The following is a 72,089-nucleotide window of genomic DNA, read 5'->3' as shown; positions in this document are numbered from 1 at the left end:
AACTTATTCTACTGGACAACAACCCCAAACATACAGCCAATGCAATTATCAACTAACTTCCACTAGTGGTTCAGTCTCTCAGCCCTAGTCCACATGTACAGTACAGACCAAAAGTTTGGACACACCTTCTCATTTAAAGATTTTTCTTTAGTTTCATGACTATGAAAATTGTACATTCACACTGAAGGCATCAAAACTATGAAATAACACATGTAGAATTAAATACTTAACAAAAAATTGTGAAACAACTGAAAATATGTCTTATATTCTAGGTTCTTCAAAGTAGCCACCTTTTGCTTTGATGACTGCTTTGCACACTCTTGGCATTCTCTTGATGAGCTTCAAGAGGTAGTCACCGGAAATGGTCTTCCAACAATCTTGAAGGAGTTCCCAGAGATGCTTAGCACTTGTTGGCCCTTTTGCCTTCACTCTGCGGTCCAGCTCACCCCAAACCATCTCGATTGGGTTCAGGTCTGGTGACTGTGGAGGCCAGGTCATCTGGCATAGCACCCCATCACTCTCTTTCTAGGTCAAATAGCCTTACGCTGTGTAAGGCTATTTGACCTAGAAAGAGATGATGGTCCAACTAAACGCAAACCGGATGGAATAGCATGTCGCTGCAAGATGCTGTGGTAGCCATGCTGGTTCAGTATGCCTTCAATTTTGAATAAATCACCAACAGTGTCACCAGCAAAGCACCCCAACACCATCACACCTCCTCCTCCATGCTTCACGGTGGGAACCAGACATGTAGAGTCCATCCATTCACCTTTTCTGCGTCGCACAAATACACGGTCATTGGAACCAAAGACCTCAAATTTGAACTCATTAGACCAAAGCACAGATTTCCACTGGTCTAATGTCCATTCCTTGTGTTCGTTAGCCCAAACAAGTCTCTTCTGCTTGTTGCCTGTTCTTAGCAGTGGTTTCCTAGCAGCTATTTTACCATGAAGGCCTGCTGCACAAAGTCTCCTCTTAATAGTTGTTGTAGAGATGTGTCTGCTGCTAGAACTCTGTGCGGCATTGACCTGGTCTCTAATCTGAGTTGATGTTAACCTGCTATTTCTGAGGCTGGTGACTCGGATAAACTTATTCTCAGAAGAAGAGGAGACTCTTGGTCTTCCTTTCCTGGGCTCATGTGAGCCAGTTTCTTTGTAGTGCTTAATGGTTTTTGCAACTGCACTTGGGGACACTTTCAAAGTTTGCCCAATTTTTCGGACTGACTGATTTTCATTTCTTAAAGTAATGATGGCCACTCGTTTTTCTTTACTTAGCTGCTTTTTTCTTGCCATAATACAAATTCTAACAGTCTATTCAGTAGGACTATCAGCTGTGTATCCACCTGACTTCTGCACAACACAACTGATGGTCCCAACCCCATTTATAAGGCAAGAAATCTGACTTATTGAACCTGACAGGGCACACATGTGAAGTGAAAACCATTTCCGGTGACTACCTCTTGAAGCTCATCAAGAGAATTCCAAGAGTGTGCAAAGCAGTCATCAAAGCAAAAGGTGGCTACTTTGAAGAATCTAGAATATAAGACATATTTTCAGTTGTTTCACACTTTTTTTATTAAGTATATAATTACACATGTGTTAATTCATAGTTTTGATGCCTTCAGTGTGAATGTACAATTTTCAAAGTCATGAAAATACAGAAAAATCTTTAAATGAGAAGGTGTGTCCAAACTTTTGGTCTGTACTGTATGTCACTTGATAAACGGTAAGGTTTTAAATATTAGAGTTAGGACTGTCCCATAAGGGTCGCTGTGACGAGATGGGATGGCTTTCGCATTATTTTGATCAAAATTATGTTAGCTAAGTACCCTTTATTATTTTCATGCACTATTGCGGTTTATTTATTTATTGCAGGGTATTTATGTATTGAGTCTCTGTCTTTGTTTTTTTCTGTTTAATGGCCATGTGTGAACATGCTCTTACATGCTGCATGCACACCGATTCCAGTTCAGTTCTTCAGGTTTTATCAATTAACTTCAGTTGAAAAGAGTGCAAGGAGTCCTGTAGGTGATTAAATGGCCAACTTCCTTGAGTCTGTTTGGAATTACACGAAGAGGCCAATGGATTTGAGCAAGCCTACATCCACAGAAGATCTGTGCTTAGTTTTCCAAGATGTTTGGAACAACCTATCTGCCGAATTCCTTCAAAAACTATGTGCAAAGGTATCTAGATAAATTGATACTTTGATGTTGTTTTGAAGGAAAAAAGTGGTCACACCAAAAATGGATCTGATTTATTTTTCCCTTTTGTTCATTCATTTTTCATTTTGTTAATTGATCAAAATAAACTATTAAAACCTTTATTTCTGCAACCATTCTTAGCAGAATTTTTTCCACAGCTGCCGTAAACATTTGCACAGTGCTGTATGTTAAACGAGGTCTGTGTAAAGTTGTTGCTCAATTTTTATAAATCATAATAGAGACATACCAGGATACTTACTAGAATCTGATCATACAATGTCCAACATCCATGTTCAATCTCCCTTATGGACACCTAAATAAAAGCCTCCAAAACAATGGTCCAAAATGTAAAATATAATTTCAAAGAGACTAGAAGTTCTTAAAGGAACTATTTAAACAGCTGGCAATGTTATAAAATACAAAATATGCAAATTGCCTCTTCATAGAGGAAGAGGACTAGAACTCTAGTGACACCTATTGGAGGTAGCAATCCTAAAAGTCAATATTGACCCTTTAAGGAGTCTTGCCATATGACATAGGATAAAAACCAAACCAGAATCTCAATTTGTAGACATGGTGTTTCAGGGCAAGGCCCCTCCTCAGTGCAAAGTATGAGATCTGATTTGGCTAAGTGAGAGACTTAAGACTAAGATCTAAGGGGTAACATTTCTCCTTGTTTCTCCTGGCTTGACACTCTCCACAAGGAGAAACGTTACCACTTAGATCCCAAAATAACAAAAGAAACACTTTTCACCCTGATGATCCAACTGTGCCCCTAAAATGTTGTTCCCATTCTTTATTCACATGCACATCGCACATGATGGGTCAGAATCATTGGCCACAGCACTCAAGTGATATATTACTGGCATGGGAGCCATATTGTCAGCAATCCAGTACATGACTGGCTGCAGTGGTCACATGCCTCTGGCATATGAACAAATATTAGGAACACCTCTCACGAGTCAACGCTGGACGAACTGGTAGAAAGAACAGCTGAAAAATGTTTCATTTGTGAACTTATAACACAGGCAGAAGCTGTAAAAAAATGTACAAGCAAAAAAACAGCAAAATAAAACAGCAAAATAAATAAATCCGTAGTATAAGCGGTAACAACAATTATTTAATATACTGTAATTATTTAAATAATAATAATAATAATAATAATAATAATAATAAAAAAGACAAAATATAATATTATAATATAATACAATAATTTATAGAGCCTGCCTGTCCATCCTGTTCTGTAGCATGCTCACATAGGTGCCATGGGGAGGACACTGAAGGTGAGTATTTATTTTTCAACACCACAGGTTGTAAAGACAAATTATGGGGGGGTACACACTTGATGTCCAGGCATGGGGCTGTACAATGGTATTAAATAACGATATCCTAATGTTTAAAACTGTGTCCAATTTGAATGGAAGTTTTCACATTTTTATGAGCATGCATTTTTAATTCTAACCGGAAAAAAAAGAAAATTATGAAAAAAAACACTTTAAAAAATTAGAACTACAATCCTTACAGTTCTTAAAATGCATAGAGTAACATGATTTCACATGCTCATGTAAGAATGTGTCCACATCATGCAGAATGCAATTTATTTAACATCCTTATCCTACTTTCACTTCACTGCCCAGCCGCCTTTGTCCATTTATTGTCCCATTTTTCTTTGCTTTTATGTGAGAGTCTTATTTAAATACGAGTCAGTCTCCTGCATGTCTACTACTTTCACTACCCAGTTAATAAACAATTAGAAAAAATGTCATATTCATTAAAGGAATGAAAATTCAGGGAAGCATCAGGTCTTGCACAATTAGAGCTTGGTTGGTTTGGATGGCACCAGCCAGATGGCAGAGGCACAACGCCTCAGGGTAGTAGATGCATCAAAACACTGGTGTGCAGAACAATAGTCATCTCTAAATTCATATCTGAATGACTGTTTGCGGAATTAACTGTGTAGTGTCTCTGTGCATTGTCAGAAAACATCTTCTCCGCAGTTCTGTGATACATTAATGTCACAAGGATGTATACAAAACATCTCAACACTTTGAAGGTTAGTTTTGTAAATATTTGTGCTAATTTCAGGATACCAATTACAGGATACTTTAAACCATATTTTTATTAAATCAATATGTATGCTGAAGAGATGATTGTGTTGTGGCTTAACTGGAGTTTGAACACACATGTTGAAAGTAGAAAAGACATCAGAAATGGAAATTGTTATGGGAGTTGGAAAGATACTGGTAAAATTAGGGCATAGCAGCATAGCAAGGAGATAGAGTGAGTGATATTAAGAGAAAGTACAATTTTGCCAACTGGACAAAATGTATTATAGAAAAATGTGAAAGTTTGAATGATAAAAATTATATTTATTTTTATAAATATTTAGGAGCATAATAATTTTACAGTATAAAATACTTGCTCAATTCATTTCAGCTTCAAAACAAATCTCAGACTTATCTATTTTTTTTATGTGCAACAATCTGTTGCAAAAGTAACTGAGGTGTCCCTTGAAGCTTCTGGGCCCCATTGTAGGGTAACAAGGCTCCCCACTTATTAACTCACCTTTAATTTTTTAAGGACTTTCTCATTAAAAGTCAAAACAATATCAAAAAATAATAGCAATTGAAATCATTACCACTGGGAAGCCGCACAGAAGCTTATAGAATAAACGGGGTGTGGGGTGCAAAAGTAGGTATACAGTTGAAATAATAGTTGAGTTATAATCATATTATCAATTGTGCATGGTTTTCTTCAATATACCTTATCTTTGATAACTAACTTCCCAAAAATAAAAGTTTATCTGGGTAAGGTCTTGTGACCATTGTGGCCATTCGACCAGGCCTTGTCTACCTATCCAATTATAATAATGAAAAAAATGATATAAATAGACGCTGTATGCCTACACATGCAACCCCCTGTATATCTTGAGATAAACTAAAACAAAATCCGTCACTGACTCAATCTCAAAGCACTGAAGATGCGAGTATCAGTAATGCTTCCATACTACTCGATATCTATTTATTATAATGATGGCTGGACCATGCAGGACAAGCACATTTTACCTATTGGTTGCACCCTAATTCCTTATTGACTGTAAGCTTGCAAGCAGGGTCCTCACTCCTCCTGTAACTGTCCCCCCTTAATTGTAAAGTGATGTGGAAAATGTTGGCACTATATAAATATAATTATTGTTATTATTACATTCACAAAGCGGAATTGCCTGTCATGCCATGCCTACAGCATGTAGTTATAGAATCAGAACCTAGTAAAGAAATTGAGCACTTTCCAAAAAAAAAAATGTAGCCACTAGACCAGGGTCTTTCGAATATTTTGGCTCAACTCTAGTTATGATACTATAACAGGGAACTGATACTTCTCACTTTTGTATTCCTGTGTCTGTTTTTTTAAAAAATGCATCAAAAATCTCATTTAAATTCAGTATAAACCTTAATAATACACAAGGCCTTATTATGAGTGCACAATACCAGTCATAATATATCACTATTAGACATACAGGAAGCCTTAATGTACCTCTGTATAACTCCAATTTCTTACTGACATTTTATTTGATGAATTCCTAGTGAATTTTTGGTGATTTTTTTGGTAAATACGTCAGAGAAATCCTACTATGTTCCATCAGATGTTTGTGTCATTAGGGAACTATTCTCCCCTGAAAGCAAAGAAGGAAAACCTCTGTAATATTATATCAGATAAAGGACCATATGACGGCACAAAGAAGAGCCTACTGCTTCATAGTTTGGAGTTGTATCCTGCAGTAGAGGGCACCACATTAAGAAAGGCAGTGAACCGATTTAATGAAAACTGAAAGATGATAGGTATTTTGGCACAGAAGCCTAAACCAAGGCAAGTGTGATGAAGAGTACATGAGGAGCAGACAAGTGACAAGGAGTCATAAAGTTAGATCAGGACCAGTGAAGGTTCAGTGTTGGTCTCCTAGTCCATTTCCACTGCTCTCTTAGATAGCAGAGAGTATTGGTTGCAGCACCCCAAGTTAGTGGATTTCTGATAAGCCCTCCCAAATTAGAAGTCACAAGATTTAAAGAGTGCAAAAAAGTCATCAGAGTCTTGGGAGTTCCTAAACTCCAAGGAAGCTCCATACCATCTTTTTTTTGCCTGCTCTATTTAAACTTGTTCCCTGAATTGTTAAAGAGATTATCCGAGATAAGAAAAACATGGCTTCATTTTTAGAAAAACAAAGTCACACATTACTACTAGTGGCAGCATGTGGCATTGTAGACCCAGTCACATTCACCTTAATAGTGCTGAGATGCAATACCAGGCACAATCTATGGGCAGGGATGGCATTGTTTCTGACTTCCACAAAGTGGAATTATAGAGTTCCTATATGCCTTGTGCCACTGCCACATAAACTTATTCACCTGTTTTCCAGCACTGACAGGGAAGTAATGATCACGGTCGTAGAGGGTGTGACCAGGCCAGTGTGAGAAGGGGGCCCACCAACGCCAGCACCAATTTCACCTGGATGGACATCCCCGGACACACATTCAGCTGAAATGTATCGTGGCTCAGAGACCGGCCGGCTCCCTGCACTGCAATACACGCTGCTGGCTAATCAGAGGCCAGTAGCAGAAGTTAGTTTGCCTGTGATTGGTAGCCATGGACATGATGTCATGCACTGCCCATGCCGACATACCGAAGTCAGCAGCTGACTTCTGTGCTGGCTATAGAGGAGGATGCCACCCATCATAGGTAAGAGGGAAGGTAAGAATAATCGTTTGTTTCTTTTTAAAATTTGCTGGAGAAGAACGGAAGGGGCCCAGAATGGGGGACATTATTCTAGATAGGGGTCCAGGATGGAGGGCATTATACCAGGATGTGGGACATTATACCAGGAAGGAGCCCAGGATGGAGACATTATACCAGGAACAGGCTCAGGATGGGGAACATCCTTCCTGTAAGGGGCTCAGAATGGGGGACATTATTTCTGGAAGGGGCACAGGATGAATGACATTGCTACAGGAAGAGGCCAGGATGGGGGAGATTATTATAAGAAGGGGTCAGGATGGGGTATATTATTGCAAGGGGGGCAAGCACGCATGTGTTTATAGGATCTAGAATGTTACAAGGGCCAATATATCTGACCAACATGCAGGAGGAGGCCCAGGTCCAAATTTTGTACCGGGGCTCTCAGACTCTAGTTAAGTCATTGAACACTGACATTACAAAAGTGAAATATCAATGTTAATTTATGATCTTATTAATTTATTGATGGCTATGTAAAGAAATGCATCCTTCTCAGTGGGTGCATTATGCTCTTATCTGATCTGTATCAGAAGAGCCTCATCACACTACCTCATGTATTGCTCCTAGCAATGGGACCAAACACACAGAGCCATTAACTGTATTGTATAGAAGGCAAAAAGCAAATTGTAGCAGACAATACTATTGGCCAGAATTGACCTGATGTGGCTTGACAGCTTGAACTGCATTTTTTATCAGTAAATGCTAGCACTCATTAATTAGGGATGGATTGTAAATAATATGCATAATATCATCTGCATCAGAGTACAAGTGGGATGTAATTGGTACGATACTAGTATTGAGTACAGTAGGATAACTGTGAAACACTTACCTGTAATTTCATGCTATAGACTACAATATATTTAAAAGCCTATACTCAGCATCAATATCCCAAGTTATATGCAATAGTGCAGCCAATTATTTTTATGTGTCCAATGCATGCTAAATAAATATATACATTAAAATATATTTCATTGAAATATTTGCCATTTAAGGCATATATCACATTTTTGTAGTACATGCACAATCTGAATCTGTCACACCCTGCACTGTAGGGGAAAACTAACTAAGTAAATCTACCTGTTTTTATTACAAACTTGTAATGATACTTCTTTCCATTTATTGTCTACTTCATTCTAAAATTACTTTGAAAGAGTTGTGCAAAGCCTTTTTTTTCCAACCGGAAAACGGGTATGGAAAATGGCTGAGCACTGTTAACCCTCTAACACCCTGTAGGTACCATGCACTCATCCATTTCAAAATAATGAGACAACGTGCAACATACCTGCCAATTGACCTGACAAATGTGCTGAAAAATCTTATGTATTAGACTCATACAGCACACAGACCTCTCACATAGTAGTTGCATGCAGTACACACAAAGAAGACATATTTGACATAAGCAACACAGAGCACTCACATATTAGACACATGCAAAGCACATTACTCAGATATACTGTGTGCACAATTCTAAGGCAATTTGTATTTTTGATGATTAATTTTATTATTGAACATCTACTGTGCTGTTAGTCAATCAAAATGTTACTAAACCTGAAACCGGAATATAAAAGAAAGTAAAAGTGAGATTTTGTCTTTCTCAGGAGAATAGTTATATGTGCAGAAGTATTGGGCAACTGTTAGTGTGCAGAATTATTATGCATCTAAATAAAAAATATAAATTTCCAAGTCTCAATTGTTTATTTTCATCTGTTAAAGTAGGAATAATAACTAAATAACTCAAATTGTAAAAAAACTAATTTCTGACATTTCAAAATAAAAACGTCAGTGACCAATATAGTCGCCCTTCTTTTCAACAATAACAGTCATAAGCCTTCAGTCTATGGAGTTTGTCAGTGACGATTAACTGGTGACAATCTGGTAACAATCAGGAGGTGTACTGTTTTCCTTCACCGTAAATCTCCCTTTTAAGAAGGGCCCACAAGTTCTCAATAGGGTTTATTATGTTATGTTTAAGGCCTTTGCTGGCAGCCAAGCAGTGGAGACTTTGATGCATGTGATGGCGCATTGTCTTGAATAAAAAACATGGTTTTGGAAAGATGCAGACATTTTCATGTACCGCTGCTTTAAGAAAACTGGTCTGTGCCCATTACTGATCCAGCCACATGCCCATTCATATGGTTCGTCAATAGTCACTCTCATCTCATCAGTCCATAAAACCTTTGAAAAATTTGTCTTCAGATATTTCTTGGCCCAGTCTTCATGTTTCAACTTATATGTCTTCCTTAGTAGTGGTCGAGTTTCAGTCTTGCTTACCTTGGCTATGTCTCTGAGCACTGAACACCTTGTACTTCAGGGGCGGACACAGACTCTAGTAGGCCCCTGTGCAAGAATTTTTTTGGGCCCCCCCCCCTGCCCTTCATAGGGGGCATGAAGGGCCTCCCCCCCGTGCATCTCTCATCCCCCCGTGCATCTCTGATTCCCCCCACTCCTAGTTAATTAATTGTATTTAAAAAAAAAAAAACTTGTTATACTTACCCCCAGGGCAGGCTCCAGGTTTTTGTGGGCCCTGGGCGACAGAGTTTCAGTGGCCCCTTTAACACATACCATGATTCATGATGCACAGATACCACAGAGAAATATATATATAGTACAAGGCCAAGGATTTCACTTACTACATTACATGAGCGATATCTATTGTAAATTCTACAATAGCTCAGAAACCGGCGAATCCTCACAGCACACAGTGCGTGTCCTGGGGGGAGTAAAAAGTGATCATTTTGGACCAGACTGTATAGTCCTCGATACAGTATTATGGGCACCATATAATGCTCCATACAGGATACTGACCCCCTTAGAATGCTCCATACAGGATACTGGTCCCCATATAACGCTCCATACAGGATACTGGTCCCCATATAACACTGCATACAGAATACTGGCCCCCATATAACGCTCCATACAGAATACTGTCCTCCATATAATGCTCCATACAGAATACTGACCCATATAACGCTCCATACAGAATATTGGCACCCATATAACGCTCCATGCAGGCTGTTCCCCCCTTATAATGCCCCATTACACGAGCGATATCTATTGTAAATTCTACAATAGCTCAGAAACCGGCGAATCCTCACAGCGCACAGTGCAGACCGGACAGTATAGTCCGCCATACAGTATTATGGGCACCATATAATGCTCCATACAGGATACTGACCCCCTTATAATGCTCCATACAGGATACTGGTCCCCATATAATGCTCCATACAGGATACTGGTCCCCATATAACGTTCCATACAGGATACTGGTCCCCATATAACGCTCCATACAGGATTCTGGTCCCCATATAACACTGCATACAGAATACTGGCCCCCATAAATTGCTCCATACAGAATACTGACCCCCATATAACGCTCCATACAGAATACTGACCCCCATATAACGCTCCATACAGAATATTGGCCCCCATGTAACGCTCCATGCAGGCTGTTCCCCCCCTTATAATGCCCCATGCAGGATGACACCCCCCTTTTAATGCCCTATGCAGGTTGTCACCTCTCCCCCCCATATAATGCCCCTTGCAGGATGTCACTTCCCCCCTTTTCAATGCCCCATGCAGTATGTCAGACCACCCCCTCCCTTATAATGCCCCATGCAGGAGGTCACACACCCCCCCTCCTTATAATGTCCCATGCAGTATGTCACACACCCACCCTCCTTATAATGCCCCATGCAGGATGTCAATTCCCCCCTCCCCCTCTTATAATGCCCCATGCAGGATGTCACTTCCCCCCTTCCCCTCTTATAATGCCCCATGCAGGATGTCACACCCCCCCACCATATAATGCCCCATGCCCCCATACATGAAAAAAATAAAAAAAATCCAATACTCACTTCACTTCTTACCTGCTGCTGGCGCTGCTCCGGACCCCAGCGTTGTTCGCGTCTTCCCGCTCTGCACTGTGACAGGTCAGGAGAGAGCGCGCGCAGTGTAAAGATATCACCGCGCCCTCTGACCTGAGACGTCACAGTCAGAGGACGTGGAAGACGCTGCGGAGGCATGGGGAGGGGTAAGTATTGTGCTGGCGCCGTCACATGACCGGAGATGTCCCTGCGCTCAGCATGCTGAGCGCAGGGACATCTCCGGTCATGTGACGGCGGGGGGGTGATGTGACAGCAGGGGGTCCTGCGGGGGGGCCCCATGAGGAGACGCACAAGAGGGGGGCCCCAACGGGGCTCCGAGGGGGCCCCGACCGGCCGGGCCCCATGCTGGAGTCAGGGCAGTAATGCATTGATGGCGGCCCTGCTGGAGGCTGGAGGGGCCCCCTCTCCCTTGGGGGCACCCGTTCAATGAACCGGCTGCACGGGCGGTAGGTCCGCCCCTGTTGTACTTCTTGGCTAATGGATTCCTGGTCACTTCACGTTTGTTTTTTCTCAAATCTTTGCCAGTTAGTGTGCATCGTTTTTTTCAACACGTTTTTTGCGACCCTGTTGACTATTTGCAACAAATGTTTTGATGGTTCTATGATAATGCCCCAATATCTTAGCAATCTCAAGATTGCTGTATTGATCTGTAAGACTTGTAGCAATTTTTTACTTTCAGCATGATTTAAATCTCTTTTTTTGACCCATTTTGTCTGAGGAAAGCAAACTGCCTAATAATTCTGTACACCTTCATAAAGGGTGGTTAGGATGCACCCCTCTTAATACTCAAATAGAAATCACCTGATCTGCTTCATCCAATAAGAATTCAAGTTTACACAGCGTGGAGTTGGAAAATCTGCATAAAAATAATGATATGGTGAAAATACTCACATGGTTAATAATTCTGCATACCGTGTATTAGTCACATACAGTACACAATTTGCCCACATATTAGACAAATACAGCACACACTTCGCTTACATATTAGACATTTAAAGCACACATCACTTACATATTAGAAACAAACAACTCACACTCCACTCACAAATGTGATGCATGCTGCACACAGGCTGCTCACATACTACACACATGCAGGACACACATTGATCACATATTAGACCCATATAGCACACTCCACTCACAAATTAGAACCATACAGAACACACTCTGCTCAAACTTTAGATGCATAAAGCACCCACCGTTCATATATTAGAGTCATACAGCAACACACCACTCACATATTAGACGCATATAGTACACACCTTTCACATACCAGACACGTGCTGCCCACACCGCTTACATATTAGACACAGCACACACTCCTCTCACATGGTATATGCATGCAGCTGCACACCAGCACACCTACTGATCACATGCTAGACACATACAACACATAATATTCACATATTAGACACATACACAGATGACATATTAGACAAATGAAGCACACACTCTGATCACATATTAGTTACATACAGCACATAGTCTACTCCCATATTTTATGCATAATGCACACATATTGCTCTAAAAACATGTGCTCACTTATTAGACACATGCAGCACACACAACTCTCAAGAACTCGACACTCCTCTCAGATAGTAGATGTATACTACCGGGGGACAGAGGGGGCGGTGGCCTCGTGCCCTGTGCTCTGAGGGGGCCACCCGGAGCTACGCCAATACAGTTAGACTCCGTGGCAGAGCAGGGAGACTCTATGTCCCTGCACTGCCCGGCTGCCACAGTGGGGCCCTCAAGCAGGAGGGGGGGCCCCCGGTGCCAGCATCAGGCCCCCCGCCCATCACCGCAAGTTAAATGATGAGAGAGGGAGCATCGCGCCATTAGTTCCCCTCTGCGTCTGACGTCACTGGCGTCATCACTTGGTGCCCGGCCCGCTGCTCTGAAGATGTGCGGGCGCTCGGAGCAGCGGGGGAACCAGGAGGAGAGGTGAGTATTGTATTTATTTTTTGCCTATGATGGTGGAGCATTATACTACAGACTCTGCCCATGGGGGGAGCATTATACTACAGCCTCTGTCTATGGGGGGAGCATTATACTACAGACTCTGCCTATGAGGGGGAGCATTATAGTACAGACTCTGCCTATGGGGGGGAGCATTATACTACAGACTCTGCCTATGGGGGGGGGCATTATACTACAGACTCTGCCTATGGGGGAAGCATTATACTACCTCTGTCCATGGGGGGAGCATTATACTATAGACTCTGCCTATGGGGGGGGGAGCATTACACTACAGACTCTGCTTATAAGGGGAGCATTATACTATAGACTCTGCCTATGGGGGGGAGCATTATAGTACAGACTCTGCCTATGGGTGGGAGCATTATACTACAGACCATGCCTATGAGGGTGTAGTGCCGGCGTCCCTGCCCTCTGCTAGGCAGGGACGCTGTTCCCCTCACCGCTCTGCTCCGTGCCCGGCGTCCCTCTCCCGCTCTGCTGGCAGCGCGCGCTCCTTGCCGGCCACTGTGCTTAGGGCGCGCGCCCTCCCTCCCTCTTAAAGGGGCCGCGCGCGCCATCCTAAGGAGTCCCCGGCCAATGGCCGGAGGACTTTACCATATATAAGGCACCTCCTCCAAAATGGAGGTGCCCGAGCAATGTTGTTGCACCGTTCTACTCTGCTTCAGCCCTCAGGTCCCTCGCCAGTTACCTGCCAGTTACCTGCCAGATTCCTGCCAGCTTGCTGTCCTAATCCTGCCTGATTTCCTGTTACCTGCCTGCCTGCCTGAGGTCCGACGGTCTGCCTTACAACTCCGGTCAGTCTGTCTAAGGACCAACTTGCCCGCTCACCTGGGAGCGCACATCAGCTACCTGCCTGCTTGCCTGAGGTCCGACGGTCTGCCTTACAACTCCGGTCAGTCTGTCTATGGACCAGCTTGCCCGCTCACCTGGGAGCGTTTCTCCGCTACCTGCCTGCTTGCCTGCCCGGAGGCTCCGCTGTCACGTGCTGTGACCACCAGCTATTCCAGACTCTTGCCCGCTCACCTGGGAGCGCTTCTCCGCTACCTGCCTGCTTGCCAGTCCGGAGGCTCCGCTGTCACGTGCTGTGACCACCAGCTATTCCTGACTCTTGCCCGCTCACCTGGGAGCGCTTCTCCGCTACCTGCCTGCTTGCCTACCTGGAGGCTCCGCCGTCACGTGCTGTGACCACCTGCTATTCCAGAGACTCTCGCTTGCTCACCTGGGAGCACACATCCTCCATCTGCCTTGCTAGCCTACCTGGAGGTTCAGCCATCACAGGTCGTACCTACCCTTTACCTAGAGACTGCCCCGGTCACTTGCCGTGACCTCCAGCCCGTTCTTCCAGAGACTGCCCCGGTCACTTGCCGTGACCTCCAGCCCGTTCTTCCAGAGACTGCCCTGATCACTTGCCGTGACCTCCTGCCCGTACACCCAGAGACTGTCCCGGTCACCTGCTGTGACTGCCTGCCTGGTCGCCACCCGCTCCCTTACAAGGACCGCTCCCTTGTATAGTAGCCCAGAGGTTCCGCCTCCCAGACCCGTTACAGTTTGCTCGGGCCATGGAACCCGGTGGCACCCAAGCTCCCTCGCTCTCGGACCTGTGTCATGAACTGTCCCGTCAGAGGTCCCAACAGGAGTCCATCCTGGGTCACCTGCGGAATGTCAATACTCGCCTGGACACTCTGACTGCTCCACCAACAACCTCCGCCAGTGCCATGTCTCGCAATCCGACAGCTCCGCTGTCCACTAACACCATGATATCCTACCCCGGACCTCGGCTTTCTGCACCTCCTCGCTTCGGAGGCGACTCAGCCCAGGCTCGGGGCTTCATAAATCAGTGCACCCTGCACTTTGAACTATTGTCCCACCAGTTTAACTCCGACCGAGCCAAAATTGCATTCATCATGTCCCATCTCACCGGGGAGACCCTGGCCTGGCTAAATCCTCTATGGGAGAGAGGAGACCCCCTGGTGTCCAACTTGCCTGCTTTTCTCACGGCTTTCCGGAAAGTCTTCGACGAACCCGGACGAAGACCTCATCTGCATCATCGTTGCTACGCCTCCGTCAGGAAAGTCTCACCGTGGGCCAATATGCCATACCGTTCCGTACCCTTGCCTCGGAGCTGGCCTGGGATAACGACGCTCTGGTTTCCGTCTTCTGGGAGGGTCTGTCCGGCCGTATTAAAGATGAACTTGCCGGTCGGGACATTCCTACCACTCTCGATGACTTAATAACTCTTGCCACCCGGATTGACCTACGGTTCCAGGAGCGTGCCAGAGAGGTCACCCGTGAGAGGAGGTTACCACGTCTAGCTCCTACTTTTCAGAAACCCGTCACTCCTTCTGTCTCTAACCAGGTACACCCTCCTGAGCCTATGCAGGTCGACCAGACCAAGATGGTCAAGACCCGTCAGGACTTACGCCGTGCCGAGGGGACCTGCTTCTACTGTGGCAGTAAGGAGCACCGGATCCGTGCCTGCCCGGAGAGGTCGGGAAACGCCTGTGTCTAGGTTCGCTCAGAGAGGTCCACCTAGACAAGAATAAATCCTCTCCATCCCTGCTGTTGTCAGTTTCAATCGTCTACGGGGAGAACCGTTATTTCGAACTAGCCCAACTGGACTCTGGAGCAGCCGGGAATCTTATTTCACAGTCCCTGGTAGAGAAATACCGCATCCCCACCAAACCTCTGGCTGTACCCTTGTCTGTTGCTGCCGTGGATGGGGGGCTCTTACCACGCCCCATCCAACTCATCACCGAATCCATTACTCTGCAGGTGGGAATGCTGCATTCTGAAAGTATCTCCTTCCATGTTCTGCCTGGACTCTCTCACGCCCTCTTGCTAGGCCTACCTTGGCTCCAGAAACATGCACCCGTTCTTGACTGGCAGACCGGAGAAGTCCTTCGCTGGGGACAGGGCTGCCATAAGACCTGTCTGGTTCCCGTTCATCCCGTCCATCCTTCTCCTACCCCAGCTAATCTACCTGGACTTCCGATTCCTTATTGGTCTTATGCTGATGTCTTTAATAAAAAGGAGGCAGAGACACTACCCCCTCATAGACCATACGACTGCCCTATCGACCTGTTACCTGGTACTTCTCCTCCCCGTGGGCGTATTTATCCATTATCCGCTGCTGAGACCCGGTCGATGTCCGAATATATTGAGGAGAATCTGGCCAGGGGATTCATCCGGAAATCTACCTCCCCGGCGGGAGCAGGCTTCTTTTTCGTCAAAAAGAAGGACGGCTCTCTCCGTCCCTGTATAGACTATAGAGGCCTTAACCAGATCACGGTGAAGAATAAGTACCCCCTTCCGCTCATTCCGGAGTTATTTGATCATCTGAGGGGGGCTAGAATCTTCACCAATCTGGACCTCCGTGGGGCGTACAACCTGGTTCGTATCCGTCAGGGAGATGAATGGAAGACGGCATTCAACACCCGGGACGGCCACTATGAATATCTGGTAATGCCCTTTGGCCTCTGTAACGCTCCTGCCGTCTTTCAAGAGTTGGTCAATGACATCTTCCGGGACCTTCTCTACTCCTGCGTAGTGGTGTACCTGGACGACATCTTGGTCTTCTCTCCGGATCTCCAGACTCACCGGAGGGATGTTCGTCAGGTCCTGCTCAGGCTCAGGCAGAACCATCTCTACGCTAAATATGAGAAGTGCCTCTTTGAGAAGACCTCGCTTCCGTTTCTGGGCTACATTATCTCTCAGACCGGCCTACAAATGGATCCTGAGAAACTGTCTGCCATCGAGAAATGGCCCCGACCAGAGGGGTTGAAGGCTATTCAACGGTTCCTGGGCTTCGCCAACTATTACCGCCTCTTCATCCCGCACTTCTCTTCCCGGACTGCCCCAATTTCCGCGGTCACCCGTAAGGGTACTAATCCCAAAGAGTGGCCGCCCGAAGCAGAGGAGGCCTTTCTTTCCCTAAAACAGGCCTTCTCTTCCGCCCCGGTGCTGCATCGCCCGGACGGCAACAAGCAGTTCTTCCTGGAAGTTGACGCCTCCTCCTCTGGAGCCGGAGCGGTACTTACTCAAAAATCATCTTCCGGGAGAATGGTAACTTGTGGCTTCTTCTCCAAACTCTTCTCCTCTTCTGAGCGCAACTATTCCATAGGAGACCGAGAGTTATTGGCCATCAAGCTGGCGTTGGAGGAGTGGCGTTACCTACTCGAGGGGGCTCTTCATCCGGTAATAATTTACACTGACCACAAGAACTTGGCTTACCTCCAGCATGCCCAGAGACTTAACCTGCGCCAAGCCCGGTGGTCCTTGTTTTTTGCTCGCTTTGATTTTGTTCTTCATTTTCGCCCGGCTGACAAAAACGTCAAAGCAGACGCCTTGTCCCGATCCTTTCTGGTGTCCGATCTCGAGGAAGAACCTAAACATATCATCGATCCCGCCAGAGTAATGCAGGTGGCTCCCGTGAGTCTAAATCGTCTCCCTCCCGGTAAGACGTTTGTTTCAGTACCTGATCGGGAGAAGATCCTACACTGGGGCCATTCGTCTAAACTAGCTGGCCACGCCGGTCAGAAAAAGACCCTCCAGCTTATTGCCCGGCACTATTGGTGGCCTACCCTGCACAAGGACATAATAGACTTTGTTTCTGCGCCCGCAACAAAGTCCCGAGACATCTGCCAGCCGGACGCCTCCTTCCGCTTCCTGTACCTGCTGCACCCTGGCAGCATATAGCAATGGACTTTATAACTGATCTCCCCGTCTCTGCCAGTTGTACAGTCATTTGGGTGGTCGCTGACCGCTTTTCCAAGATGGCTCACTTTATTCCCCTGCCAGGCCTTCCGTCTGCACCCGAGCTGGCTAAAGACTTTATCCGCCACATCTTCCGTCTTCATGGCCTGCCCCTCCACATCGTGTCGGATCGTGGGGTACAGTTCACCTCACGCTTCTAGAGAGCCACTTGTAAACTACTAGACGTCACCCTGGACTTCTCTTCCGCTTACCACCCACAGTCCAATGGTCAAGTGGAGCGGATCAATCAGAACCTGACCAGTTACCTCCGGCACTTCGTTAATGCCCACCATTCTGACTGGGTGGATCTCCTACCATGGGCCGAGTTCTCTTATAATAATCACGAGAGCGAATCCTCCTCCAAATCCCCGTTTTTTGTAGTCTTTGGTCAGCATCCTCGGATTTCTTTTCCTGTCTCCACCTCTGTGGACAACCCGGCTGCAGAATTTCTCGTTAGCAAATTTTCCTCCATATGGGAGAGTACCCGATCCGCACTCCTTCTGTCATCCGAGCGTATGAAAAGACACGCTGACAAAAAATGCCTGGATCCTCCACAATTTCGTCCAGGAGATAAAGTCTGGCTCTCATCTAAATATGTTCGACTCAAGATACCTTCTTACAAGTTAGGACCTCGGTTCATCGGTCCTCTGGAGGTCATCAGTCAGATCAACCCGGTGGCCTATAAATTGAAACTCCCGGCCAACTTACGGATCCCTAACTCCTTCCATGTATCTCTCCTCAAACCCGTGGTGCTTAACTCTTTTTCCAAGTCTACAGGTACGCCTCCTGCTCCGGTTTCTGCTGAGGACGAGTTTGAGGTAGAGAACATTCTTGCCACCAAAAGGGTAAGAGGAAAGACCTTTTTTCTGGTAGATTGGAAGGGGTTTGGTCCTGAGGAGAGAACGTGGGAGCCCCGGGAGAACATCCATGCCCCTCTCATCCTAGCTAAATTTCTATCTGGCCTAAAAAAGGGGGGGCCTAAAGGGTGGGGTACTGTAGTGCCGGCGTCCCTGCCCTCTGCTAGGCAGGGACGCTGTTCCCCTCACCGCTCTGCTCCGTGCCCGGCGTCCCTCTCCCGCTCTGCTGGCAGCGCGCGCTCCTTCCCGGCCACTGTGCTTAGGGCGCGCACGCGCGCCCTCCCTCCCTCTTGAAGTGGCCGCGCGCGCCGTCCTAAGGAGTCCCCGGCCAATGGCCGGAGGACTTTACCATATATAAGGCACCTCCTCCAAAATGGAGGTGCCCGAGCAATGTTGTTGCACCGTTCTACTCTGCTTCAGCCCTCAGGTCCCTTGCCAGTTACCTGCCAGTTACCTGCCAGATTCCTGCCAGCTTGCTGTCCTAATCCTGCCTGATTTCCTGTTACCTGCCTGCCTGCCTGAGGTCCGACGGTCTGCCTTACAACTCCGGTCAGTCTGTCTAAGGACCAACTTGCCCGCTCACCTGGGAGCGCACATCAGCTACCTGCCTGCTTGCCTGAGGTCCGACGGTCTGCCTTACAACTCCGGTCAGTCTGTCTATGGACCAGCTTGCCCGCTCACCTGGGAGCGCTTCTCCGCTACCTGCCTGCTTGCCTGCCTGGAGGCTCCGCTGTCACGTGCTGTGACCACCAGCTATTCCAGACTCTTGCCCGCTCACCTGGGAGCGCTTCTCCGCTACCTGCCTGCTTGCCAGTCCGGAGGCTCCGCTGTCACGTGCTGTGACCACCAGCTATTCCTGACTCTTGCCCGCTCACCTGGGAGCGCTTCTCCGCTACCTGCCTGCTTGCCTACCTGGAGGCTCCGCCGTCACGTGCTGTGACCACCTGCTATTCCAGAGACTCTCGCTTGCTCACCTGGGAGCACACATCCTCCATCTGCCTTGCTAGCCTACCTGGAGGTTCAGCCATCACAGGTCGTACCTACCCTTTACCTAGAGACTGCCCCGGTCACTTGCCGTGACCTCCAGCCCGTTCTTCCAGAGACTGCCCCGGTCACTTGCCGTGACCTCCAGCCCGTTCTTCCAGAGACTGCCCTGATCACTTGCCGTGACCTCCTGCCCGTACACCCAGAGACTGTCCCGGTCACCTGCTGTGACTGCCTGCCTGGTCGCCACCCGCTCCCTTACAAGGACCGCTCCCTTGTATAGTAGCCCAGAGGTTCCGCCTCCCAGACCCGTTACAGAGGGGAGCATTATAGTACAGACTCTGCCTATGGGGGAGCATTATAGTACAGACTCAACCTATAGGGGGGAGCATTATACTACAGACTCTGCCTGGGGGGGAAGCATTATACTACAGACTCTGCCTATGGGTGGGAGAATTATACTACAGACTCTGTCTATGAGGATTCATTATACTATATGGAGGCCTATGGGGAGTGCATTATACTTTATGTAGGGTTATGGGGAGTGCATTATACTATATTGAGGACTATCTGGTGCATTCATATGGTGCAGATCCATTCATTCCCACCATACAACGCAGGAAACGCTCTCACAAATCACTCAATCATCTGCTCACTCTCTGTATCTTCCTTCTATTAGTTGCAGGTGATATTTCTCCCAACCCAGGACCCTCCAGTTATAATAACACTAACTCTTTCCCTGTTACATTCAGAAACCCTGCTAATCTCATTAATATTCCCTGCATATCTTCTGTCTCATTCAACTGTGCCCTTTAGAATGCACGCTCAGCTTGTAATAAACCTTCTTACATCCATGACTTTTTCCTCTCTAATTCCCTCAACCTTCTGGCTCTCACTGAAACCTGGATCCAGCAGTCGGACACCACCGCCGCTGCAGCTCTCTCCTATGGTGGCCTACATTTCTCTCATACCCCGCGACCTGACAACAGATCAGGTGGAGGTGTTGGTCTGCTTCTTTCAACAAAATGTACTTTTCAGGTTATCCCCCTGTACCCTCCCTTATCTTCCCGTCCTTTGAGGCCCACACAGTCAGACTCTACCGGCCCTTCTCCCTGGGAGTGGCGGTTGTCTATCGCCCCCCAGGTCCCCCCCATCAATTCCTGGATCACTTTGCTGCCTGGCTTCCAAATTTTCTATTCTGCGACATCCCCACGATAATCATGGGAGACTTTAACATCGCAATTGGCGATCCTCTTTCCCCATCTGCCACGCATCTTTTATCACTAACCTCCTCCTTCGGCCTTTCACAGCTTTCTAATTCTCCTGCACATGAAGACGGGAACACATTGGACCTGATCTTCTCCCAGCTTTGCTCAGTACATGACTTTACTAACTCTCCCCTTCCACTCTCTGACCATAATCTTCTTTCATTCTCTGTCAAGAACTGTGACTCTACTCAAGACACTCCCACCGTCCACACTTATAGAAATTTACGCGCCATTAACACCCAGAAATGTATAAAAAGGTTGCAATCATCATTGGCCCCAATCTCCTCCCTCTCATGTCCCAACTCTGCATTGAAGCATTATAACAAAATAATGCTATGCTCCCTGGATGAAGCCAAACCTCCTACACAAAGAACAATTCGGCATAGACGGCGACAACCCTGGCACACGCCTCAAACACGTCTTCTCCAGAGGTACTCCAGGTGCGCTGAACGGCTGTGGAGAAAATCAAATCTGCCCGAAGATTTCCTCCACTATAAATTTATGCTGAAAACATATAACTCTGCCCTTCACCTCTCCAAACAAACCTACTTTAACAACCTCATCATCTCACTTTCCAATAATCCTAAACGACTCTTTGACACGTTTCATTCTCTCCTCAATCAAACAGCACAGGCCCCGGCCACCGACCTCAGCGCTGACGATCTGGGCAATTATTTCAAAGAAAAAATTGACCATATCCGACAGGAAATTTTCTCCCAATCCCCAAATGTTATGCATGCTCCCCCCCGCCACATTGTATCTTGCTCATTTTCTGACTTCGAACCAGTCACGGAAGATGAAGTGATCAGGCTCCTTGCATCTTCTCGCCCTACCACCTGCACCAGTGACCCTATTCCCTCACATCTCCTTCAGTCCCTTGCTCCAGCTGTCACCACTCACCTAACTAAAATTTTCAACCTTTCCCTCTCATCTGGTATCTTTCCCTCTTCTTTTAAACACGCCAACATACAACCATTACTTAAAAAACCATCCCTCGACCAGAACTGCACGGCCAACTACAGACCTGTTTCCAATCTTCCCTTTATCTCTAAACTCCTGGAACGTCTGGTCCATTCCCGTCTAATCCGCTATCTCTCAGACAACTCTCTTTTTGACCCTTTACAATCTGGTTTCCGCTCTTTACATTCTACTGAAACTGCCCTCACTAAAGTCTCTAATGATCTACTAACAGCTAAATCTAATGGTCACTACTCCCTGCTGATTCTCCTGGATCTCTCTGCAGCATTCGACACTGTGGATCACCAGCTCCTCCACACTATGCTCCGCACTATTGGCCTCAAGGACACTGTTCTCTCCTGGTTCTCCTCCTATCTCTCTGACCGCTCCTTCTCTGTGTCTTTTGCCGGCTCCTCCTCCTCCCTACTTCCCCTTACTGTCGGGGTTCCTCAAGGATCAGTCCTAGGCCCCCTTCTTTTCTCCTTATACACCGCTCCTATTGGACAAACAATCAGTAGATTCGGTTTTCAGTACCATCTCTATGCTGATGACACCCAATTATACACCTCTGCTCCGGACATCACCCCTGCATTACTACAAAAGACCAGTGATTGTCTTTCTGCTGTGTCTAACACTATGTCCTCCCTCTACCTAAAACTGAATCTGTCAAAAACTGAACTACTCGTCTTTCCTCCCTCCACTAACCTACCTGTGCCCGATATTGCCATTTCTGTTTGTGGCTCCACCATTACTCCCCAGCAACAAGCCCGCTGTCTTGGGGTCATTTTTGATTCAGATCTTTCTTTCACTCCTCACATCAAATCACTCGCTCGTTCATGTCATCTACACCTCAAAAACATCTCAAGAATCAGGACTTTTCTCACCTTTGACTCGGCAAAAACTCTTATTGTAGCTCTTATTCATTCTCATCTTGACTATTGCAACGCTCTACTAATCGGCCTCCCTCTTACTAAACTCTCCCCTCTCCAATCCGTCCTGAACGCAGCAGCCAGGATCATATTCCTCGCCAGCCGCTACTCAGATGCCTCTTCCCTGTGCCAGTCATTGCATTGGTTGCCCATCCAATATAGAGTTCATTTTAAACTTATCACGCTTACCCACAAAGCGCTCCATGCTTCAGAACCCCCCTACATCTCCTCCCTCGTCTCAGTCTACCACCCTACACGTGCCCTCCATTCTGCAAATGACTTGAAACTAAAATCCTCCATAATCCGAACTTCCCACTCCCGTCTCCAAGATTTCTCGCATGCTGCGCCAATTCTCTGGAATGCACTACCCAGGACAGTTCGATTAATTTCCAATACCCACAGTTTCAAGCGAACCCTAAAAACACATTTCTTTAGACTGGCGTATCACCTAAACACACTCTGTCCTTCCCAGCTTTCCCCCATATTAAAATCTTCTTCAACTTCGGGTTCAAACCAACCAAGCACATAAAAGCCTCTGTCAGGACTGCACACATACTGGCTGGCGACCAGTCCATGTATTATTATTTATCCTATTCAGTATATCAAGGCTGCATTATACAATATATGTACTTTTTACCTTTTGTGTCTCCCCCACTTCCTCATAGACTGTAAGCTCGCAAGCAGGGCCCTCACTCCTTTCGATATGAGATATGCTTATTCTGTATTATCTGTACAAGTCCCCCCTAAAATTTGTAAAGTGCTGCGGAATATGTTGGCGCTATAAAAATAAACTATTATTATTATTATTATTATATTATACTATAAGTAGGCTATTAATACAGTGTAAGGATTACAGTTAGGGTCATACAGTGTGAGAGATAAAGTGGGGTCTTTGCACAGTGTGGAGGCCATCATGCAGTGTTGGAGACATCAGTTTGAAGGCTACTAAGGGGTCAGCATACTGTGTGGGGGATGCTATACAGTGAAGGGGCATTATACTGTGCATAAGAGAGCATCATACTGTGTATAGGGGAGCTGTAAATGGGGGGAGACTCAGGACATCATTAAATGTTTAGTGGGCACTAGTGTTGAGCGAGCACTAAAATGCTCAGGTGCTCGAAGCTCGGGCCGAGCTCGCCGTGATATTCGAGTGCTCAACCCGAGCAACGAGCCCAATGTTAGTCTATGGGAGACCCGAGCATTTTTACGGCGGCACCCCCGGCAGTCTGTAGAAAGCCTAAAAAGTGCCCAAAACGATAGTGACAGTGCTTAAAAGACATGGATACAGCATGGGCATCGCCCCAGGAAGCATTTCTGACCCCCAGGTCACTGTTGTCAACAACGTGGTCAGAGGTATTAAGCCACTTTTACGGGCTCACAATAAAACGTTCAAAAACTAAACTGAAACCGTTTTCCTGTGAAATATGTTAAGGAACTTCCTTTCCAGGGTAAAGACTTGTGTATAAGGTAAAATAAATAACCAAAACCAAAAATACTCCTCCACACCTTGGGCTATGTTCACAAGTAGCATTTTTTATGCGTTTTTGCACTTTTGTATTGCTTTCAACCATGACAAATGCATTTACCGGGAAATGTCATTTTAACATTTTACAATCTTATCTGGCCATATGCTGTGTGACACATGCATACAGTGCTGAAAAGACTTGAGAACAGCATGGGGAAGACCCCTGGAAGCATCTATGACACCCAGGTCACTGCCTAAAAGTGTGGCCATCAGAAGTGATCCTTTCCGCATCAGAAGATGCAGACTTGCAACTATCCCCGTGCAAGTCCTTGTCCCAGGGCAGTGTTCAATTGTACCTCCCCCATTCCTTGCAATGCAAGCGCAAGTATTCCGCCTGCCACCCACCCACCCCCAGGCTGCAATACCATACTGCTAGCTTGCTTGCACTTGAAATGGGGCCTTTTAGTTTGGAGGAGGCCGAAGCTGGCCACTACCTCATGGCTGCATCGGCAGCGAGGTATCCATACTCAGTCCCCAGCCGCCCGGCGGACGGGTGTCCACGCTCGGTCCCCAATCGCCAGGGGGCGGCCGGGTGTCCATACTTGGTCCCCAGCCACCCCGCGGCCGGGTGCCCACACATGGTCCCCAGCCACCTGGGGGCGGCCGGGTGTCCATAAACGGTCCCCAGCCACCCCCATTTCTCCTTGGAACATCCCCCACACACACTTTTCTTAGCCCGGCCAGCTTTAGGGCAGCATTGGACGAGCCCACCAGAGAACCAGACTCCTCCGGTGGGCCCTGGCTTCTCCATCAGGGGAGTTGAGAGTGCCAAGGTGAGGAGCATGATGATGATGATAGAAGTTAGCATCTGCTTTGTTTTCTTGGAATGCAAGCGTAAGTGTGCAACCAAACACCCACCCACCCCCAGGCTGCAATACCATACTGCTAGCTTGCACTTGAAATGGGGCCTTTTAGTTTGGAGGAGGCCGAAGCTGGCCACTACCTCATGGCTGCTTCGGCAGCGAGGTATCCATACTCAGTCCCCAGCCACCCGGTGGCCGGGTGTCCACGTCGGTCCCCATCCGCCAGGAGGTGGCCGGGTGTCCGTACTCGGTCCCCAGCCGCCCCGCGGCCGGGTGTCCACACACGCTCCCCAGCCGCCTTGGTGCGGCCGGGTGTCCATAAACGGTCCCCAGACGCCCCCATTTCTCCTTGGAACATCCCCCCACACACTTTTCTAAGTCCTGCCTGCTTTAGGACAGCATTTGACGAGCCCACCAGAGAACCAGACTCCTCCGGTGGGCCCTGGCTTCTCCATCAGGGGAGTTGAGAGTGCCAAGATGAGGAGCATGATGATGATGATAGAAGTTAGCGTCTGCTTTGTTTTCTTAGAATGCAAGCGCATGTATGTAGTAGCGGCTAGGCCTGAGGTGGTCAACGTTTTGGTGCATATCCTACCTCCTCCGAGGATTGCTGGATGTTTTCCTGCTACTATCCCAGTTCTATGACTCCCGTTAAAACAAAGCTTCAGGTGATGAATGATGAATGAGGTGGTGGCAAAGGAGAAAGAGCAGGAGGAACAGGGACCATTCACATCAATATCAGGCCAGTCAACCACACATGTCTTGTAGGATATGTTTCTGTACGAAAAGGAGCAGTTTGGCTACACAGTTAAAGGGCCTGCAGTGAGTGCAATGCCTACCAAAAATTTCGAGGCACTCCAATGCCCATTGGACGTGACATGGAGGTCAGAGGGCCTTAACTAACCGTTTTTTCCATTTATAGCAAATGGGTCTCCTGTGCACTGTTGGCCTAAGCAGTGAGTGGAAGGCTTTCCAAAATTTATGAGGAACAGCAATGCCCCTTCAAACAGACATGGATTACAGCATACTAAAAACCTTCTACCCATTATTGGGGAGTGGGTCTCCCTTAGTGTTCGCCTATGCATTGAAAAGCAAAGGCTGATTAAAATTAGGAAGAAATGCAATGCCCCTTGGAAGAGTGGTGGAGGTCGCAGTAGCTTAACAAGACAGTTTTAATGCCCCTTGGAAGAGCGGTGGAGGTCGCAGTAGCTAAAAAAGACTGTTTAAATGCTCCTTGGAAGAGACGTGGAGGTCACAGTGGAATAAAAAGACAATATCAATGCCCCTTGAAAATGTGGTGGGGGCCGCAGTAGCTTAACAAGACAGTTTTAATGCCCCTGGGAAAAGAGGTGGAGGTCGCAGTAGCATAACAAGATGGTTTTAATGCCCCTTGGAAGAATGGTGGAGGTCGCAGTAGCTTAACAAGACGGTTTTAATTCCCCTTGGAGAAGTGGTGGAGGTCGCAGTAGACGGTTTTAATTCTCCTTGGAAGAGCGGTGGAGGTCGCAGTAGCTTAAAAAGACTGTTTAAATTCCCCTTGGAAGAGACGTGGAGGTCACAGTGGAATAAAAAGACAACATAAGTGCCCCTTGAAAATGTGTTGGAGGTCGCAGTAGCTTAAAAAGATGGTTTTAATGCCCCTTGGAAGAATGGTAGAAGTCGCAGTAGCTAAACAAGACTGTTTTAATGCCCCTTGGAGAAGTGGTGGAGGTCGCAGTAGCTTAACAAGACGGTTTTAATGCCACTTGGAAGAATGGTGGAGGTCGCAGTTGCTTAACAAGATGGTTTTAACGCCCCTTGGAAGAGCGGTGGAGGTCGCAGTAGCTTAAAAAGAAGGTTTAAATGACCCTTAGAAGAGACGTGGAGGTCACAGTGTAATAAAAAGACAATATCAATGCCCCTTGAAAATGTGGTGGAGGTCGCAGTAACTTAACAAGACGGTTTTAATGCCCCTGGTAAAAGTGGTGGAGGTCGCAGTAGCTTAACAAGACGGTTTTAATGCCCCTTGGAAGAGCGGTGGAGGTCGCAGTAGCTTAAAAAGACGGTTTAAATGCCCCTTGGAAGAGACGTGGAAGTCACAGTAGAATAAAAAGACAATATCAATGCCCCATGAAAATGTGGTGGAGGTCGTAGTAGCTTAACAAGATGGTTTTAATGCCCCTGGGAAAAGTGGTGGAGGTCGCAGTAGCTTAACAAGACGGTTTTAATGCCCCTTGGAGGAGCGGTGGAGGTCGCAGTGGCTTAAAAAGACAGTTTAAATGCCCCTTGTAAGATACGTGGAGGTCACAGTGGAATAAAAAGACAATAACAATTCCCCTTGAAAATGTGGTGGAGGTCGCAGTAGCTTAACAAGACGGTTTTAATGCTCCTTGCAAAAGTTGTGGAGGTCGCAGTAGCTTAAAAAGACGGTTTTAATGCCCCTTGGAAGAGCGGTGGTGGTCGCAGTAGCTTAACAAGATGGTTTTAATGCCCCTTGGAAGGGCGGTGGAGGTCGCAGTTACTTAAAAAGACGGTTTAAATGCCCCTTGGAAGAGACGTGGAGGTCACAGTGGAATAAAAATACAATATAAATGCCCCTTGAAAATGTGACGGAGGTTGCAGTAGCTTAACAAGATGGTTTTAATGCCTCTGGGAAAAGTTGTGGAGGTTGCAGTAGCTTAACAAGAAGGTTTTGGAAGAGCGGTGGAGGTCGCAGAAGCTTAAAAAGATGGTTTAAATGCCCCTTGGAAGAGACGTGGAGGTCACAGAGGAACAAAAAGTCAATATCAATGCCTCTTGAAAATGTTGTGGAGGTCGCAGTAGCTTAACAAGACGGTTTTAATGCCCCTTGGAACAGCGGTGGAGGTCGCAGTAGCTTAAAAAGACGGTTTTAATGCCCCTTGGAAGAGACGTGGAGGTCACAGTGGAATAAAAAGACAGTATCATTGCCCCTTGAAAATGTGGTGGAGGTCGCAGTAGCTTAACCAGACGGTTTTAATGCCCCTGAGAAAAGTTGTGGAGGTCGCAGTAGCTTAACAAGACGGTTTTAATGCCCCTTGGAAGAGTGGTGGAGGTCGCAGTAGCTTAACAAGATGGTTTTAATGCCCCTTGGAAGAGACGTGGAGGTCGCAGTAGCTTAACAAGACGGCTTTAGTGCCCCTTGGAAGAGTCGTGGAGGTCGCAGTAGCTTAACAAGACGGTTTTAATGCCCCTTGGAGAAGTGGTGGACTTCGCAGTAGCTTAACAAGACGGTTTTAATGCCACTTGGAAGAGTGGTGGAGGTCACAGTAGCTTAACAAGACGATTTTAATGCCTCTTGGAAGAATGGTGGAGGTTGCAGTAGCTTAGCAAGACGGTTTTAATGCCCCTTTGAAGAGCCATGCAGTACAGCATCTTAAAAACATTATTCTCATTTTTGGGGAGTAGGTCTCCCATAGTCTTTGCCTATGCCTTCTAAGAAAAAGCTGCCAAAAATTAGGATAGAGGAACTTGCACTGCTGGCAATACGGACCAAGGCCACCCTGGTGGTATAGTGGTGGTGGAAGCTGAGCATAAAAAGAAGAGCAAAATACAGCCGAAATGAGGAAGCGTATACTCATGTGTGGGTGTGAAGTGGTGCATGGGAATACACCTCCCGAAATAACACAGTGCATTCGACTTTGTTACTCTGCTCTCATTTGGTGGTGATGAGAAGTCTGGCCCAATCCAGCCCTTGTTCATTTTGATAAGGGTCAGCTTGTCAGCATTATCAGTTGACAGGCGAGTGTGCTTATCAGTTATAATTCTTCCAGTGGCACTAAAAACACGCTCCGATAACACGCTAGCGGTAGGGCAGGACAGGACCTCCAAGGCGTACAGAGCGAGTTCATTCCAAGTATCCAGCTTGGATACCCAATAATTAAAAGGCACAGAGGAATCATGGAGGATGCTGGTAGGGTCGGCAAGGTACTCCCTCACCATCTTTTGAAACTTTCCACTCCTTGTGAGAGTACCCCACGCCTCATGGCCTGTAAGCTGGGCAGGTCTCAGAAAACTGTCCCAGAACGTTCACAGTGTTCCCCTGCCTCTGCTGGATTGGAGTTGCGTCTCTCTCGCCTTCACGCCTTGGTTGGTCAACGAACTGTGACCTCTGCCGCTAGCGTATTCAGATGGGAATTTTTTTAACAGTTCTGCAGCAAGGGCCTTCTGGTACTGCCCCATTTTTGTAGACCTCTCCACCTCAGGAATAAGAGAGTGAAAGTTCTCCTTGTAGCGGGGGTCTAAAAGTGTCACCAACCAGTAATGACTGTCACCCAACAATTTTACAACGCGGGGGTCACGGTTAAGGCAGCGTAACATAAAGTCAGCAATACGTGCCAGACTGGTAACGGACAAGACTTCCGTGTCCTCCATGCTCTCCTTCTCCTCCTCCTCCTCCCCCCTGTTCTCAGGCCACCCACACTGAACCGACGGTATGACAGTTGTACAGGTACTACCGTCTACAGTGCATGATACCAGCTCCTGTTCTTCCTACTCCTCCTCCTCCTCCTGCTCCTCTCCCTCATTGTCCCCCAATGCAGGTTGGGATGAGATGAGGCTGGGCTGTGTGTAATCGCCCGCTATGGCTTCTTGATCCATCTCATCATACTCTGGCTGCAATGCCTCCTCTTTAATTCTCTGCAGAGAGCGTTGCAAAAGACAGACAAGTGGGATGCTGATGCTAATGATGGCGTCATCGACACTCACCATCTTGGTGGACTCCTCAAAGTTTGTCAGGATGGTACATATGTCAGACATCCAGGTCCACTCCTGAGGTCTTATGTGTGGAGTATGACCTGAATATCGACGGCCTTGTTGCAGCTGGTACTCCACAACTGCTCTCTTCTGCTCACAAATCCTTTGCAACATGTGGAGGGTAGAGTTCCAACGTGTGGGGACATCACACACCAGTCGGTGTGCCGGAAGCTGCAAACGTTGCTGCAACACAGCAAGGGCGGCGGAAGCTGTAGCCGACTTGCGAAATTGAACTGACAGGCGGCGTACTTTAACGAGCCGATCTGGCAACTCGGGGTACGATTTAAGAAACCGCTGAACCAAGAGATTAAGCACATGAGCCAGGCATGGTACGTGTGTGATCTCGCCTCACCTCAGAGCCGCCACCAGGTTACGGCCATTGTCATACACGACCATGCCTGGATGTAGGTTCAGCGTTCTTAGCCACAGATCTGCCTGCTCTTTCACAGCTGTCCACAACTCACAAGCAGTGTGAGGTTTATCACCTAAGCTTATGAGTTTCAGCACAGCCTGTTGCCGCTTGGCTGAGGCAGTACTGCAGTGCTTCCAGCTTGTAACTGATGTGGTGATATCTGAGATGGAGGCTGAACATGAGGAGGAGGAGGAGGATTAGGTGCAGGAGCTGTACACTATGGGGGCAACTCTGACTGACATAGGGCCCGCAATCCTCGGTGTGGGGAGGATGTGTTCCATCCCAAGGTCTGACTGGGTCCCGGCTTCCACTATGTTTACCCAGTGTGCCGTCAGGGAGATGTACCGTCACTGGCCACAAGCACTTGTCCACGTGTCCTTTGTCAGGTGGACTCTCCCAGTAACTGCGTTGTTGAGGGCACGGCAGATGTTTTGGGACACGTGCTTGTGTAGTGCGGGGATGGCACACCAGGCAAAATAATGTCGGCTGGGGACCGAGTACCGAGGGACGGCCACCGCCATAAGGTTGCGGAAGGATTCCGTCTCCTCCAGCCTAAAAGGCAGCATATCCAACGCAAGCAGTCGTGAAATGTGCGAATTTAGGACTGTGGCCTGTCGGGCGTTGGCTGCGAATTTGCGCTTTTGTTCAAAGCTATGTGATATGGACAACTGAATGCTGCAGTGGGACGTGGACGTGGACATTGATGCTGTTTCTTGAGAAACTGCCATAACAAGTGAAGACTGAGAGGAGGGGGCATCTTTGCATGCAGTATGGAGAGGGGATTGCCTTGCACGCACAACAGGGGGTTCTATTACACGCACAACAGCGGAAGAAGCAGTGGTGACACCCGCTGACACTGGTCGTGGACCCTGGGATTCGCCCCACAAAGTTGGGTGCTTTGCTGCCATGTGCCTGATCATGCTGGTGGTGGTCAGGCTAGTAGTTTTGTCACCCCTGCTGATGCTGGCATGGCAGGTGGTACAAATGGCCTTTTTGGGGTTATCAGCAGAGTCTTTAAAAAATTCCAGACTCTGGAAGACCTACCGGTTGTACTGGCAATGTCCCTCATGTTGGTGTTGTGGGGAACTGTTGCCCGCCTTCTGTGTGCGGCCACCACACTGCTTCTTCCTGCCTGTTGGGGTACTCTGCCTCCCTCCCCCTGTGTGTTGCTGGCCTCGCTCTGCGTGTCCTCCTTCCACGTTGGGTCAGTTACTAGATCATCCACCACCTCCTCCTCTTCCACTTGCACACCACGGTCCTCCTCCTCACTTCGTCATCGTCTACCTCTTGTGACAAATTGCCAGTGTCGACTTCCTGTGGCCGTGGCTATTCAAATATTTGGGCATCGCTACATGGGATCTCCTATTCCAAGCGGAGCAGGCGAGGGGCACAAATATGGAAATAGACCAGTGAACAGCTCTTCAGAGTGTCCAAGTGTGGGATCAGTTGCTGTCTGACGACACTCGGCATGTTGGGAGGAAGGAGCATCAGGGTGAGGAGGAGTATGCAGTCGAGACTCACGGCTACTAAAATTTGACCGTGTGGAAGACAGACCGGAGGTGGTGGTGCCCAGGTAACTGGATGTATTATCTGCTATCTAATTAATAACCTGTTCACACTGATCAGTTCGCAATACTGGTGTTGTTGTGTGGTTCCCTAGTAATTCGGTCAAGAAGTGGGAGCGAGAAGATGTGGCTGTTGGTTGTGGCACATTTTCACCTTGGCCTCTACACGCACTATCACCAGAACGTCCAGTTCCACGTCCCTTGGCACGCGCCTTGCCCATTGTAAATTAAGTAAAATAGCTTACACTCGCACTATCAATGGAAAAAGGGTACTAAAAAGGAGATTAGAACCTTGGAAGAGGAAAACCACAGTTCTATTTCTCTTGCCCACACCAGAATCTTTTAAACAGATATATTTGTGACTGAACAAACAGGGAGACACTATTTTTTTTTTTTACGTAAAACAGGCCAAAAGCTGGATAATACAGAGAGTTGTACCATGGAACTGCAAAACCACAGTTCTAATTTACTGGCGTATACCAGACTTTTTTTAATAGATATATTTGGGGCTGAACAGTCAGCGACACACTCAAACAGTTTTTTTTATGTAAAAAAGGCTCCAAAAGTGCATAATACAGAGATTTGAACCGTGGAACTGTAAAACCACAGTTATATTTTTCTGACCTACACCAGAATCTTTCAAACAGATATATTTGTGTCGGAACAATCAGGGAGACACTATTACAGTTTTTCTTTACGGAAAAAATACCAAAAGCTGGATAATACAGAGATTTGAACCGTGGAACTGCAAAACCACAGTTATATTTTTGTGGCCTACACCAGAATCTTTCAAACAGATATATTTGTGTCTGAACTATCAGGGAGACACTATTATTGTTTTTCTTTACAGAAAAAATACCAAAAGCTGGATAATACAGAGAGTTGAACCGTGGAACTGCAAAACCACAGTTATATTTTTCTGGCCTACACCAGAATCTTTCAAACAGATATATTTGTGTCTGAACTATCAGGGAGACACTATTATTGTTTTTCTTTACGGAAAAAATACCAAAAGCTGGATAATACAGGGATTTGAACCGTGGAACTGCAAAACCACAGTTATATTTTTCTGGCCTACACCAGAATCTTTTAAACAGATATATTGGTGTCTGACCAGTCAGTGAGACACTATTACTTTTTTTTTATGGCAAAAAATGCCAGAAACGGGATAAAACAGAGATTTGACCCATGGAACTGCAAAACCACAGTTATATTTTTCTGGCCTACACCAGACTCTTTTAAACAGATATATTGGTGTCTGACCAGTCAGGGAGACATTATTATGCTTTTTTTTAAGTCAAAAAATGCCAAAAGCAGGATAATACAGAGATTTGACCCTGGGAACTGCAAAACCACAGTTATAATTTTTCTGGCCTAAAAGAGAATCTTTCAAACAGATATATTTGTGTCTGAACAATCAGGGAGACACTATTACTGTTTTTCTTTACGGAAAAAATACCAAAAGCTGGATAATACAGAGATTTGACCCGTGGAACTGCAAAACCACAGTTATATTTTTCTGGCCTACACCAGACTCTTTTAAACAGATATATTGGTGCCTGACCAGTCAGGGAGACACTATTACAGTCTTGTTTTATGGCAAAAAATGCCAAAAAAAGGATAATACAGAGATTTGACCCATGGAACTGCATAACCACAGTTATAGTTATGTGGCATACACCAGACTCTTTTAACCAGATATATTGGTGTCTGGCCAGTCAGGGAGACACTATTACAGGTTTTTTTTACGGCAAAAATACCAAAAACAGGATAATACAGAGATTTGACTCGTGGAACTGCAAAACCACAGTTATATTTTTCTGGCCTACACCAGACTCTTTTAAACGGATATATTGGTGTCTGAACAGTCACAGACACACCTATTTTTTTTTTTTTGGGGGGGGGGGGAATACCAAAAGGTTAATAAGACGCATATTTGGACATTCTGACTGAGGAAAAAAAAAGTATTTAGATGAAAAAAGCAATTTTTTTCCTGGCCCGAGACCGGGGTGATAAGTCTAGCAATTTGACCAACAGGAGCACACAGGACTGTAATGCAGCGTTTGCTGATATAACCACTGCGTCTCCTATACAGCCTGCCTGCCTGCCTGATTTCTGGGATGGATATTAGTCCTGAGAAGGACTGTTTGTTTGATTTGGCAGGCTTTAGAGACTCTACACTAACTATTTTGGAGTATAAATCTCTCCCTTGCTCAGCAGCACTCACCCTACACTGTCTGATCTGGAGCGACTGTGTCCATGATGGCGGCGCCCGGTTTTAAATACTCGAGGTAACGCTGTGCGGCCAGCCAATCACTGTAATGCCTACAAACAACATGGCTGCGGCATTACAGTGACTGGCTGGCAATCCCTGCATGTTCATTGGCTCTGTAAAGGGCGCCAAACGTGCAGGGCGGAGACCCGAGCTCCCGTCCGAGTAACCCGGAAATGCTCAGTGCTCGCCGAACATCTCGAGTAGTGAGATGCTCGATCGAGTACCGAGCAGTGTCGAGCATGCTCGCTCAACACTAGTGGGCACTTATTGATATAGGGGAACTCATGTTTTATGACTGTCAAAGGGGCACGCAGAGGGCACTATTACTTTCTAGGGGGTAAAATGTGGGCACTGTTTTCTAGGGCACTTACACATGGCATTACTATATTCTAGAGGTTTGTTTTACCCTCTAGAGGGCACACCGTACCACACAGCAGGTGCAGTAATAGGGACACATACAGCAACAGAGGCTCAGTATTGAGGTTGCTGAGAGATGCTGGTTCTGGAGTGGCCAACTCAGTCTCCTGACCTCAATGTCATTGAGCCACTCTGGGGAGATCTCAAGCACGCAGTTCATGCTAGACAGCCCATGAATTTACAGGAGCCGGAGGCATTTTGCCAAGAAGAATGGGCAGCTTTACCATCTGAGAAAGTAAAGAACCTCATCCACAATTACCACAAAAGACTTCAAGCTGTCATTGATGTTAGAGGGAGCAATACACGTTATTAAGAACTGGGGTATGTGAACTTTTGATCAGGGTCATTTGGATGTTTTTGGTTGTCATTAAGATTAAAAAAAAGAGAAAACACAGTAGTTTTACAATAAATGGCTTCACCCAACCAATAACCATGAGTGGAGAAACAGTTTTTTTGTTATCATGCATATTCTCTGAAACAAGGCCAAGAAAGGAAAATTTCTGCCGGGGTATGTAAACTTTTGAGCACAACTGTAATGTAGGCTGGATTAGAAAACGCAGTGTTTCTTTGTAGTCTCTAACCATACAGACAAACATTTATAAAATCTGTAAACCCAAAACATTTGCATATTTTATAACAAGACTTTTAGTAAAGGTACTTCATGTTTTATTTTTTGTTTCTGCTTAAATTTCTGCTAAAACGACATTGGATTATCACACAAGTCCTAAAAGTAGACACTAAAGGTACTTCATGTTTTATTTTAGAGGCCATTGAACAAATAAGTTGTGAATGTTTGCATATCCTTTAAGTTTGTATATAGTGAAGAAAGTATTTTAAGGGAATTTGAAAGCAATGAACTTTATGTATAGTGGTTGGAAGTTTGTGTACCCATTGGAATTTTTCATGTTTCTGCTTAAATTTGTCCTAAAACGACATCAGATTTTCACATAAGTCCTAAAAGTAGACACAGAGAATCAGATTAAGCAAATGAGTAAAAAATATTAGACTGACATTTTTTTATATAAAGAAAATGATCCAACATCGCATGTCTGTGAATGCCAAAAGTATGTGAACCTTTAGAACTGGCAAATAATTTGTGGGTAAAATTGGAGTCTAATATTTTGAATCATTAGAGTGATAAGGTGTGATGGGATACCTATTTTATTTATAAAACAGAGATCTGTCAAAGTTTGATCTTTACAACACATGATTGAGGAAGTGTATCATTACATGAACAAAGTAGATTCCTGATAACCTCAGAAGAAAAGTTATTCATGCGCATTAGACTGAAAAGATTACAAAACCATCTCTAAGGGGTTTGGACAGCACCAATTCACAGACAGACCAATTGTATACAAAAGATCACTCCAATGGTCTGTCAAGTCAGAAGAGAACCCAAGGTAACCTCTAAGCAACTAAAGACTTCTTTAACATTACCTATCGTTAATGTTCATGCGTGCATTGCAGGATTGCAAGGAGAAAAGACTCTTCTCTTGAAAAAGAATATTGCAAACCATCTGCAATTTGCTAACAATTACCTCAGCAAGCCAGACGGGTATATATTTTGTGAACGGATGACATCAAAATAGAGCATTTGGTTTAAATAAGAAGCTTTATGTTTTGAGAAAGAAAACACTGAATTAAAGCAAATAAACTTAACATCATCTGTAAAACACAATAGTGATAGTACCATGGTTTTGGCCTGTTTTGCTGCATCTGGGCCAGGATGGCTTGCCCATTATTGATGGAGCAATACATTTTTAAAAGCACCAGAAAATTTTAAAGGAAAATGTCAGGACATGAATTTCAAGCAAGCGAACTACAGCAAGACAACAACACTAAGCACACAAGTCGTTCTACAGAAGAATGGTTAAAGAAGATTAAAGATAATCACCAATTCAAAGCCCTGAACTTAATCCTTTAGAATGTTATGGCAGAACCTGAGGTGAGCAGTTCATGGGAGAAATCTTACCACTATAACAGAGTTGAAGCTGTTTTGTATGGAGGAATGGGCTAAAATTCCTCAAAGCTGATGTGCAGGATTAATAAATAGCACAGGCTGCAAGGGCAAAATTGTTCAAAACGTAAGAGGTGATTTTTATATGTTTTAGATCACTGAACCCAGTAAAAATATCTAAAAAAATCCATCACATAATTTTTCACAAACACTGACTCCATAGGCTTTTTCTTGCACCATACTTTGACCCCTTTGCGATTGGTTAGACATTAATGGACGTTGTGTTGCGATTAGCGTTTGGTTGCTATGGGGAGCAAAAGCAGATTTTCTTTTAGACAGTGTTCACAAGAGTGTGATGGTGCGCTTATCACGATTCCTTTCAGTTTTTAGTGGTTGTGATGGATTAAGCTTCTGTTCCTAACAACATTATCAATATGTCTACAAGGGGGCGTCGTAATTCACTCGACAACTTTTGTTACATTTGCGGTTGTTTTGTAGTAAAGAAACAATGAAGGAACATTATGGACATCCTAAGAAAAGTGTATTATGCGCACTTTGGTGTAAAACTAGGTGATCATGGGCTCCACATGTAGTGTGTTCTGTTTATGTGCACGAGCCCTAAGTCTGGTCTGTCTAATGGATGAAATAACATGTAAACCGTGTTCTAAACAATCTAATGAACTTCTTTTGTTTCAGTTCCACGCTATTAGCAGAAAGAATTTAGATTTTCAAATGTGGACTCCTGCTTGGCCAAAAATATTACCAGCACAAAATATTTCTATGCACAAATGTGGTCTTGCTCAGGATCACACTATCAGAAGAAAGAATTTAGATTTTCAAATGTGGACTCCTGCCTGGCCAAAAAAATTACCAGCACAAAATATTTATATACTGTAATGTGGCCTTGTTTCAGGACCATGCTATTAGCAGAAAGATTTTAGATTTTCAAATGTGGACTCCTGCCTGGCCAAAAATATTACCAGCACAAAATATTTCTATACACAAGTGTGGCCTTGTTTCAGGACCATGGTATTAACAGAAAGAATTTAGAGTTTCAAATGTGGACTCCTGCCCGGAGCACAATATTAGCAGCACAACAGCGTTATTTGCTGAAATGTGGCCTGGTGTCTCTGGACCACACAATTAGCAAAAAGGACTGATCTGCTAGAAGGTCGATTGTACAGCTACACAGAATCCTATCTATCAAAACTAGCTGACTGGCAATCAACCAGCCTAGCTAACGATCTCACTCTCTCAGTATCCAGGAGCAGCAGCAGTAGCAGCCTCTCTGCGCTGTTACACTAACAACATTTTTGCTGACAGCAACCCGTTCTCCTCCCATATCAGGTGGTATGGTCGTTTTATCAAAGAACTGCTCCTGATATGGGATGGGACAAGGGCTGATGTTTGTGATTTCATTAAATTCATTAATAACAATACCATGAATTTAACATTCACACATAATTTACAAAAAACTAAAACTGATTTTTGGACATCACATTGACATTGGGAGATAAAATCGTTGAGTTATTATGACTCCATATAGAAAGAATACTTCTATGAATTTGACATTGCTTGCTACATCATGCCATAGTAAACAGACTATTGTGAATATACCAGTTGGTGAATTGATTTGTACTAAAATAAATACTAGTCACAATGATCAATATTTAATGGAGGCATATGTAGTCAAAAATAGATTACATCAGAGGAAATATCCTAATTGGATGCTAAATAAGGCGGACTGTATTGTAAACCAGATAGTAGACAGGATATTGTTAAAGCAAAATGAAAAAATGTCCCAACAACTTTTAGCCATATTACCTTTGTTTCCCAATACAGCCCCCAGTTTTCAGCCATTAAGAACATAGTGAAAAAATACTTTCCAATGTTGTACACAGATCCAAAACTTAGACAGGGGTTAGCTTCCCCGGTTAGGTTTGTGGCTAGAAAGACTCCCATCTTAGGTAATCTATTGTCCCCTAGCCTTTATCTGAGCCAAGAACACACTGGACATAGAACTTGGCTACATATGATCGGCCTTTTTAAGTGTGGTCATTTTATCTGCACGTGTTGCACCCACATAATGAATACTCGAACCTTTACATCTTTTTCTACTAGTAAATCATATAGTATTGGTAGTTTCATTAATTGCAACTCTACTGATGTTATCTTTATAGTTTCATGCAGTGCATGTCGGCAGCAATATGTTGGATGCACAAGCTGCCCTTTAAAGACACGTATCAGACGCCATCTATCAGACACCTCCAATAAATTAACTAGCAAATGTTCAGCTGCCTCTAGACATTTTTCAGTCAAACATGATGGTAATACAACAACTTGTAGCATCATTGGCACAGAAAAAGTTGAAAGACCCTTCAGAGGTGGTGATAATGTAATAGTGGGGAAGGACGTAGCCTTCCCTAGGCACTGAAGTAGTTAAGAAAAGTGTTCCCTTAATTAATCCTCTCTGAACTGTGGTAGGCCAAGCTAAGAGGTTAGCTCTGGCATAGTTCCTTGTGGGCTGCAGTACCTGTAATCAGCCACAAGATGCCACTGTCCTGGGTGCAGATGTCAGGTTGAGTCTGCTAGCAGTGTTATAGACAGTGATGGGTTAAAGTTCTGTGACGACAGCTCACAGAGGGTGGGCACATTAGCAAAAAGCCTCTGTTTTAGTGTCCAGAGGGCAGTAAGAGATAGGACAGTGAATTGTACAGGCAGCTAATATATGTGGCTGCTAGGGTAGACGGGAGCTCCATACCCTCAGACAGTGGGATCACCAGTGTGAAAGTCTCCCTACGCAAGAGCAAGAGTCCTGTTAGCCGGCCGGAGAAACTCCTCAAAGGTAGTGAGGACCCGGAGCACTTCTAGTTTGCAGGAAGCAGAGGAAGATAAATAGGACTCCAGGCTAAGACGTGGGGGAGAGATATCGGATCCAGATCACTGTTGGTATATCAGAAGAGTCTCTTGGACCAGAGATTAGAGTCACAGAGATGCTTCACTTAAAGAGGGAATCAGGGTTGAAGGAGTTACCAGCGCCTGTGAGAGAGATGAAAACCTGTCGGGCCTTATCCATTATATCTGCCTGTAAATATTGTACATATTCCTCTTCCCCAAGTAAAGTTCAAGTTCTGGTTAAGAACCTCGTGTCCTTTGAATTTGTTTCTGCCCTGGTCCCAGAAGAGAAATGCCTGGAGACAGCCGCGATCGGATGGTTTGAAGTAAGTGGAGAGTCCCACATACACAGCCACACATCAGAGGGAGGACACGAATTGTCTGTAGGGTGCCAGAGCGAGAGGGGGCTACAGCTCGCCCACAACTACCTCGCTGGGGCACCTTACATTTGGTGTAGTCGGCAGGATGCGAGTTCCTCGCATGAAGAAAGCGGGGAAGAGCCAACGCAGAACACTGAGGAGAAAGTGTTGGAAGGCATGCGGCCCAAGATGGCGGCCCGAAGCATGGATTCCAAGATGGTGACAGTGGCGGTAAAGTCTGGGAGAAGAACTGCCTATCGTGGGAGTGGACGGTGCCGGAGAGCGCGAAAAGATGCCCAGCCCCTACGAGTTCCGGCCTGAAGAAGGATGGCCCCAGCGGTGAAGATGCGTCCCAGGATGGGACGTCCAGTGAGGAAGAGGGCGCAGCGTAAAGTGAAGTCTGGTCCCGTGAGTATCAGCGCGCACAGAGAAGGGGCGCACCTGAAGGCGGAGCTGCCGAGAGTGACGAGTGACGCGGCGGTCGCGTCAGAAGGCTGGCCCAGGAAGAGGCGGAGTTGGACGCGCAGGACGCGCGTCACCGGTAAGCGACCGGCGCCATTTTCTGTCTGGCATGTGAGAGGAAGGAGGTGCTGCAGTGGACGTCTTGGGAAGATGGCAGTCAGAGGATCTGATGATATGTGCAAGTCGAGCAGTCAGGAGGAACTCCTGGAGTTCACCACCCCAGGGGCCGCAGCCGGGAGTCACTCACCCGCGGATGCTGCCTGTGAGCCTTTGCCCCAGTGGCTGTTCAGTGGACCACTAGGCCCGATCCAGAGCTGGGCCTGTTCATCCACGAGCTTCGTATGTGGTGCTGGAGCCGGATGCCGGAAGACACGTCCCCCTCGGCTGAGGGAGGAGAACATTCCAGTGGGGCCGGAGCAACAACTGCAGCGGAGCTTGAAGGAGGTGAGCGGTCTATGCCCCAGCGGCCTGTTTCACCTGCGGCGCCTGCCGCCATAGTTTCCACAGCGACAGGGGACCCAAGGCCTGAAGGGGATGGTGCGGAGGCGAGGCCCCCTAAATGGAAGGTCGTATGGGAGAGTTTTTGGCAGCTGGCAATGGAGGCCGTCAACTCCCCTTCGGCAAAGCGTTATGCCGAGCTCGGGAGTCTGAAGTGGACAACCCGCAACCCCCCAATGACGCCATGAGAGCAGCGGCGATGGACCGATATCTTCCTTAGAGGCTGGCTGGAGGGGTCCAACGCAGCAAGGAGGGAGTCGGTGGAGGCGTCCCAGACTCGGGGGCGAGTCCTCGAGTTCCATGTCCGTGAGGGGTATGGATTCTTAGAAGAGGAATGGACTGGGCATGAAGTATTTGTGACCTGTGAAGTGATAAAACGGGACTATCTGCCTGACCGCCTTCACAACTTACGTGTAGGAGACATCATGCATTTTGTGAAATGTGAATGCTCTAGAGGGTGGTATGCGGCTGCACTCACCCGACCGTACAAGTGGGAAGATATCCTTGAGAAGGACGAGGAGGTCTTTCGGCGAAGGGCCAAGAGAGAGGCCCTGCAGCGCTGGGCTAGGGAAGCCCCTAAAGGATTCTTGCCCCCTCCCAAGGCCGGCGTCCTGCAGAAGGATGAACCCAAGAAACAGCAGTGGGGAGATGTAGTAGGTGAAGAGGAGGAAGATTTTCTGAGCTGCAGTGGAGCCGACTCTCCCAGCGAGGCTGATTCCACAACCAAACACCCAGAAGGGGCTGAGGTGGTTAAGCAAGGAGCCATTGGAAGGGCTCAGGCTGCTGTCAGTCAGGAATAGTGTTGAGCCACCCCCGTAGTGTTCGGGTTCGGTTCGGTTCGTCGAACACCGGGATGTTCGAGGAACTGTTCATCGAACTGTTCGTCGAACACCTTAGAACACCGTCGAACACCGTTAAAACCAATGGCAGGCAAACAAAAACACATAGAAACACATAGAAAACACCTGCAAAGGTGTCCAAAAGCTGACAAACTGCTCAGAAGACACTCTCTTTAAAAAAGCCGGCCGGCAAATTCAGCAGCGGCATACATCGGTACCCGACAATTTAGACAAGAAGGAATAGAGCATCACACATAGATTAGATAGATAGAAACATGTCAGTCACACATATAAGAAGCACAGTGACAGTGTTGGTTACTGCACTTGTCATTTAGTGTAAAGGATTTATTAAAAAAAATATTAGTGTTTTCATGCACTGTCTCTTTAAAAAAGCCGGCCGGCAATTCAGCATCTGTACCCGACAATTTAGAACAGAAAGAATAGAGCTTCACACATAGATTAGATAGATAGAAACATGTCAGTCACATATATAATAAGTACAGTGATAGTGTTGCTTACTGTACTTGTCATTTAGTGTAAAGGATTTATTAAAAAAAATATTAGTGTTTTCATGCACCGTCTCTTTAAAAAAGCCGGCCGGCAATTCAGCATCTGTACCCGACAATTTAGAACAGAAAGAATAGAGCTTCACACATAGATTAGATAGATAGAAACATGTCAGTCACATATATAATAAGTACAGTGATAGTGTTGCTTACTGTACTTGTCATTTAGTGTAAAGGATTTATTTAAAAAAATATTAGTGTTTTCATGCACTGTCTCTTTAAAAAAGCCGGCCGGCAATTCAGCAGCGGTACCCGACAATTTAGAACAGAAAGATAGAGCATCACACATAGATTAGATAGATAGAAACATGTCAGTCACATATATATGAAGTACAGTGATAGTGTTGGTTACTGTACTTGTCATTTAGTATTAAAATAAAGGATTTATTATTAAAAAAATTGGCGTGGGGTTCCCCTTAATTTTAGGCTCTAGCGGAGGTTAAGCAGACGGCTGGGGCAGATGTTTGAAGCCTGGGAAGGGGGTAATACCCACGGAGCTTCCCAGGCTACTAATATCAGCCCCCAGCTGAATACATAGCCTTTACTAGCTATTAAAATGGGGGACCCCCCAAAAAAAATGACGTGGGGTCCCCCCTAATTTAATAGCTAGCAAAGGCTAGGCAGACAGCTGGGGGCTGATATTAATAGCCCAGGAAGGGAGCCATGAATATTGGCCCCCTCCCAGGCTAGAAACACCAGCCGTCAGCCGCCCCAGAAATGGCGCATTCATAGGATGCGCCAATTCTGGCACTTAGCCTCGCTCTTCCACGCTGCCCTGGTGCGGTGGCAGGGGGTAATAGGGTTGGGGTTGATGTCAGCTTATAATGCCAGCTGACATCAAGCCCAGGTTAGTAATGGAGAGGCGTCTATAAGACACCCCCATTACTAACCCCATAGTCAAAGTTAAAAAAAACACAAACACCCAGAATAAAGTCCTTTAATTGAAATAAAGACACAATCCTTTATTGTTCTAAATTAAACCATACTTACCATCACGCCCATTCCAGCTGAAGCCAACGATCTCCTGCAATAAAAGAAAAATAATAAAGCAACCTCATCCTTACCTTTCGATGGTTCCCAGGACAGCTTCAGCTCTGCTACATCGAGATGACAGGCTGGACCGCAGCAGAACGCTGCCATCCAGCCTGTCATCCCGCAGACACTGAGAAGCGCAGGCTTGCTTGCGCTGCTCAGCGTCTCTCTGTGACGACATCCAGATGAGCCGAGTTCATGTCCAATGAACTCGGCTCACCTCATGCACGTCACTGACAGCGTGGGAAAATTCTCACGCTGAAGCGCTGATTGCAGGAGAATTTTCCCACGCTGTCAGTGACGTGCAGGAGGTGAGCTGAGTTCATTGGACATGAGCTCACCTCAGCACTTCAGCGTGAGAATTTTCCCACGCTGTCAGTGACGTGCATGAGGTGAGCCGAGTTCATTGGACATGACCTCGGCTCATCTGGATGCCGTCACAGCGAGACAGTGAGGAGCGCAAGCATGCCTGCGCTTCTCAGTGTCTGCGGGATGACAGACTGGATGGCAGCGTTCTGCTGCGGTCCAGCCAGTCATCTCGATGTAGCAGAGCTGAAGCTGTCGTGGGAACCATGGAAAGGTAAGGATGAGGTTGGTTTATTATTTTTCTTTTATTGCAGGAGATCGTTGGCTTCAGCTGGAATGGGTGTGATGGTAAGTATGGTTTAATTTAGAACAATAAAGAATTGTGTCTTTATTTCAATTAACCACTTCGCGCCAGAGCCTGTTTTTGCCTTCGTGACCGGGCCAATTTTTTCAATTCTGACCACTGTCACTTTATGAAGTAATTACTCTGGAACGCTTCAACGTATTCCCCTGATTCTGAGACTGGTTTTTCATGACATATTGTACTTCATGATAGTGGTAAAATTTCTTCCATATAACTTGCGTTTATTTGTGAAAAAATCGGAAATTTGGCGAAAATTTAGAAAATTTTGCAATTTTCAAACTTTGAATTTTCATGCCCTTAAATCAGAGAGATATGTCACACAAAATAGTTAATAAATAACATTTCCCACATGTCTACTTTACATCAGCACAATTTTGGAACCAAAATTTTTTTTTGTTAGGGAGCTATAAGGGTTAAAAGTTGACCAGCGATTTATCATTTTTCCAACAAAATTTACAAAAACATTTTTTTAGGGACCACATCATATTTGAAGTCACTTTGAGGGGTCTTTATGACAGAAAATACCCAAAATTGACACCATTCTAAAAACTGCACCCCTCAAGGTGCTCAAAACCACATTCAAGAACTTTATTAACCCTTCAGGTGCTTCACAGGAATTTTTGGAATGTGGAAAAAAAAAATTAACATTTAACTTTTTTCACAAAAATGTTACTTTAGACCCAATTTTTTTTATTTTCACAGGGGTAACAGGAAAAAATGGACCCCAAATTTTTTTGTGCAATTTCTCTTGAGCGTGCTGATACCCCATATGTGAGGGAAAACCACTGTTTGGGCGCACTGCAGGGTTCGGAAGGGAAGGAGCGCCATTAGACTTTTTGAATGTAAAATTTGTCTGAATAATTAGCAGACGCCATGTTGCGTTTGGAGAGCTCCTGATGTGCCTAAACAGTGGAAACCCCCCACAAGTGACACCATTTTGGAAACTAGACCCCTTAGGGAACTTATATAGATGTGTGGTGAGCACCTTGAACCCCAAGGTGCTTCACAGAAGTTTATAATATTGAGCTGTAAAAATAAAATTTTCACATTTTTCCCACAAAACCGTTTTTCATCCCTTAATTTTGCATTATCATAAGGGTAATAGGATAAATTGCACCATGAAATTTGTTGTGCAATTTCTCCTGAACACGATGATACCCCATATGTGGAGGCAAATTACTGTTTGGGCGCATGGCAGGGTTTGAAAGGGAAGGAGCGCCATTTGACTTTTTGAATGTAAAATTTGTTTGAATAATTAGCAGACGCCATGTCGCATTTGGGGAGCCCCTAATGTGACTAAACAGTGGAAACCCCCCACAAGTGCCACCATTTTGGAAACTAGACCCCTTAGGGAACTTATCTAGATGTGTGGTGAGCACCTCGCACCCCCAGCTGCTTCACAGAAGTTTATAATATTGAGCCGTAAAAATAAAATTTTCACATTTTTCCCACAAAACCGTTTTTCATCCCTTAATTTTGCATTATCATAAGGGTAATAGGATAAATTGCACCATGAAATTTGTTGTGCAATTTCTCCTGAACACGCTGATACCCCATATGTGGAGGCAAATTACTGTTTGGGCGCATGGCAGGGTTTGAAAGGGAAGGAGCGCCATTTGACTTTTTGAATGTAAAATTTGTTTGAATAATTAGCAGACGCCATGTCGCATTTGGGGAGCCCCTAATGTGACTAAACAGTGGAAACCCCCCACAAGTGCCACCATTTTGGAAACTAGACCCCTTAGGGAACTTATCTAGATGTGTGGTAAGCACCTCGCACCCCCAGCTGCTTCACAGAAGTTTATAATATTGAGCCGTGAAAATAAAATTTTCACATTTTTCCCACAAAAAATCTTTTTCATTCTCTAATTTTGTATTATCATAAGGGTAACAGGATACATTGCACCATGAAGTTTGTTGTGCAATTTCTCCTGAACACGCTGATACCCCATATGTGAGGGAAAACCACTGTTTGGGCGCACGGCAGGGTTTGAAAGGGAAGGAGCGCCATTTGACTTTTTGAATGTAAAATTTGTTTGAATAATTAGCGGACGCCATGTCACATTTGTGGAGCCCCTAATGTGTCTAAACAGCGGAAACCCCCCACAAGTGCCACCATTTTGGAAACTAGACCCCTTAGGGAACTTATCTAGATGTGTGGTGAGCACCTTGCACCCCCAGCTGCTTCACAGAAGTTTATAATATTGAGCCGTGAAAATAAAATTTTCACATTTTTCCCATAAAAAATGTTTTTCATCCCCTAATTTTGCATTATCATAAGGATAACCGGAGAAATTGCACCATGAAATTTGTTGTACAATTTCTCCTGAGTACGCCGATACCCCATATGTGGGGGAAAACCACTGCTTTGGTGTACGGCAGGGTTCGGAAGAGAAAGGAGCGCTATGTTGGCTGGGATAGGCAGCAGACACCATGTCACATTTGAAGAGTCGCTGACATGCCAAAACAGCAGAAACCTCCACAAATGACCCCATTTTGTAAACTACACCTCTCAAGGAATTCATCTAGGGAAGTAGTGAGTATTTTTTAATTTTTAAATTTATACCATTGGGCAGTGAAAAAATCATAATTATATTTTTACCACAAAAAAATGTTTTACCCTCAGATTTTACATTTTCAAACAGGGCAATGGGTAAAAATGGTGCCAAAATGTGTCACACAATTTCTTCTAAAAGTGTCAATACCCCATATGTGGCTGTATCGTACCGCTTAGCCATACGGTGAGATCTGGGGGGGACGGAGTGCTATTTGACAATTGGAGAACAAATTATTGTAGTATAGCATTTGGATTTGGGAGCACAAAATTTTCTGAATTTCTTTTGGGGGGCAAGGGTCATTTTGCTTTTCCAGAGCCTTTCTGCTACCAGTAACTTGGAAGTCCCTTATATTTTTAACAGATGACGGACCTGAGTGGGGACTAGCTTTTTTTGAGGACTGAGTTGAAGCTTTTATTGGGAACATTTTACGTAACATTTATCCGGCGCTCTAGGCTGAGCACTTACATCGGGGTTTCCATCTAAATTTCCAAGTGATGTAATTCAGATGAAACCCCTGCAGGATCCATTCACTGTAATGAGGCAGCAGAGTTACTCTGGACACCGTCTGGCCTCTGTGTAGCGGTGTCCTTTTTTTCAGAAGTGCACAAAACTGTGGCCAACCGCACTTTTATGCACGCCTAAAACAAATGACACCGTGGGATCCCAGGCTAGACGGCGTCCACAGTGGCCTATATCTGTCTCATTACAGGGAATCTTCCGTCATGGGTTCCGGCTGAATCATGTATTTCAGAGATTTACACGGAAACTCTGGTGTAAGTGCTCAGCGCAGAGCACAGGATAAATGTGGGCAGAGCCTTACTGGGATCTTTGGGGACATAATAAACAAATCAGTAGCAGGTGAAGAATTGGTTTTATTTATTTTTTACGCCGTTCCTAGTGTGATATAACTGATTAGATTACTTTATTCTTCGGGTCGGTGTGATTACAGAGATACCAGATTGATATCGGGTTTTTATGACTGACAGCTGTCACACACTAAAAGACGCTTTTTTTGCAAAATCTAGTTTTTGCATCACCATATTTTGAGAGCTATAATTTTTCCATATTTCGGCCGACAGAGTCATGTGATGGCTTGTTTTTTGCGGGACGAGTTGACATTTTTATTGGTACCATTTTTGGGGACGTGACATTTTTTGATCGCTTTCTATTCCGTTTTTTGGGAGGTAAAATTAACAAAAACAAACAATTCAGGAATTGTTTTTTGAGTTTTTTTTTTATGCCGTTCTGCGTGTGGTAAAAGTGATCAGGCAGCGTTATTCTTCGGGTCAGTACGTTTACAGCAATACTACACTTACTGTATTTTTTTTATGTTTTGGCGCTTTTACACAATAAAACTATTTTATAGAAAAAAATATTTTTTTTGCATTGCTTTATTCTGAGCGCTATAGCTTTTTTATTTTTCGGCTGATGGAGCTGTATGGCGGCTTTTTTTTTGCGTAACAAGATGACGTTTTCAGTGGTACCATTTTTATTTATATTTTGTTTTTTGATCGCATTTTTTTCCACTTTTTGTTTGGCAATATGATGAAAAAGCATATTTTTTTGCTCCGTTTTTTATTTATTTTTATTACGGTGTGCACAGAAGGAGTTAATTAGTGTGACAGTTTTATAGCTCGGGTTGTTTCGGACGCGGCGATACCAAATATGTGTACTTTTTTTGGTTTTGTAAAAATATACGGATTTATTGGTTTAATATTTTATTTATTTATTTTTATTTATTTTGTGATTTTTTTATTAATAGTTTAAAAACTTTTTTTTTACTTTTTTTCACATTTTTTCTTAGTCCCTGTATGGGACATTAATGTTTATTTTTCTGATCTCTGATCTCATGTAATGTAATAGACATATATTACATTACATGAGATCTTCCCTGACTGTTTCAGTCAGAGTCTCCTGTCTGGCTACAGCTGCAGCTGAGCCAGACAGGACACCATATATGGCAGAGCTGGAGGCGGTCATGTGACCTCCAGCTGCCATAGCAACCCCAGGTCCTGGAAGGACTCGGAGGTCTTCGGAGAGGTAAGTTGACGACCCCCTCTCCTCCTGCTGTCTCCTATATGCCGCGATCACAATAGATCACAGCATATAGAAGACAGCTAAGGGTTAACATCACTGGGACCTGATCTAATCAGGTCCCGATGATGTCCCCTGTCAGAGCTAACGCTCTGCACCGGAATCGCAGCGCTTGCAGGACCCTGGGGGTCCTGAGCGCTGCGAGACCACCCACCGTTTTTAAACGTCGGTGCTGCACAGAGCCCGGCGAGCGCCGACGTTTATCTACAGTGGGCGGTCGGGAACCGGTTAAAGGACTTTATTCTGGGTGTTGTGTTTTTTTTAAATACTTTACTATAAATTCATGGCGGTCATGTCTAATACTGGCGTGACCCCATGAATTTTGGGCTTGGGGCCAGCTGATAATACCAAGCTGGCCCTAACCCCTTTATTACCCAGTGAGCCACCGCACCAGGGCCCTGGATGAGTTGGGTACAGCGCCAGAAGATGGCGCTTCTATGAACGCGCCATTTTCCGGGGTGGCTGCGGACTGCAATTTGTAGCGGGGGGGGGCCCAGAAAGCTTGGGCCTCCCTGCGCTGCAGATTCCAGCCCCCAGCTGCCTAGTTGTACCTGGCTGGACACAAAAATAGGGCGAAGCCCCACGTACTTTTTTTTTAATTATTTCATGAAATTCATGAAATAATTAAGAAAAAAAGGCCTTCCCTATATTGTTGTGTCCGGCCAGGTACAAATAGGCAGCTGGTGGTTGGGGGCAGCCCGTTCCTGCCTGCTGTACCTGGCTGGACACAAATATAGTGCGAAGCCCCACTTCAATTTTTTTTAATTATTTCATGAAATTCATGAAATAATTAAGAAAAAAAGGGCTTCCCTATATTGTTGTGTCCGGCCAGGTACAAATAGGCAGCTGGTGGATGGGGGCAGCCCGTTCCTGCCTGCTGTACCTGGCTGGACACAAATATAGTGCGAAGCCCCACTTCAATTTTTTTTAATTATTTCATGAAATTCATGAAATAATTAAGAAAAAAAGGGCTTCCCTATATTGTTGTGTCCGGCCAGGTACAAATAGGCAGCTGGTGGATGGGGGCAGACCGTTCCTGCCTGCTGTACCTGGCTGGACACAAATATAGTGCGAAGCCCCACTTCAATTTTTTAAAATTATTTCAGGAAATTCATGAAATAATTTAAAAAAAATTGACGTGGGGCTTCGCACTATATTTGTGTCCAGCCAGGTACAGCAGGCAGGAACGGGCTGCCCCCAACCACCAGCTGCCTATTTGTACCTGGCCGGACACAACAATATAGGGAAGCCCTTTTTTTCTTAATTATTTCATGAAATAATTTAAAGAAAATTGACGTGGGGCTTCGCCCTGTTTTTGTGTCCAGCCAGGTACAACTAGGCAGCTGGGGGCTGGAATCCGCAGCGCAGGGAGGCCCAAGCTTTCTGGGCCACCCCCGCTGCAAATTGCAGTCCGCAGCCACCCCGGAAAATGGCGCGTTCATAGAAGCGCCATCTTCTGGCGCTGTACCCAACTCATCCAGGGCCCTGATGCGGTGGCTCACTGGGTAATAAAGGGGTTAGGGCCAGCTTGGCATTATCAGCTGGCCCTAAGCCCGAAATTCATGGGGTCACGCCAATATTAGACATGACCACCATGAATTTCTAGTAAAGTATTTAAAAAAAACACAACACCCAGAAAAAAGTCCTTTAATTGAAATAAACACACAATTCTTTATTGTTCTAAATTAAACCATACTTACCATCACGCCCATTCCAGCTGAAGCCAACGATCTCCTGAAATAAAAGAAAAATAATAAAGCAACATCATCCTTACCTTTCCATGGTTCCCATGACAGCTTCAGCTCTGCTACATCGAGATGACAGGCTGGACCGCAGCAGAACGCTGCCATCCAGCCTGTCATCCCGCAGACACTGAGAAGCGCAGGCTTGCTTGCGCTCCACAGTGTCTCTCTGTGAGGGCATCCAGATGAGCCGAGTTAATGTCCAATGAACTCGGCTCACCTCATGCACGTCACTGACAGCGTGGGAAAATTCTCCTGCACTCAGCGCTTCAGCGTGGGAGAATTCTCACACTGAAGCGCTGAGTGCAGGAGAATTCTCCCACGCTGTCAGTGACGTGCAGGAGGTGAGCTGAGTTCATTGGACATGAGCTCACCTTATGCACGTCACTGACAGCGTGGGAAAATTCTCCTGCACTCAGCGCTTCAGCGGGAGAATTCTCACGCTGAAGCGCTGAGTGCAGGAGAATTCTCCCACGCTGTCAGTGACGTGCATAAGGTGAGCTCATGTCCAATGAACTCAGCTCACCTCCTGCACGTCACTGACAGCGTGGGAGAATTCTCCTGCACTCACCGCTTCAGCTTGAGAATTTTCCCACGCTGTCAGTGACGTGCATGAGGTGAGCCGAGTTCATTGGACATGAACTCGGCTCATCTGGATGTCGTCACAGAGAGACGCTGAGCAGCGCAAGCAAGCCTGCGCTTCTCAGTGTCTGCGGGATGAGAGGCTGGATGGCAGCGTTCTGCTGCGGTCCAGCCTGTCATCTCGATGTAGCAGAGCTGAAGCTGTCGTGGGAACCATGGAAAGGTAAGGATGAGGTTGCTTTATTATTTTTCTTTTATTGCAGGAGATCGTTGGCTTCAGCTGGAATGGGCGTGACGGTAAGTATGGTTTAATTTAGAACAATAAAGGATTGTGTCTTTATTTCAATTAAAGGACTTTATTCTGGGTGTTTGTGTTTTTTTTAACTTTGACTATGGGGTTAGTAATGGGGGTGTCTTATAGACGCCTCTCCATTACTAACCTGGGCTTGATGTCAGCTGGCATTATAAGCTGACATCAACCCCAACCCTATTACCCCCTGCCACCGCACCAGGGCAGCGTGGAAGAGCGAGGCTAAGTGCCAGAATTGGCGCATCCTATGAATGCGCCATTTCTGGGGCGGCTGACGGCTGGTGTTTCTAGCCTGGGAGGGGGCCAATATTCATGGCTCCCTTCCTGGGCTATTAATATCAGCCCCCAGCTGTCTGCCTAGCCTTTGCTAGCTATTAAATTAGGGGGGACCCCACGTCATTTCTTTTGGGGGGTCCCCCATTTTAATAGCTAGTAAAGGCTATGTATTCAGCTGGGGGCTGATATTAGTAGCCTGGGAAGCTCCGTGGGTATTACCCCCTTCCCAGGCTTCAAACATCTGCCCCAGCCGTCTGCTTAACCTCCGCTAGAGCCTAAAATTAAGGGGAACCCCACGCCAATTTTTTTAATAATAAATCCTTTATTTTAATACTAAATGACAAGTACAGTAACCAACACTATCACTGTACTTCATATATATGTGACTGACATGTTTCTATCTATCTAATCTATGTGTGAAGCTCTATTCTGTCTGTTATAAATTGTCGGGTACCGCTGCTGAATTGCCGGCCGGCTTTTTTAAAGAGACAGTGCATGAAAACACTATTATTTTTTTTGATAAATCCTTTACGCTAAATGACAAGTACAGTAAGCAACACTGTCACTGTACTTCATATATATGTGACTGACATGTTTATATCTATCTAATCTATGTATGATGCTCTATTCTGTCTGTTATAAATTGTCGGGTACCGCTGCTGAATTGCCGGCCGGCTTTTTTAAAGAGACAGTGCATGAAAACACTATTATTTTTTTAAATAAATCCTTTACACTAAATGACAAGTACAGTAATCAACACTGTCACTGCACTTCTTATATATGTGACTGACATGTTTCTATCTATCTAATCTATGTGTGATTCTCTATTCCTTCTATTCTAAATTGTCGGGTACCGCTGCTGAATTGCCGGCCGGCTTTTTTAAAGAGACGGTGCATGAAAACACTATTATTTTTTTTGATAAATCCTTTACGCTAAATGACAAGTACAGTAAGCAGCACTTTCACTGTACTTCGTATATATGTGGCTGACATGTTTATATCTATCTAATCTATGTGTGAAGCTCTATTCGTTCGGTTCTAAATTGTCGGGTACCGGTGTATGCCGCTGCTGAATTGCCGGCTTTTCATGTTTCACTGTTGGCACTGTTCCCATCGATTTGGGCAATCACTGTAATGCCACAACCACCATGGCTGTGGCATTACAGTGAGTGGCAGACAATCCCTGCATGATTGGTGCTCTAAATAGCGCCAGACATGCAGGACACGCTTTTGGTGCACGAACAGTTATCGAACATAACCTCGAACAGCCGAATTTTTTGCAAATCGTTCGGGTTCGTCGAACAACTCGAACACCGCCCAAAACAGCTCGAATTTGAGATTGGCGAACAGTTCAAGTCGAACACCGCTCATCTCTAGTCAGGAAGTCCACAGCTTCACAATGACTAGCTACGGCCCTACTCAAGTCGGCTGTGGCAGCGCTACATCCTCGGATGAGGACCCCGGGCGTAGCCGATATCCTGACCAGCCTTGGAGGTGGAAGGAGCCACCTTCATCTGCAGCATGGGCCACCTTCATGAAGGAGCGGAGGGAGGCCCGGAAGAAGTGAGCTAGCTGGCTAGAAGGTCCGCTGACCTTTCACCTCTTCCCTTACTAGGACCCACCAGCTGTGGTCCCATTTTTTTTTGGGGACTGTTTCCCAATGGGGGTGGAGTACCCCATGTCGAAGTAAGTTAAAAAAAATATATATATGGAGGACCGTTTCCCTACCACCCAGGCCAGAAAGGCCTTAAACAGCACTAAAAGTTGTGTGCCCAAGAGAGCTGCCCTTTTTGTTTTTACTTTTATTTTTATTTTTGTTGCGCTTGTTGCGCCTTTTTCTGCTGGAATTTGAAACACTGAGGCACACTGTGAGGATGACTGTCCTCTAAATCTAAGAAACTTGCGGCCTAGCGGGAAGAACCGGTGACCCTCGCTAGGGCCAAGAAGAAAGAGACTCACGAGGTGTTACCTGTGACTGTGTGCCTCAGAATGCAGCCCTTGAAGAAGATTGGGGGCTAATGGTGTGTAACTTGTCTTAAAGATATGGACATGGACATTGTGTTTCCAGGGTCCTTACCAAGAAGGACCGGTATCTTTGAGAAGTTTGAAACTTGATAATGGACTGTCTTGAATTGCAGTTCCGGGGCCCTTAACCGAGAAGGGCCGGTCTCCTACTCAAGAAGAAGACTTCAGGACCAGTCATGTACTAAAATGTTTTAGTAAATGTATATGATGTCATAGCTGCTGATATGTATTGACGGCTTAGTGTGGTCGGGGACGACCAACATTAAAGTGTTGGGGAAAATGTAAGGTGCCCCAGCGAGGTAGTTGTGGGCGAGCTGTAGCCCCCTCTCGCTCTGGCACCCTACAGACAATTCGTGTCCTCCCTCTGATGTGTGGCTGTGTATGTGGGACTCTCCACTTACTTCAAACCATCCGATCGCGGCTGTCTCCAGGCATTTCTCTTCTGGGACCAGGGCAGCAATAAATTCAGAGAACACGAGGTTCTTAAGCAGAACTTGAACTCTACTTGGGGAACAGGAATATGTACAATATTTACAGGCAGATATAATGGATAAGGCCCGACAGGTTTTCATCTCTCTCACAGGCGCTGGTAACTCCTTCAGCCCTGGTTCCCTCTTTAAGTGAAGCATCTCTGTGACTCTAATCTCTGGCCCAAGAGACTCTTCTGATATACCAACAGTGATCTGGATCCGATATCTCTCCCCCACGTCTTAGCCTGGAGTCCTATTTATCTTCCTCTGCTTCCTGCAGACTAGAAGTGCTCTGGGTCCTCACTACCTTTGATGAGTTTCTCCGGCCGGCTAACAGGACTCTTGCTCTTGCGTAGGGAGACTTTCACACTGGTGATCCCACTGTCTGAGGGTATGGAGCTCCCGTCTACCCTAGCAGCCACATATATTAGCTGCCCATACAATTCACTGGCCTATCTCTTACTGCCCCCTGGACACTAAAACAGAGGCTTTTTGCTAATGTGTCCACCCTCTGTGAGCTGTCGTCACAGAACTTTAACCCATCACTGTCTATAACACTGCTAGCAGACTCAACCTGACATCTGTACCCAGGACAGTGGCATCTTGTGGCTGATTACAGGTACTGCCGCCCACAAGGAGCTATGCCAGAGCTAACCCCTTAGCTTGGCCTACCACAGTTCAGAAAGGATTAATTAAGGGAACACTTTCCTTAACTACTTCAGTGCCTAGGGAAGGCTACGTCCTTCCCCACTATTACAATCACAGGAGAAAATTATTAAATAGGGAATCCTGGTGGATCTATATATTAAATAAATGCATGCCGTCCGGCATGAATATCGGATATGATCTGATATATCATTGTGAATGAAATTACATTTCATTCCAATATATTCCTATATCTACATTTGCTCTAATGAGTATTTATGGTATTTTGAGACAATTTTTAGTTACCAATTTTATATATGTATATGTTTTTAATTTGTGTATGTTTTCCTTGCATTGATTGGCTTCTTTAAGTCATGTGATTGACAGGATATGACATATAATGCTCTTTCTTCGTGTTTTTACTATGCAATGATTAAGGACTTATAGTCTGAAACGCGTTTGTTGTTCACGTCTTCCTAGGTGTTAGATACACCTTTTAATATGACCTAATAAAGTTTACTACTTTTAAGAAGATACCTGCAGCTGGGACACCTTTGTTGCCTGACTGGCTTGCCGAAATCTTCACACATTAAGGTAAGAAAAAAAAATTAAGAATAACAGTCCGCCGCTCCTCTGGCCTCCCCCCCACCACCCCTCATCAAACAGCCTCCCCTTCCCCCCCAGCTCATCATACAGCACAATTATCCTAGCCAAAGTCCTAAAAAGCATTAGTGGAAAGGCAATAATTTACCACACTTTGGCTGAATTTTGCAATCATGTACCGCACTTTGGCCGAATTTTGCAGATTTTGAGTAAAAACGCTTGGGAGTGCAAACATGAATCTGAATGTGCAATGTTTGTGACAACTTTGAAATTGGCAAACGTTTTCCGAACAAGATGGAATTTGAAGATGGAATTTGCAGATCGCTGGGAGGAATTATATTAATTTAGTCTTGAGAAGAGAAGAGTTAACAGAGTTCTAAGACAGGACATTATTAATTTCTATTAGTCTGCTGCTAGTATCATTTTAGATAGCAGTACAGTGCATGTAATACAGATCCTTATCTGTGTATATATGGTAGTATTACTCTTCTCTCCCAAGTAAGCCTTCATCCCTAGCCTATACAGCAAAGCTGACAAGAAAGCTTCAGAAAGGAACCATTAGCCTATTCTAACTCCTCTAGCAACCAGGGCAAAAATTGGAATAAAAAATAAAAATAAAAAACACCAAAAGTTCAAAATATTTTAATTAAAAAAAATCTTGCAGTAATTGTAATATTTATTTGGTTTCATTGGCAATGAATTTGGTTTTGTGATTTTTTTTTGTCTATTTCTTACTCATCTTCCTTTACTTTTTCCGATTCCTGTGAACTATTATAGTACCAATTCCTGTTTTACAATCTAAACCATCTATTTTCTTTTTTAATATTTAAAAATGATACCTAGAAAACCACTTTAAACTATAAATGTATCATTAAGGGAAGCTTATTTTAAACCGTAACCAAATTCAGCTCCCTCTCGCCCATTAATTACATATTCTGAAAAGGATTCCATTCTAATTTTATTCCTGACTACTGCGTGGAATAATGCTTTGTAGACCAGGAACCCGGAATAACTTACAGGCCACACATTGTTTTTCTTTCAAACTCTTTGAAAAAAATAGTTCAGTTTTCAGCCTTTGTTTAAAACAACATCACAGTACATCAAATTAATCATTTTCATTTCTGGATGTCTTGTTCTGCTATGGAAATTATTTAAACTCTTTGTCAGAACAAATATGACTCAGTATTATACTTAAACTCTCTACAAAATAAAAGCTCATTGAATTTTTAAATAATTAGCAATGCATGGATTAGAAGCAAAAAGACACCAACACTGTGTGCACAATTATTAGGCACTTTGTATTTGTGATCATTCATTTTATTATTGAACAACTACAGTGCTGTCAGTCAATCCAAAAAGTTAATAAACCTTAATATTTAACAAAAGGAAATGAGGTTTTATCTTTCTTAGGAGAATATCTACAAGTACAGTACAGACCAAAAGTTTGGACACCCCTTCTCATTTAAAGATTTTTCTGTATTTTCTTGACTATGAAAATTGTACATTCACTGAAGGCATCAAAACTATGAATTAACACATGTTGAATTATACACTTAACAAAAAAGTGTGAAACAACTGAAAATATGTCTTATATTCTAGGTTCTTCAAAGTAGCCACCTTTTGCTTTGATAACTGCTTTGCACACTCTTGGCATTCTCTTGATGAGCTTCAAGAGGTAGTCACCGGAAATGGTTTTCACTTCACAGGTGTGCCCTGTCAGGTTTAATAAGTGTGATTTCTTGCCTTATAAATGGGGTTGGGACCATCAGTTGTGTTGTGCAGAAGTCAGGTGGATACAAAGCTGATAGTCCTACTGAATAGACTGTTACAATTTGTATTATGTCAAGGAAAAAGCAGCCATGTACAGAAAAAACGAGTGGCCATCATTACTTTAGGAAATGAAGGTCAGTCAGGGGGAAAAATTGGGAAAACATTGAAAGTGTCCTCAAGTGCAGTTGCAAAAACCATCAAGTGCTACAAAGAAATTGGCTCACATGAGGACCGCCCCAGGAAAGGAAGACCAAGAGTCACCTCTGCTTCTGAGGATAAGTTTATCCGAGTCACCAGCTTCAGAAATCGCAGGTTACCAGCAGCTCAGATTAGAGATCAGGTCAATGCCACACAGAGTTCTAGCAGCAGACACATCTCTACAACAACTGTTAAGAGGAGACTTTGTGCAGCAGGCCTTCATGGTAAAATAGCTGCTAGGAAACCACTGCTAAGGACAGGCAACAAGCAGAAGAGACTTGTTTGGGCTAAAGAACACAAGGATTGGACATTAGACTAGTTGAAATCTGTGTTTTGGTCTGATGAGTCCAAATTTGAGAGCTTTGGTTCCAATCATCGTGTCTTTGTGCGACGCAGAAAAGGTGAACGGATGGACTCTACATAACTGGTTCCCACCATAAAGCATGGAGGAGGAGGTGTGATGGTGTGGGGGTGCTTTGCTGGTGACACTGTTGGGGATTTATTCAAAATTGAAGGCATACAGAACCAGCATGGCTACCACAGCATCTCGCAGCGGCATGCTATTCCATCTGGTTTTCGTTTAGTTGGACCATCATTTATTTTTCAACAGGACAATGACCCAAAGCACACCTACAGGCTGTGTAAGGGATACTTGACCAAGAAGGAGAGTGATGGGGTGTTACGCCAGATGACCTGGCCTCCACAGTCACCAGACCTGAACCCAATCGAGATGGTTTAGGGTGAGCTGGACCGCAGAGTGAAGACAAAAGGGCCAACAAGTGCTAAGCATCTCTGGGAACTCCTTCAAGATTGTTGGAAGACCATTTCCGGTGACTACCTCTTGAAGCTCATCAACAGAGAATGCCAAGAGTGTGCAAAGCAGTCATCAAAGCAAAAGGTGGCTACTTTGAAGAACCTAGAATATAAGACATATTTTCAGTTGTTTCACACTTTTTTGTTAAGTATATAATTCAACATGTGTTAATTCATAGTTTTGATGCCTTCAGTGTGAATGTACTATTTTCATAATCATGAAAATACAGAAAAATCTTTAAATGAGAAGGTGTGTCCAAACTTTTGGTCTGTACTGTATATGTATATATATATATATATATATATATATATATATATATATATATATATAAACAATATAGCCCACCTCCCTTATTTTATTAACAGTCATAAGCCTTCCATCCATGAAATATGACAGTTTCTTAATCTGGTGACCATCAACTTTTTGGGCAGCACTAACCACAGTTTCCCAGACACTGTTCAGAGAAGTGTACTGATTTCCATCACTGTTAATCTGCCATTTAAGAAGGGACTACAAGTTTTCAATAGGATTTGAAGTGGATGTCTGACTGTTATTGATCCAGCCATGGGCCCATCCATCTGGTCCATCAAGTGTCACTCTTATTTCATCAGTCCCTAAAACCTTTTAAAAATCTGTCTTCATATATTTCATGGTCCAGTCCTGATGTTTCACTTTTTACATCTTGTCCAGTCGTGGTCGGGTTTCAGCCCTCCTTTCCTCGGCCATGTCTCTGGCTGAACACCTTGTACTTCTGGGCACTCCAGGGTGGTTGCAGTTTTGAAATATGACAGCAGTGGAGGATAATGGCTCCCTAGTGGCTTCACGTTTCACGCTTGATTCTTCTCAAATCTTTGGCAGTTAATATGCATTATTTTCTATTTTTTTGCAACCATGTTGACTATCTGTGACTAAACATTTGCAGGTTCTGTGATCATGCCCCAACATGTTGGCAATTTCTGTAAGACTTGTAACAACTTTTGACTTTTCAGAGTGAAGTAAATCGTTTTTTGGCCCATTGTGCCTGAGGAAAACAAGCTGCCTAATAATTCTGCAAACCATGATAAAGGGTGTTGATATCTTTAGCCCACATCCTTCCTCATTACACAAATACACATCACCTGATTTGCATCATCCAATAAGCATTCAAGTTTATACAGTTTGAAGTTGGTCACCTGCCTAATAACTGTGCACACAAAGTACTGTCAGTTAACATGAAAAGGCTCGGGAAGCTCTGAAAAAGAGAGCAGCCTTCTATCTTCTCAGGGCCACCTTTCCATTTGTCAAGCTGAGAGGGTAAACGTTAGATAAAGAGCAGTATTTCTCCTATTTTCATTTAATACAGACAATAAACTGGGAGATGGAGTCCACCCCTCTTCCTGCTGAAATGTGGTTAAACAAATGAGCTGTAGGATGAACACAGTTTGAAATCATACATGGACAATTCTCATTTCCTTCGACATCTGTAGTGTAATAAGAAGGCTTCCACTGACAGGATTTGCTCAAGCCATTCTGCTTAGAAGGTCATAGATGAACCCTGGCCTTTGCTCTCTAACCCCCATATTGGGATATGAACTTATAATAGGGCCCCCTTTGGTTGTGTGCACGGAATAGCTGCCAAATGGTGGAGTGAGCAGATAAATGATATTCTGGAGATAACACAGTAACATAGTAACATAGTAACGTAGGTTGAATAAAGTTCAACCCTTCTCCCCCAATTATACTCCCTACACTAACACTACACTACCTTACTAACTTACTTGGATGAGGTCTCACAAATGTATTATTACCATTTTTATTATTGCTGCACTGTTACAATTACAAATGAACCCGTTTATAATTTTTTTAATTTGTTTTATTTTTTGCATTACTCTTATGATTCTAATAATGGTATTACTAAAATCCCTATACCTAAATCTGTTGATCCAGAAGAAGGAAAAAAAAACAGGACACATTCAGCCAATTTGCATCATGGGGAAAAATTTATTCTTGACCCCGAGAAAAGGTGATCAGTCCTAGAACCCTGGATCAAACCTAATTATGATACTAATTATGTAATTACTATTACCGTATTAAATGTACTACCATAGGTGTAACATTTTGTATTATTTAACTGTAACCCACAATGTTACCTGTATTGAGGAAATCATCCAGCCCTTTTTTGAAAGCTGTTATAGTGTCTGCCATTACCACCTCCTGTGGTAGGGCATTCCACAGTCTGACTGTAAAGAACCCTTTCCTGTTTAGGTGCCAGAATCACCTTTCCTCCACCGGTAATGAGTGTCCCCTGATCCTAGTATGGTCTTTGGAAGGAATAAGTCGCATGCTAGTCCTTTGTACTGACCACACATATATTTATACATGTAAATGAGATCTCCTCTAAGGTTTCATTTTTCTAAGCTAAACAAGCTCAACTTTTTCAACCTCTCATCATATGAGAGGCCTTCCATCCCTTGTAATAATCTAGTTGCCCGCCTTGGAACTGACTCTAACTTCTGAATATCCTTTTTAAAATGTAGAGCCCAAAACTGGATCCCATATTCCAGATGTGGCCTCACCAGTGATTTATAAAGGGGCAACAATACCTTGGAATCGCAGGATTTTATTTATCTTTTTATACATCCTAAAATCTTGTCTGCTTTTGTGGCTGCTGCTTGACATTGAGTACTGCTGCTCAGCTTACTTGTAACCAGAATACCAAAGTCCTTCTCCTGTTCTGTAGTCCCGAGTATACTCCCATTTAATGTGTATGTAGCAATATGATTACTCATTCCTAGGTGCAATACTCTACATTTATCTACATTAAATCTCATCTGCCAAGTGTTTGCCCATTCATTCATCTTATCCAGATCATTCTGCAATATCATAATGTCAACATCAGATTTTAATAGCCTACATAGTTTGGTATCGTCAGCAAAAACTGACACTTTACTCTCAATCCCCTCCCCAAGGTCATTAGTAAAGAGGTTAAAAAGAATCGGTCCTAGCATAGATCCCTGCGGTCCCCACTGCTGACTATGTCCCATTTAGAGAATGTACCATTCATGACGACTCTTTGTTTCCTATCATTTAGCCAATTCCTTACCCATCTACATATACTCTCCCCCAGTCCTTGCTTCTGTAGCTTCAGTATAAGGCTGCTATGTGGTACAGTATCAAATGCCTTTGCAAAGTCCAGATAAATCACATCAGCCGCATTACCAACATCCAGATTTGCAACCCCAACATGTTGATTAGACAAGGCCTATTTTTCATGAATCCATGCTGATTATCATTTATTATATTATTCTCTGTGATATAACTCTGCAGGTCATCTCTTATGATGCCCTCAAAACCTTTGCACACTACTGATGTCAGACTTACTGGACGGTAGTTGCCTGGATCCACCTTCTTACCTTTCTTAAATATAGGTAGCACATTGGCTATCCTCAAATCCTATGGCACTACCCCTGTTACAAGAGAGACTAAGAATATGAGATACCGCAGTTTGTCAATTACTGAGCTCAATTCCCTCAATATCCGAGTATGAATATCATCTAGGCCAGTGGATTTGTCAATGTTTAATTTGCTCAGACGCAGGCATACTTCTTTTTGTGTTAAACTAGTCATATCAGGTGGTGAACTTTGTTTTTTGCCTTCTTGAAAGATCCCTGATAGAGGCTGTTTGTTGGTGTACATGAACGGTCACAATTCCTGTGAGAGTGTGAACTGTGATAGCAGCAGGAGAGCATTAGGACCCTGTGAGTTTTGCCTGGCTGAGCTCAGAGCAGGGGCAGAGCAGGAGACCCTGTGTGTTCTGAGAGTGTCTGCTGTGTGAGACGCTGGACAGGGCGTCTGAGGAGAACTGAAGGACTGAACTGCAATAAGACTCTCTCTTTACAAACTTTCCTGTGGGGGTTGATAACCCCTGGCCCTGGTAAAGCTGTGTCCTTGCTTAAGAACAAGTGCTGAGCTGGGGAAAGCTGAGTGGCTCTTTGGAGTTTTGTGGAAGTCCATGTGAGTGACTAGAGACTTTGTGCTGAAGGAGCCAAGTGTCGAGTGAGAAGGGAAAGAGACTGAGGATATCATCTCTGTGACGGAGCGCGTGGTCGGTGGTCCGGAAAACAGTGAGTGACTGCGAGATGAGAGAAGGGCTCCGGTGCCATTCACATTGAGAGGATACTGACAAGCCTTGTGAAGAGATCTTCCCAGACCTTAACCTGAGGCTACAGGACTAAAGTCCCTGGAGTGTGGGCTCGGCATCGGCCGACAAGACAAGGAACCTTTGCTGTTTTTGTGAACATTGCTTTTGTTTGGCGCCAAAGTTTTCCCAGGACTAGCTGCAGCCACCGCGATTCACAGGCTTGTGATAGACCACATCTGAGGTTAATGGTACCATAACTTTTAGATACCCGGGTATCCCTATACTAGGGGAATAAGAGCAATTGGTATAGTTTCATGCATTTTTATTGTTAATAGTGGTAGGATTGTACTCAGTGTGCCATCTCAGGGGTCCCTATAGAACACCCTCACTAGATTGACACAGTGTTTAGGTAAAATTGTTCCAGATCTTTAGAATAATTCACAGAAACTGGAAACTTTGAGATTAGCACATTGATTTCAGCTTTTGCTGATTGTGCGTATTTAGTAGAGACAGTGTCCCAGGTAGAACCAGAGACTGATTCATGCAATACTGAATTTTAGTCTAATCCCTGTTTTAGTAAATAAAGTGTTGCTTATTTATGTCTCTGTCTCAGTTTGTGACTCACTGGATCTCTCTCGGACCTCCAGTCATTACAATTCCTCCTATCAATGGGTCTAGACATAGTGAATGACAGTTCTGCCATCAAATCTAGGACAGGGGCGTGCTGAGCTCTCAGTTTGATGATTGACAGCTCAACCGTCCAATCGGATGCTGGGTATGCTGAGCTGTCAGTGTCTTGAGTGACAATTTAGCTGTCCATCAAGAATAGGATATGCCCGGGCTTCATCCATGTGTCATCTGGTCAGAGTAATTATCTGGCTATTTAGCCAGCTCTCTGCCTTAGATTGCTGCCAATTGGAGCGTTGCTCAAGAGGTGTATTTTTGCTCTGTGCTCCTAGTCTTGTATTATGATCATTGCTGCTCGACCTTGGATTTTTCCCAACCATCCGTTTGCCTAGCCATTTTTTTGTGATCTGCTACCTTTTTGGAATTCTGATCTCAGACTGTTACTTGACTATGCCTTTGTCTCACCCCTCTGGCTATGATGTCCCCTCCTGCGCTTTTGACCTCGGACCTCTTGAGTACCAAGCCTCACGGCTTCTCTGTGAGTAGTGACTGACATCACAATAACCAAGGTTAGAACAAGGAGGATGAAGTGAGAGGCAGGATTGTCAGGCAAATGGAGGGTTAAATCAGTCCAGGGTCAGCATTGGGTGTCAAAACAAGCCAGATAACTGGAAAAACAGGTGACAGAGACCAAGATCAATGTGTATTTATAACTGGCAACTCCCAGCGGTGTTGCTGGGAAATTAGATATGGTGTGGTAGTGCCTCAATAGCCACAGCAGGGAACTGATTATAACTGCCAAACTGCTGACACATGCCCATTGTGGTACCAACTGACTGGGCCGCACCCCAAGTCCTAGACACACCAATATCTCTGAATGGACAGTGTTATTGGCCATGACGTCTCCATCATTGCAAGAGTTGCCCACAAAATGAATACGGTGGCACCTAGTGACAGTAGCAGATGTTACCGGAGCAAGTTCAGGTAGGGATTTGACATGAATGTGACTTTTATGAGGTTTCTCTGGACCATTTGATCCAGGTTATTCAAAAGAAATTTATGAAATTTCCTAATTAGGTTGCTGTCATTGATATTCAGCGTTGTAATGGGCCAGCAGGACAACAGACAATTCTCCAATGGGCCCGGGTCCTCTGTGGACCCCCATGCAGAATAAAGAGGTTGTCTGCTGGTAACCGAAGTCATTAGAACAACTACAGGCCTATCAAAGGCCGCATGTGGCAAATAGTAGTGACGTTTAATTGCTGCCAGCCTATGAAAGGCCACACACATTGGCATGTGGCCTCTGATAAGACAGAGGCCATTGAACATCAATACTATTTGCCAGGCACTGACGACAGTGCGTGGCGCATAGCAGTGATGTTAAATGACTGCCGTCCTATCAGAGGCTGGCGACCTTTCAACTTCATTCCAAGTGTCATGCTTTGACATCAATGCGTGGCATCTGATATGTCAGCTACCATTTTCACAACTGCACCGGATATGAAGTCGGAAGAGGATGCCGAGAGAATGCGGGAAGATGAGAAGATTTTTTTTTCCCTCTGTGAATGGCCAGGGTAGTGGACATAGGGGGCATAGGGTGAGTTGACATAGGGGCCTAGGATGGGTGACATAGGGGCCTGGGATGGGGCAACATAGGGGTCCAGGATGAGGGTGCATAGGGGTCTAGGACAAAGGAACATAGGAAGCCAGGATGGGGCCTAGGATGAGAGACATTTTTAAACAAAGGGGCACAGGATGGACACATTATTAAATAAAGGGGCCCAGGATAAGGACATTATTAAATATAGGGGTGCCAGAATGGGTGACATAATTACTGTATGGGGGCCAGGATGGGTGACATAATTACTGTATGGGGATCGAAATGAGAAACATACATTATAGGTTTATGGTGGCAAGTAGGGGACATAATTATTGTAGGGGCCAATCAGGGGACATTATTACTAATGTACTAAAATTTACTTTTGAGGATACTGTCTTCCATGAGGGGGTGGTCCTGTTACTGTGGAGGGTGGCACTATGTCGCTTCTTTCCTTCATAGTGTAGAAGTTGGGGACAAAGTCGGGAATGTGCTTTAAAAGTGATCAGCTATAGATAACTGTGTCTTATTTTCTGCAGAGATGAGTCCTGGCTGGAAGAAATGATAGCAGCCTGTGCCGAATGAAGAACAAAAGCGAAGATTACTTCAACTAGAAACGTCACTGGTAGGTTACTGTATTACATGTACATGCACACTATGCACTATATACTATATACAGAGTTCCTATGTATAATGTCACTGGTGATCCCTATATTACCTGTACACTGACACTATATACAGAGCTCCTGTGTATAATGTCACCAGTGGTAATATTATAGTTATTAGTATTGTGGTTTTTATTCATGATTATTATTGTAGTATTATTCTGTCACTATGAGGTGGTAATATGTAGTCTGGTCATGGTGTGGCAGTATTTGTCCCTTGTATATGGTATTATTCAGTCACTATGTGGTGGTGATATATGGTGCAGCCATGGTGTGATGGTATTTGTTCTTTGTATGTGGAATTCTTTGGTCACTATCTGGTGGCAATATGTGGTCTGGTTAGGGTGTGGCAGTATGTTTTCCTTATATGTGGTATTATTTGGTCACTATGTGGTGGTAATATGTGGTCTGGTTATGGTGTGGCAGTATTTGTCCCTTTTATTTGGTATTATTTGGTCACTATGTGGTGATAATATGCTGTCTGGTCACGGTGTGGCAGTATTACTTCCCTGTATGTGGTATTTTTGGCCTTGGTGTAGTGGATTTTGTTGTGTATAAAAGTCACTTGTTCTCTCTGATGTCAATAAGGGAAGATTCTTTATTTCCAATAGAGATTAAATACTTGAACGTTTAACACCTCATTTTTGGCCTTGGTGTAATGGATTTTGTTGTGTATAAAAGTCACTTGTTCTCTCTGATGTCAATAAGGGAAGATTCTTTATTTCCAATAGAGATTAAATACTTGAACGTTTAACACCTCATTTTTGGCCTTGGTGTAGTGGATTTTGTTGTGTATAAAAGTCACTTGTTCTCTCTGATGTCAATAAGGGAAGATTCTTTATTTCCAATAGAGATTAAATACTTGAATGTTTAACACCTCTCTGTCCTGTGACAAATACATAGTAGCAAATATGCACGAACAGATTTTCTCCAGTGAAAACAAGTAATCACTTATCCTAAGACCATGTTCACACATTCAGTATTTGGTCAGTATTTTCCCTCAGTATTTGTAAGCCAAAACCAGGAGTGGATGAAAAATGCAGAAGTGGTGCTCATGTTTCTATTATATTTTTCCCCTGATTGTTCCACTCCTGGCTTTGGCTTACAAATGCTGAACGTGTGAATGTGGCCCAAAGATAAGTGATAAGTTATTGATTGATGGGAGTCCGACTACTGGGACCCGCACCGATCGGCAGAATGTGCAACTTTTATCCCCATTAGTATGGAGCGGCATGTACTGCTCAATCACTGATTCATTCATTCCTTAAGTAGCTGCATACTGTACTTTGTCTTTCTGGAAGCCTCAAAGAGGATGAATGGAGTGAAGATCAGACATATGACCTGCCGCTCCATTTTAAAATGGGGATAAGAGTGCCCTGTCAGGGATAAAAGTTCCCCTTTCTTCCGATCAGTGCGGTTTCCAATGGTTGGATTCCATCACGCTATAAGTTATCATCTACCCAACCTGTGGATCAGTGAGAACTCAAAGAACCCCTTTAATGCAAACTAGCGTAATTGTACATTGCAGTTATGTTGTGCACACAGTAGAGTGCAGGAGCCTCCTGTGTTTTACAGTCAACACTCCACTATAACAGGGCTAACAGCTTACAGGAATTTGCACATAGCTTTAGGGTGGGCCCCTAGAGTCAATCCTTCCTGTGGGCCCCAGACACCCCAGTCCAACCCTGTTGATGTTACTAGCAGATTCCGAGGATCTCTCTTCTGGACTATGACCTCTTAAGTGCACAAGATACTATAAAAACATTCCCACCATATGAAAATCTAGAATTCTTTCTACTTAATACTTTATGCTATCTCATGACTTGCCATGACAGGAGGAAAAGGATCTATGACACTATGAAAAGCTGTACATTATACTTTCAGCAGAGATTTGTGAAACACATTAGTTATCCTAAAGGACTAAGGAAGTTTCAACCGGAAATCTACAGGTATAATGACCTTAATTATTTCATATGGACAAATAAATTTAGTCATTATCTAAGCAGACGAAACCTTAAGTTTGATGTTCTTATTGGAAAACCAAATCGTGTCCCCAATTTCAAAGTTTTGGCCACTATAATGTTTCTTATTAGCTGATGTGGTCATCTTTATTCTTTCCTCAAGTTCTCTCTGATTTCAAACAAGATACAGTAAGCTTTAACTTATTGACAGATTTATCGATCTCTGGAGTGTTCATCTTGGAGGTTGAAAAAGAAAACAAAACGAGGATGATAGGCAAGATTGCAGAATAACTGAGAAAATCTGAGAAAATCTGAGAAATTTTAATGGATTCTTGATATGGATTATTAATGTAATCTCAATATGGATTATTAATAGCAAACTCAGTTAATAGAAGATGTTCCATACCAGGCAAAAAATGACTGTGATATTCAATGAGGATCTGAATCCAACAGCTGTAGGGGAGCACGAGCTGCTTCCATGGACCGACTTTGTGCAAGCCACTCCATTTAGCAGGCCTCAGAGTAAGCCTAGCTGTCACCTTTAACCAATATCTAGATTTATATCAGGATCTCCTGAGTTGTGTCCATAGAGAAACTAATGATCGGTGGAGTTAGCTGGCAGATGATAGTTGACTAGCCGGGTAGAAACCAGAGAGGGCAGATACAAGGCAAAATCAGGAGTCAGAGATGTAGTCAGGAGACAACCAAGGTCAGAACTAGAAGGAAGGAATTACAGGCAGAATCTTCGGGAAAATGAAGGGTTACGTCAGCCCAGGGTCAGCAACATGTATCAAACAAGACAGGTTAGATAACTGGGAAAAGCAGGAGACAATGACCACGGTCAGTATAAATTTATAACTGGCAACTCGCAGTAGTATGCTGTGAGTGTATATAGGGTGTGGTAATAGCCCATTGGCTACAGCAGGAAATTGATTACACCTGCTGATCTGCTAGACAGCACAAACCACCCATTTTACCTTAATGGGTGGCACAACAAGTCCAGTCACACCAGTATCGCTAGGTGACCCAGAGCTCTTCACCATGAGTTCTCCTCTGCCATTAGCACTGCCCACTGAATGAATACAATAGCTCTTGGTGACAGAACGTTGGTGGAGCTGGTTCAGATAAGGATGTGACATATGGTCTGGGTCAGTCTGTAGGTCCCCATACATATAAGATTGTTTAAGGAGTTTGCCATTTTTCTAAAAGTATACAGTATGACAGACTTGAAAATTAGTCACAGGAAGTCTGGCCTCACCTAAAGGGTAGTTTTCTCAAAGAGTTGCTTGAGAGGTTTTCACCGTATTAGGCTGCATGCCCACTATGCGTTTTTTAAGCGTTTCCGCAGCGGCAATTCCGCCGCGAAAGCGCTTAAAAAATGCTTGGTAGAAGGTCTGCAATGTTCCCCAATGATAATCCACATGCTGCGAAAATTTCCACTGTGGATTATCATTGCGGAAAAATCCGCAACACTACCATTAATTTTGCGTAATCGTGGCGTTTTTGTGGCCATTGACTTGCATTGAATTGCTTAATATCCGCATGACTACATATGCACATGCAGATATTGAGCAAGTCACTGTGCGGATGGTACCCGGGTCTGGAGAAGAGGAGACTCTCATCGAGACCTGGGTACCATAGTACCTGTAAAAAAAAGAATTTAAAATAAAAAAAAAACATTATGCTCACCTTTTTATGGCCCCCGGTCTACAATACGGTGCGTCGTGGCTCCCCAGTGGCTTGCGATGGTGTAAAAGGACCTTCCATGACGTCATTTAGTCATGTGACAGGTCACGTGACCGCTGACGTCGGCGGTCGCATGACCTGTCACATGACTAAATGACGTCATGGAAGGTCCTTTTACACCACTGCGAGCCGCCGAAGACACCGGAGAAGGAGACTGGGGGCCATCGGAAGGTGAGCATAATGTTTTTGGTTTTTTTTACCATTCTTACTCTTTTTTTTAACTTAACTTAGTCACACTATATAAATCCATGCCTGTTGCATGGATTTATATAGTGTGACCAAGTTGTCAAGCACTTTTCCAAGTGATGCTAAAATCGCTTGGAAAAGCGCTTGACAACCCGCACGCGAAATCGCATGTGCAAAATGCTTGACAAACGCTTGTCCCTGGCTGAAAAAACACATGTAAAATCCGCATGCGTTTTTTCTTCCAGGGAGATGCAGAAACCCTCAGGAAAAATCCGGAGCATTTCTGCATCGTGAGCACTTAGCCTTCTGGTAAGTATTTTAGTTTTCATCTCTATGGTCTGTGACTAGTGAACATCTTCTTACTATCAAAGTCTGAAAAGTTCCTCATTCTTCATTGCATTCCTTTGTGTCATGAGAAATAAAATTGTTGATATTTTCGATGGGTGGATTGGTTGCTTTAATGTCTCTGCCTTGAGGTTGAGAATTGGCTATACAGATGAAGTTGAGGAGCAAATTGCTTAAGATATGTTGAATGCACAATGAGGTCATCACTAGATTTCAAATGAGTCCAGGAAATCCAGCCATATTATGAATATATGAGCTTGTTGAAGAATAGCGCCAGACAGAAAGAAATTAGGTTCCCCTGCCAAATGAGCAGTAATAGTTTACAGAAAAAAAATCCAATGTTCTCTGTTGAATTCTTTTTATGGTACAATGTGGGGATATACTGTAATTACTAAGAAAACATACCTAATTGACACGACACTATGTCTATGCAACAGTTACACGACATAAGCATGTTGCATTACTTTAGACATATCATAGTTCATTCACGCATTTTCTTATTTAATACTCTGACAATCTACTTGTGTCATGCATAATATATTTTTATAATTCTCTGTCCTAATTTTCCATAAAATATTTAAATGTTAATATAAATTATTTTAGCATTGTTATATATTAATTTAAATTTAGGTTTTGGTGTATTTTTGTCTAGTCTATCTATATATAAGTTAAAAATATCAGTCACCATTTCAAAATGCAATCTGCAAACAAGGGGTTATCTCATTGTCCCATAAACAAAGTACATTTTAATCAATAGATATTGGAATATTATTGTGTTAAATAAAAATGTCAGTCCTGTCTTTTACGTCCTATCCTGCCCAGGAGATGTGGTATGATCAGACCATGTTCCTGCATGGTTAGACACAGCCATTACACAGTACACAGCAGTGGCACATGTATAAGATTATCTCAGCACAGGAACATTTTTTAACACATCCAACTGTGGAACTTATTTTTATTTCAAGATCTATTGATTAAAATGTAACTTGTTCATGAGAAAACCCCTTTGAATAGACTCATGACTATATAATCATCTTTTGAAAGTTTAACTGCCTGATGTTAAAATAAGCATTTTATGAGTCTATTGCTGGATTATACAGCTATTATGACATTGATTTTAATAGTAAATATACGAGCCTCACCGGATCAAAGACATTTACTTAATAATGTATACAGTTTGGTTTCGGAAAGCAGGCCATGACAAATCCACTTTATATCTATTGATGGCAACTCTTGAATTTTAGATGCAATGTGAGTCTTTTGGTAGTCATTGACAGGCAATGATGCAGACCTTGAATACTGGCCATCCATATTCTAAAGAGACTGACTGTGTTCATATGGTCCAGAGCAGCAGCAAGAGTCAAACAAGTAAAGTAAAGAAAATATTGTAAATTATGGTACCAACATTTATGAAAACCTTGAGGCTACATTCCCACAATGAGGTTTTGGTGCATTTTTGACGCTGCATATTTTTTCTGTGTCAAAAAGCTAAGGCTACGTTCCCATGATGAACTTTTGGTGAGTTTTTGACGATGCAGAATTTCTGCACCATTTCTGCACCTTTTATTTAAATTAGGTTACTTGCGGTTTTTCATTGAGTTTTTGTGTGCGTTTTTATTGCATTTTTAACTTTGCTGTTTTTGTCTCTTTTTGGTGTGTTATGCTGTACATAAAGCTGCTTTGTTTTTGATACTTCCTGGTATTTGGCTTTAACAAAACTTTATTGATCTACTTAGTTGCAGATTACATGTGTTTTTAATGCGTTTTTGCAGCGGAAATGCACTAAAAATGCATGTGCGTTTTTTACCTGCAGATTCTCTGCATCTACTGCAAGTCTATGGTGAAAGAAAGACCGCAGGTCAGTTTACGCTGAGAAAAATAAAAGCACAGTGGGCACAATATAAATCTCATCCACTTTGCTGGAACTGTAAGACACTGCTTTTTTGCTGCAGCAAAACTACAAAGCAACAGCATCTAAAACACACCAAAAGCTCATAGTGGGAACAAAGCCTTAATGGACAGAAGCAGTCAGTGTTTCTTAGAATCATAGGGTGGTAGAGTTGGAAGGGACCTCCAGGGTCATCGCCTCTAGACATGATACGTAGATAAGAAGAATTTATGTAGGTGGCTAGAAATGAACAATTAATGGAGACCATGTCAAAATAATTTGTTTGCCTATTATCACTTTTATAATCACTAACTACTGTCCAAGTGGTGGTCATCGTACACACTAGAAGGTCTAGAGAAACTCTGGACAATATCTTTTATATATTGTTCAGGTGCCAAAGCATTATATTCATAGAAGATCTAGTACAGGTCCACAATAAATGTAGAATAAGGGACTTTAGCAGTTGAAGCAGGTGCTTGATAGGTTTGGATAGGACTTACTGGAACTTCAGTTGTGAATATTTCTATAACATTTTCACATGGTGTTAGAAACTTGTCTCTAGTGGCTTCAGTGAGCAAATCAATATACTGCCAAATAAAAGATGCTTTTTTATTGATATTTTTATTAAATAATTTCAAAAAGAATGATGCAGTTTGAACTCTTGCAGGCATGTAGATATTACTTCCTTTGTATCTGTACAGAAGATAGTAATGCAATCACATTTCAAGTCATAAAAAGTCTTACCTGGCAAATTGTACAGTTCAGAAGTGAAATTAAGGATTTTGCAGTCCTCAGTGTATATTTGTGTGACCAAAAATCAGTCAGCCTTATGGTATCTTAAAAGCGTTCGGCAGAATAATGGTTAATCATTCTCGCCCACTATTTCTCTCCACAGCAGTCTGATGGGGATGAAGGATGCACATCTGTACATCTATGCATCATTAGCTTCTTATCAAATTTTAAGCCTCACTTGATGCTTGTCTCCCTACAGGGAGAGCGGAAGACATGGAGAAATTCATCAGAGGATACAAGACAGCATGTGTATGTCTCAACAAAAGTGGCACACATCTCAGCCGAATGATTCTCACACACGGGTGAAGGTTCAGGGATTGTTGATGGATGAAAGTCTGTACAAACAACAGAACGATTTTGTCTTAATATCTAAAAATAGAGCTGATATCAAAGATTGTGATTTATGTCCGGACAGGTACAGATTTCCAAGAGTTACAATCCTTAGCACA

Source organism: Phyllobates terribilis, unplaced genomic scaffold, assembly GCF_046119375.1.
Source record: "Phyllobates terribilis strain yellow unplaced genomic scaffold, ASM4611937v1 Scaffold_9__5_contigs__length_417890890, whole genome shotgun sequence".
NCBI classification, from domain to species: Eukaryota; Metazoa; Chordata; class Amphibia; order Anura; family Dendrobatidae; genus Phyllobates; species Phyllobates terribilis.
Note: the sequence above shows the minus strand (reverse complement) of the source record.